The sequence below is a fragment of the Anser cygnoides genome, chromosome 16 (assembly GCF_040182565.1).
Source record: "Anser cygnoides isolate HZ-2024a breed goose chromosome 16, Taihu_goose_T2T_genome, whole genome shotgun sequence".
NCBI lineage: Eukaryota > Metazoa > Chordata > Aves > Anseriformes > Anatidae > Anser > Anser cygnoides.
The window spans coordinates 14022502-14093861 of record NC_089888.1 but is presented as its reverse complement, the minus strand read 5'-3'; the positions used below and the strand labels follow the sequence as shown (position 1 = coordinate 14093861).

Here is a 71360-nt window from a genome sequence, read left to right as displayed (position 1 = left end):
GCAAAGCTGCATGAGATAGGATAAACAATTCAAAGAGAGCTAAACCCTCTGATTTCTGCTCTCTGTGGGAGGAACAACTTCCTTCTACAACACTGGGAGAAAATCTGATAATCACAGCTTCGAGTGTTTTATCCCTGTCATTGAAACCTCTGTTATTGCCCGCTCTGGGAAGAAGGATACTAGCCTAGAGAGAAAAGACGCCTGGAAAATCACATTAAAGTGATTTTACTGTTGATATTAGCTAAAAGTGTCAACTCTTGTTCCTTCCTCTATCCATAGACTTTGTTCTTTCAGCCACCTCTACCTATTTGTAGACTGGAGATGGGCCAGACCCAGAGCAGGATTCCCTCAGAGCTCAGGGGTGTTCGAAGGTGGCTGGAGTCACCCGCCAGTGGCTCCCCCTCACATCTCTGCCAACATCTGCACAATTGGTCTTTTATTGTAAACTCACACTTTCATACATTTTCAGGCTTTGTTTACACTTTATTTTTCTTTGTTACCTGTCCCCTTTAAAGGCCATAAGCTTAAAAGCAGTGTGCTAACCAAATTAATGCAAGTATTCTAATCCTTATGACCATCAGAGCCGAGCAAACTGGAAAATGATTCCTGTGCAGCCTTGAAGGGAAAAAAGAGAGGGGCAAAAACTCTCCAACAGAGACAACTGGCTAATTAGCAGATGTGAAACCAATGTGAAAAAAACAGAACCTAGAAAACAAATGAAAACCTCTACAGCAATTACTTTGAAAAAGGTAACATTTTCCCAATTAAAACCATTCCGAGAACTTTAGTTAATTATGTAGGTATTCTTCTCTCTCTTCTTCCCTTTATTTCTCTCTCTCTCTTTTATTAAAGTCCATCAGGGCTCATGACGTGTGGGAAAGTGCTAACATTTGCAAATTGCTGTTTATGATAAATGAATTGTGGAAACTCAGCGCCTTGGTTGGGGCCCGGCTAGATTGCAAAGCACCAGCATCTCCGGCTGCTGCAGCCCTGACCCTGACTTTACACCCATTGATCACAACTGGTGCATAGCCATGACCACCGAATGCATACATTGTAGCTGGGGGACTTGCTTTTCCCATAGTATTTCATCATCGTTCCACATCACGAGCGCCATAGTAACCTTTGGCATGCCGTCCTGTAAGACTAATACCTGCAGGAGATTTCCTCTTGCCCCAGTAATCACTGCTTCAACTGCTCCATCTTTAAAAAACCCTTAGTCATTAACCCAGCTTTGGTTTTCAAAAAATACCCGTTGATTTCAATAGTGCCAGGAGGGGAAGGAATGGCTGAGCCTGTTGGAAAAGCAAGCCCTAGATAATTCTCACATCCATCTATAACTTCCTATGGCTTCCCCTAGAACTTCCCTTTGAGACAGAAATTTTCAGCATCTTTTCTGGATGTCAGTTCCAGTGGTCCTCAAAGTTGTATAAGGAAAGAAAGAAAAGTACATTTAAGGAAACCATGGAGTGACGTGCAGCGTGTGCTCCCACCCTTGCTCTTCATTCTGAATGCTCAGAGTGCAGGAGTGCCTACAAGAGCTCAAAGCAAAGCCATGGGCGGGATGGCACAAATATATAAGGGTCAGCCTCTACCCCATGAGTGAGAGAAAGCGTGCAGGCGAGATGTGCAAAGTCAGCCAGGGAAGTGGGACTGCATTGCAGCCTTGTGCTGAGGAAGGGGCAGGAGGTGCTGGTGGCTACCAGGAGGTGCAGGTGGCTACCTTGGCTGGAGCCAGTGGTGGGACGTTATCTCCATTCAGCGTCACAGGGTGTTTTGTGTTGGCTTTAGGGACTATTTATGGTTTCAGGGAAAACATAACTGAAAGGAATGCAGACCTCGGCAGCTGCACGTCAGCTGAGATTCCTACACAGGGAAATTTTTTCCATTCACACTTTGGAGTCTGCGGCCAGGTCCTGATCGTGCTTTAATGAAAACAATGCCCAAAAGTCAAGTGCATTTTTCTGACTGGCACATGGATGTGCTATTTTATCTGTAGACTCTGACAGATAATGCTGAGCAGATAATGTAAGGAAGTGCGTGCACGTGTGTGTCAGCTCGTACACACACAGCAAAAGGCAAAGCCCTTAAACAGAGCATCAGATGTGAAATCCACCATCTATGATCAAGTCTGGGTAAGAGATGCTAGCGTCCCAAAGAGACACAGAATAACGAAGTTATGGAGAGCTGGGAAATATTGGTATTACTTTATTATGGTGTATTGAAGAGAGCTTGTGAGCTAGTGCTCTAAGGGTTGTATTCAATAAAAAATAATACCTCTGGTTTCCGCACAAGGCCACTGAAGTACCAAAAAATCAATTTCAGTCATTGAATTGGACCCTAAGGTGCAGCAAAATGGGTAAGATTCACAACAGGGCAGGAAGGAAAAAATGTATGGTACCTGGCTGCGGAACATTTCCCCATTTCACTACTGGTTTTGACCTGCACACCTGCAGGACAGACGGAGCACCCCACTGCCACCCCAGACATTGCCCACTGCCATGACCTCCCTGCCCCATGGAGAAAGCCTTCTGCCTTCTCCCCTGTGCTGAAACTCCATCAAAACAGATGGATTTGGTGCAAAACCCCCAGTGGGGGGTGTGATGGGCAAGCCATGACACTGTGGCTGTGCCTCGGGAGGCTCTGAAGGCAGCTCAGCACTTGGTGCCCTTGTGCTGACCCAGTGCTTTGGCTGAAATGGGCTACTTTTAGCTCAATTTGGGGAGGTCTTTGACCAACACAGAAATGGAGGTGAGTTGGATGCCTCTGCAGAGATCGTCCCAGCACACGTCAGATGTGAATAATGTGAGGGGTGTGGAAATTGGTTTTAAAATCAGATTTGAACAGAGATGTAAAAAGTATCTGAAAAGAGAAATGCTGGAAAATTCCTGCCAGAATTGGTTGGCATTTTCCAGGAGCATGGTCACGAATTCAGTGTCTGTGTCAGTTCTCTCTTGTCTTTATTAGTGCTCTGAAGCACGGGGTCTGAAGAAAAAGTTATTGAATTTTCACTAAACCCTTCCTACACGCAAAAGCTTTTTCTGCTTTAATGTTCAAAAAAGTCCAAGTCACAGCCACCACCTCTAGCATGTGCCCATATCTTTTCTCATTATAGGCTGAGGTCCAAAACCAATATGAATTAAATAAATATCCCACTGAGAGCTGTACTTTTGAAAACAGCCTTATTGCGGTGCAGATGTGTGCTATCTAAAATGGGCTTAAACATTTTATTTATATATATATATATTTAAATTAAGAAAATAAAATAAAATCTAAATATTATCCTGGAAGGAAGTGTTTGCACTGGTGGATGTTTGATTTTCATTTTTCTCCCAGCATGCTCTGTCCTTTCATCCTATAATAGTTCTTCTCTATTAATCCTTCTCAAAATCCACAGGTAGAGATGCTTATTGATAGAAGTCCAATGTGTATCTCAGTTTACAAAGGCATATTAAAGGATACAAGTAACATATTTCTCTTGATGTCTTCTTATTAATGCAATTCCACTCAGAACATTTTGGCATAAGAGGCATTGCCAGATGGAAGATAAAACTTCACTTTTATGAGTATTTTAAGGAAGAAAACATTTGGTTTGCATCAGTTCTAAATGAATAATATTTATTGCCCTAATGATTTGTATTTTATAAGCAGGATAACAAAAAGCACTGTCAATTACTTAGTATTTTAACAAGGTTTAAAAAAAAAAGTCTGATAACATCGAGTCTTTTTAAATGATCAAGTGCTTTTAATGCTAAACTGTAATAACCCAAACCGATGGGTTGTTTACATAATAAAAATAAATAAACACTGACCACAGCTTGGTTGTATTTATGGATTCTGTCATTTGTTACCACAAATCGCAGCTCACAGCATGCTTTGGGGAACCCAGTATGTTACAATTACAAACACATCAAACGGGCATGTTTGGGGCTTGGCGCACATCGTGGTGTGGGAATGGGGGGTTTCAGGGCTGCTCCCGGCTGGGTTTGGTGAGCAGTGGGGAAAATTCTGCAAGTCTTATTTTCCCAGGACATCAACAGGTCTCCTGCGGTCTGTGCTTACAAAAGATAATCTTCCTCTGATCTTTACCCATCAATAATTTGTTTATATTTTTCTCTTTCCTTTATTGTAGATTGTAAAATTCCATATTTTTTTCTTAATTTGCATGTTTACCTCCTGCTGCTAAACATATATATACACATTATTTAGTGCTATTACAGGCATTTAAATATAAAATCAAATCAACACAGTGAGGGAACTCTCCCATTTTGGTGAGACCATTCGAGTAGAGGGGGGATGAGGATGTCCCAGAGCTTGCAGTATCATCCATGGGAGCATGAAAAACAATCTTACTGCACCGCAGGTAAGATTTTGGAGGTGTAGTTGGTCCTGCTGGAAGCTCTCTCTCTGTCTGGCCAAATACACGGACACTTGGCTTCTCATTGAGCTGGATGTTTTTTCCAGTTCCCTTCAGATCAAGCATGAAGGGCTAGATAATGTTTCCCATTTTGGATACTGGAAGGAAAGCAAAAGGAGACCTTGAACACTGACTATGTTAAGGTTCTGTTGAAATAACATCAGATTTACTCTGACATATTCCATGGGACTTAATATTGATTTTCAAATAATCTGGAACGCTGTTTTTATAAACAATTATTGGCAAGGGAAGGCGTTGTTTTTGGAAGCTCTTGTATGTACAGTAAGGCTTTATTTCTTCTTGTTTTGAAGTGCGGCACGTCTTTTAAAAAATGCTGTTCAGGAAACATCTGCTGTCAATTAAGGAGTAACACATTAAGGCATATTAAAGTGCACTCTTATTAGTGTTTCGGCAATAAAAAGAAAGGTTTTCTATTTGAATCATATGTTCTTTAACACATCTGCCAGCCATCTGAAACTTGCAAATGTTCCTCAATAAAAACGTCTTCGTAACCTTGTAAAAACTTAGTAATACATAGCACTCTTTTTTTTCCAAAAATAATAATAAATAAATAAATCCCTTTACACACTGAGTCCAGGTAATTCTCAAACAGGTTATTGGGCTGATGCTGTTAGTTTTCAACAGTGATGAGGCCTGTGGGTGCTCTCTCCAATCAGTCCCGTAGAACCCTTAAAGGGGAGCTGATGGAAAGGCAATTTTCACTTTTTCATTTTTATGAAAATGGACAAGCAGAAAGTCTTCCACAGAAAAAAATGACTCTTTAGCAAAAAATAATATAATAAAGCATTTGGACTGGGAAAAAAGTATTTGGTTTGGAAAGGGCCTGCTATGTGTTAACAAACAGTAGTTTCTACGCCTTGCACTCCCAGCTCTGTTCAGACTACCTTTCCCATGGCACACTGTGGTCTCTTGTTGTTCAGCAACGTTGTTGCTGCGTAGCAAATATATGAGCCACAAGGGATCATTTGTTCTTAAACAGCTGTGATTTCGGAGCGTAAACTATCCCAAGCTCCAGAAAGGCTCAAGAGACTTGAAAGCTGAAGTCTCTTACTAAAAATGGTGGAAAGTAATAATAAATTGTCCAGAGAAGGGCAACAGAGCTGGTGAGGGGTCTGGAGAACAAGTCTTACAAAGAGTGGCTGAGGGAGCTGGGATTGTTCAGCCTGGAGAAGAGGAGGCTCAGGGGCAACCTTATCGCACTCTACAGGTACCTTAAAGGAGGCTGTAGCGAGGTGGGGGTTGGTCTATTCTCCCACATGCCTGGTGACAGGACGAGGGGGAATGGGCTAAAGTTGCGCCTGGGGAGGTTTAGGTTGGATATTAGGAAGAACTTCTTTACCGAAAGGGTTGTTAGGCATTTGAATGGGCTGCCCAGGGAAGTGGTTGAGTCGCCATCCCTGGACGTCTTTAAGAGACGTTTGGATGTAGAGCTTAGTGATATGGTTTAGTGGAGGACTTGTTAGTGTTAGGTCAGAGGTTGGACTAGGTGATCTTGGAGGTCTTTTCCAACCTAGATGATTCTGTGATTCTGTAATTCTGTGATTATTATTATTATTTTTACCAGTAGGACCATGGAGATGACACAGTTATCCATGAACACAGGTAAACGTGGTACTAGATATTGGTGTTTAGGCACCTGACTACTTTTGAATCAGCTGACAATAAAATGGGGATAATTGGGCAGGGTAAGAGCACATCACTGTCACCAGTCCACCTGGAGAAACAACCTAGGCCACCTCTAGGAAACCCTAAGAAATGTTCTTGAGATCAAGAAGGCTGTGAGTGGTGTAGTGTGGGATCCCACCACAGGGACATGATGGGAATGGTGCAGAAGGGTCTGCTACAGTCTTGGCCATTTCCTGTGAAAGGAGGGCACCAGGAAGGCTTGGCTGCTGCATGGCCTAAGAAAAATCCTGGGCTTGGCATCTGTGGGCAGATAATTGTCTGCTTTTGCTGCTGAGGTTGCTGTGGCTGGTTGGCCACAGCCAGGACTGTGCATAGAGACTGACAAATCTGGCACACAGATTTGAAGAGAATCACTCGTCCACCAAGTACACTTTATGCCTGATTATCTTTAAAATTCCTTGAGAAAATATCAATCTGATCTTAAAAAGGGTAGGAAAGAATGAAAACCTGCCTAGGTAAAGAATCAAACATTTTGATTGCTTTCCTTCTGCTACTAAGTGCTTTTAAACTCAGATCCCAAAGGTAGGGAACCACTAAAGGAACTCAAGCACAGCTAGTTGGTTTGTTTTCTGATACCTTGAAAGTGATTGTTACTGCATGGATCAAAGCACCAGCCAATAAGCAAAGGAGATTTCCAATTTCTGCATTTTTAAGGAGCTAGTAGCTGTTGTTACTGGCTGGTGCAGCATCTAATGTTCGGTGATGGATGCATCTGCTTGGCAAAACAATACAGATCTGCCTAATTAGATGCTGTATGAGACTGACCTGCTTCTGTGACTCCAGCATGCAGATCTTCTTGCTGAAGGATGATACTGTTCTTCCCTAGAAAATCACAAATCAAAGCTTGAGCATGCTGGTTTCTAACAGCAGAAGGATTGTTTATATTTTCCAGAGCTGCAGGGGGAAGTTTGCTGGAGGTTTGAACTACAGAGGGGAAAAAAGAAATGTAACTTTCATGCAAAGCTCACAAACTAAATGCCATTTGCCCACTGGGCTTGTTCTTCATGGGGAGCTGCAAATTGCCCATTCAGCTGCCAAGCAGAAAACAAATCTAAAGACAAATGCAAAAAACTACTGTGTTTCTGAGAGGCTGGGAACTATACGCTTGTTCAAGCATGGAAAGAGAGCGTGCAGCTAACATGCGGCGGGGGACTTGGAGGTGGACCAGCTTCGAAGCCTTTGAATCTTTCTACTGGTCCCAGTGGGCTTTGGACTCCTGGGTCCTGCCCCTTGCTGGATTTCTTTCAGAAGTAGAAGGGAAGAGCAGTCAGATCCGAAACCAGAGATGATGGATTCAGAGGAGTTGGCTGGGGATCAGGCTCGGACTCAATATTGCTCTGTTTTGATGCAATTACAGCCAGCGTGATTCTGACAGGACTTCCTCACTCAAAAGGAGATGAACTGTTTTCCCAAGAACCATTCCCCTCCAGCTAATCTAGACTCTCCCCAGGTGGGTCTGTGGCAGTGTTTGAAAACTATTTTTCTTAAAATTCACTTTATTATCAGTTACTCTATAACAACAATAATTACCTGTCTTACCAAGCAGGCATGCATGGCCAAAACACACCATATCCCAAACAGTTTGGTAAAAAATAGCATAATGAAGATAGAGTGCTTCTCCCCGCGGGACAGTCAGGTCAAGCTCAGACACACTTCCAGTAAGGGGAATTTAGGATATGAGCCCACTTTGAAAAACTCATTAAGTGGATCAGGAAATATGAAATATAGATACCGATAATGAACAACCTGGCATGTGAAACACTCCAACATTGCAAGATGTGCTTAAATCTGGCCTTATAACCATAGCTGCCATTGCACATCAGTAGGTTGTCTGGGGATGTGTTGATGTCCTGGGTACTGAAGACCAGCAAGAACAGGCTGGCCTCTGCGAGGAATTTAGGTACACGTATGACCATAGTTTCAGATTTGGAAATGAATTATACAGGAAAGAAGAGAAAATGTTGATTGCTTACAAGGAAGACGGATGAGGAATTTCAGGTAGTTCTTTAAGTAACTAAATGTTGGAGATTGCTTTCTCCTTTCTCTACCTCCTGGTCACCGTTATTAATTTGGTTGCAGAAGGTGGGAGGAAGGAGACAGAATTTTGGCAGCCACCATGAAATCCCAGCGTTGTCCTCAAAGCTGACAGGTGAGATGTCAACTACAGGCCCTTCAATAAAGTTCAGAATGAATTGGTTAAGGGGTCCTCACATGACAGACAGCCTGTAGGAGCTTTGAGAGCTGTTTTCTGTCTGAAACACCTAATTCCAATAGCACCATGCAGCTCTGCAGTGTGCTGGTCAACAGAGCTTGAGAATCTGGTATAACTTGACAAATGTGACTTTGCTTGCTGGAATGTTTAACTCTCATAAAACAAGCAGAACAAGAAGCAGAAGCTTCTTTGCTGAATCTTTTCATCCTGCAACACAGTACCTGGGACAAAGTGTGTTGTGACCAAGCACAGGTATGTTCACACGGGAGGGAACGAAGGATGGATCAGAGAGCCCAGGATGGATGTTAGCAGGCACAGCGCTGTGAAAAGAAGGCTGTTCTGTGAAGATCTTATGATTCTAAGATGAAGTTATGGGAAAGCTAATTCAGGAGTCTTGGCTTCAAGGCCCTGCTCTATCATATATTTCTTTCATGATCTTGAACAACTCAGAGCCTTAGTGTTTAAGTCTTTAAGGATGGAGGTGCTTGACTGCATGCAACCAGCAAGCCTCAGTTCTCCATCTCAAAAGCAAGGCAGGTACAACTTCCTTCAGGGACTGTCCTACAGAGAAACAGGTTACAGTAAGACACCAAGACTCAGTGGGAAAAAGGCCAATAGAAATATCTTGGGTGATTATTACTACTCTCCTGCTGAGAGACGCGTGCCGTTTTCAGGCAGGTCTGATGGGAAGCATCCTTCCTAATGGGTCTAGAGAAAATTTCATTCCCTCCTGAAAATGAGACTCCCAATATCAAGCTCTCACACTGAAAGCTCTGATGATGTTCTTCATTTTCAAGGTTTGCGGCCACCACTGTCACTTAACAAACCATGAATCCCCTGCTTAGAAGTGTTTGCCAGGCGTAAGCAGTCATCGCAGTATTTGAGCTCTCCTTCAGCTGCCCTGCCAGTGATGAATACTCTTTAATTACAAAAAGAGAATTCTGTCATTTCTCTCAGCATGGCTTCTATTGGGGAAGATTAAACATCAGCCAAACATTACTGAATTACCTTTTTAAACCTATTATTTCAACGTGATTAACTTCGCTTCTTTTCATTTAGCTGTAAGCAAAATCTTGTTTACAAGGCAAAAAAAAAAAAAAAAGCATTTGCTATAATATCGGCAATAATAATAAAAATGAACATCACAGGGAAATAATTTATGTGTAAACCAGCATAAAAATGTCATTGATGCATGAGTTTCCTCTTCAATTAATAAAAAGGAGGAAATATTTAAAAACAATTTATCAAGGAAATACATACAGTTCATATATCATGCACTCACAAAGACCGTACTAATATCCATTCCACAAATAGCAGCATGACCTGGACTATCACACAGATGCTGGATTCCTTTGTGTGACCTAATTTAGGGTAGGTGTCTAGGACAAGACTTTGACTTTGTACCAGAAGAAGATAGTGGATGACAATACTGATAAAAGCATATTCTGTTAAAAGGGTAACAGTAACTGCTGGTTGGATAGCCCAATATAAATAAAATACAGCGCATGCGATTCTGGTTTCATTCTTTACTTTTGACTGGGATTGTTGTCATCACCATAAAACCAGATAGTGATTTTATTCTTTATAAAAAATAAAAAAATATTTACTATATGTGTGATGAGGCTAAGTTTCAAAGTAGACACAAGTTTAACATAAATAGGATCTTGTAATTAGCACCTCAAAACCACATTATTCAAAAAATGAAGAGTGAAAAGGAATCCCAAAGAGTAAGCTGGAGTGAGGCTCCTTTACTAACCTTAGCTCTGAACAGTAGATCAAGATTGAGAAGACCTCTGTAGGCACATTTACTATCTTCCCCTAATCCCCTAATGGTATCAGAACATCCCTTTGGGTATAAATGTATATTGCAGTATAAATATTAGATAACAAATGTACATTTGCTGAATCAAAATCTATGGAAACATAAACCAGCCAAGGTATTAGTTTTGCTGTATTTGAAAATAAGACAAGTGAAGAAAAAAATGTTTTCTTCTGGTCTTTTACCTGTTCTACTTACAGTGAGATGCTTTGGGGCAGGCAGCATCGATTTCCTAGAAACTAGTTCAAAGCCTAACGTACTGGGCACTGAGGGTGCTGAACTCCACAGGATGGGTCATGTGCTCAAAATAAAATGTGTTGATAAGGCTTTGCAGGATTGGGGCTTTAAGACATGGTGATATCAAGTTTTTCCAAGTATTTCCTTGAATTTTACTGTAGGCCCTAACCCCAGTGAAGGCAAATATGGAAGTATGCAACTGTTAAAATGGCAGTGGTCCCATTTGCAGTGTCTTGAACTCGTGTCCATTTCCTACACAAATTGAATGACTCTATTTAGGGACTATGATAATTCCTAAATCATGATTTCTCTTTTAAATACCCAAGGAACTGGGGAAAAAAGCCAAAGCACATCCTCAAAATGTCTATGAACAAAACAGTAACACACTTCAACATTTCCATTTCTTATAGAATATTTGAAGGGGATATCCCACCATAACAAAAACTATTCCTGGAACATACACACAAGTGTTGTTTCGTGTGCTTTCAGCTCCTGATCACCAATTAAGAACTGAATAGAACAGGACATAAATAGCTCTAATATCCACCAGAAAGCATTTTGCTTCCAATTCTTTGTCTTTGTGAAAATATATCTCATACACCACCTAAACCAAAAAGATACTGTGGGCAGATCTCTTAATTTAAAGTTGATGTAATTCTATTGACATCAACAGATTTACACAATGGGACAATTTGTGTTGAACTAGCACTGGAAAACCAGATGTCTTGGGAGTCAGAAATGTGGAAAACATGTGGAAACAAACTCACATGTAGAAATTTCAGCATTGAAGAAAATTCCTTGATTATTTATACTGAAGGGAGACATTGGCATTGTCTACTATATATTGTACCCTGTCCATCGGTTTGTGGCAATGAGTACACATTTTTCCATTAGCTACATCCATACAAAGAAGCTGGTGCCTTTCCTATACTTGGCAATCTATAATTCACCTCTTACATCAGTCTCTGAAATGGATTCTCTTTTTAATGAGACCCATTCTGATTATAAAGTTATTTTTCTGGATTTTATTGCATTTGCTACCTGAAATGCATCTACAATGATTTTCAAGGGAAGGCAAATAACAAAACAAGGCTGGTCTTAATCTCATTCTGTGCAGGAAGCTGGTTCTAACGAAAGGTGTCATTGTCAGCAAGCTCTACTTCTGATGGATTAGCAGTTAACTTTTTTCTTCTGTTTTGCCATACAGATATTGAACTTCAGGGGTGGGGAAGGAAAATAAAACTAACCAGAGAAGATTAAGTGTACCAGTTAAAGTTATCCCACCAACACATTTCTGTAGAAACCTGATAACAAAGCCAACTTTCAAATGTAAAGCCTGAAAAGGGAACAAATTCAGATGTCAGAGTTTGCAGATCACATGCTGCTGCCTCAAAAACAAAGCTTGTGCAGCTCTGTAGGCATTTGCCACTCCAAATAAATAATCAGCAATACTACGGTCCTTCTGGCAACTGATTGCAATATGATTCCTGATCTGCATGTGCTGGTTAAAAGCAGCAATATAATTTGTTTCCTTGTCATTTTTCCTGTTTTTCAGAATTGTCCTTTGGTAAATGTGTGTGAAATTATAATTGCTAGAAAAATGACAGCCTGTAAAAGCTTTTGTATCCTTCTAGATGACATGTTTGGCCCTAGGACTCAACCACAGAAAAAGCTTTTCTCTGTAGGCTGTCAGGTGTTGTACAGAAGTATCTCCCCACTTCTGTACCATAGGAAAAAGAAGAACTTAGGGCTTCCTGGTTGTTGGTGATTTTTCTTTTTTCTCTTTTTGTTTTTCCTCCTGGTGTTGTAACAAGAAGGAACAAAGAACAAATAATTTGGCACGAAGCCTATGGAAGTCATGCAAGCTTTGCTAAGAGGCATGTGCAATATTCCTCCTTGCTCCCCCAGACCAACGACCCTGCATTCCCTGCATTGTGAACAGCGAGTGCGGGCCTTGGGAGCAGTTGTTACCATGTCCCTGAAAATCCAGTTGGATTTGCTTTTGCACCCGAAAGGAGCAAAGGAATATGTCTGAGCAGAAAGACAAGCAAATGGGTGGCTGGCGGTGCGGCTGCTCTCCTGCAGCAGGGATGTTTCCCGGCTTTGTTGCACAGCCCCAGTGCTGCAGGACCCTGGAAGCCACAGGTGGAGGGGAGCGCTGCCACACGTAGCTGTGATGGTTCTGGGGAGGTGTGAGAAACCTGATTGCTTCTGTTTGCTGAAGCCTCTTGTTCACTTCTTATGGCTGACAAGTTTCCGGGGATACTTATATCCCACCACCAGGGAAGGGTCCTCATCCCAGCAGGAAAAACACACACTGCAAAAAAAAAGGTGTAATGTTGTGCAAGACTTGGCATCTAGTGAGGACAGAGGGGAACCAGGTCTGTGCTTACCACACACCTCCATGGCAGCAGCCGGGTGAGACAGGCTCACTCAGACCCCAGGAGCAGCCCCGTGACAGCAAACGTGGTGCTCAGCAAGGGCTGAGCACCAGCTGCGTGTCCTGCCCCAGGATGCTGCTGCCTGCCCAGCCCAGCTGCATGGTTTATGTCTCAGAGGAAAGAGAAACCCTTGGTTAGCTGTGGCTAAATGAACCGTGGTCCCCCTCTGTTTACCCATTTTTGGTGTATTGCTGAAATGTTGAGTGTGTTTAACACATCCCTATGGCAGATGGATTGTGCAGGCTGTGCCGCATCTCCCCACCACACCACAAGCAAAAAAGCACGTGCAGGCATTTCTCAATTGCCAGCAGACCCCTCAGCCTCCTTCTCACACATCTCTATTCATTTCTCCCTTTATCCAGTCTTCCAGAAATAAAAATATGGGTTTCGCCCTGGCTCTAGGGTGTTGCTGGTGCACAGCTTTTCCCTGGTGTATTTGGATGCTGCTGAGCTGCTGGAGGAGCACCAGGGAGGGTGGTTGGGGCAGAGGGGAGGTCTATGTCAGGGGCAGGAGGAGGCTGAGGGACTTTTTGTGCAGGGAAAGGGATGTGGCACAAAGCATTTGTCTTGCACCTTCCTTAATTCCAGGTCCTACCTAGCTCTTGTGGTTTCCTGGAGCTGCAGGTGGACTTTCTTTTGTGGTACAGCAAACAACTGCATTTACAGATTAAAAAGTGCTCAGTCTGCCACTTCTCAGCCTCAGCAGTGACCAGGTCAGAAAGGCAAAGTACTCTGCACTCGAGTCACTTCTGCTTGCTTCGTGTCCAAGCAGTTTGTCTGTCAATACTTCGAGCAAGCAGCTCTCAATCCCTGAGCTGGAAACACCAATTCTTTCCCAAAAAATGCCGGAGAACATCTCCCATGCCCCTCTGAGGCTTCACCTGGCCCGGATTTTACAAAGTGGCATTAAATTTTGCTGGCAGGGGGAGGTGCCTGCCCCAGTGTGATTATTTTTAGTGGCAGAGCTGACATCCAATACAGTAGCCCATGTTATAAAATTTGGCCAGCATCATCTCGCTGTGAGTTACATTCTGCTTCAGCATGATTAACTGTAGTTAAAAATGAGCTTTGAGGGTATATAAACAGGAGAGCAGAAGGGCTGCTTAGCAGCATAAATCAGACAAATATTAAATGAGAAAGCACATCCAAATTGGTACTTGTTTGCTCAAAGCTATTTAAATTAAGGGAAATATCATCCCTCCTCAAGAAGGATGGTTCCTAATTTCCTCAAACAAGGCCTAAACCAGCGAAGGCCCAAAGCAACATCATAAAGCCCAAAGTGCTGCACAGAGAAATCCTGTGCCCAAAGCCACGATAATCCAAGTGTCTGGGAGCAACAAAGACTTGTCTTATGTGGGTCTAGCCCTCAGATTTTCCTGTTAGAGGTAACATGCATGAATTTTTGCTTTCAATGAAACCTTAAGTAATAGCATCGCTTGCTGCTGTATGACTGGGTTTGCTCAAGGAAATGGCTGTTTATTCACCTGTAAAACAAACGGGTGTTTTCTCTTGGTTGAAGTCTGTGCTAAGAAAATGTCTCTCTACATCTCCCTAATGCTACATCTCATCTTCCAGCTCTGATTCAACATTTTCCTAAGTGTGTTGGCAGCAGTCAGCTTGAAAGTTGATACTGGAGCAGGCCTTCCAGTTCTTCACCTGACCAGCGTCATTCACATCTCTCTACCACCATCAGGACTTAGAGTAATGTTCTCTGCTGAATGCTCACATAATTTTTCATTAGCCACTTCTGTTGGCTTCGTGTCCTTTTTGTACACGTAACCAATATGCATTACCAGTTTCCAGTATGTCCATTAGGATTTTCTTCCCAATCTTCCTAGCAAATATGACAGCAGCATTGCAGGCTCACATTTAGTTAACCCCTCCATATGCTGAGCATCTCTCCTCCTCCACTGCCATCCATGTTTCCTTCTGCAAACCCTGCTGAGTTTTGTTTTCAGAAACCAGTAGTGTTTTTTTTTCTTTTTTTTTTCTTTTTTTTCTGAACACTGAAAAATGAAAGTGCATAGTTTGGGGCCTTGATTTAATCAGGCACTTTTATGTAAAATCTGCTATTGCATCTTTGTATAGAATCTGCTTCAAAGAAAACAAGAAAGAAAGCTGGCTTGCTCTGCTTTAGTTCTAAGTTTTTCACTAGCTTTACCCATCAGTAGATTAATTGAAGTGATCCTAAATCAGGCATGAACTTGGCCTGTAATGTTTTAAAATATTAAAAATGAATCAAGTTATTCCAACAAAGCAACAAGTCAAAAACTGCCCAGGGTGACAGGGTTGGATTAGCAGGCAGGGCTAATTTTTCTCTTACAGGTATGCAGACATGCATGTGCACACACACGAACAAAATACACTGTGGCATGTCCGAATCCTCTGTACTAGGCTGGCAAACCTGCATCAGATAGAGCAATACCAGGGATTCAGGTGGCTCCAAGGTCAGGAAGGTGACAGCAGCTGTCACCTCCATGCAGAGGACTGGTCCCTCCAGAAGACAAGTTACGTGTCAGGAGAAGGTCAAGTAGTGACAGGAGCTGGTGCATACTGGAGCCAAGGTTTTACACTGGTTCAGGCACAGACTGAAGCATCCAGCACATCTGACAACACCAGACCAAACTCCTCCAGCAGTTGTTAGATATGTTTAGAAGAATCGTGGCTGGGATCAGTTTGCACTGTGCTGTTTCAGACATAAAGATGTCCCAGCACGCAGCACCCTCACCGCAGTGACAGCCACACCAAAGCCTGCATCAATAAAACCCTTCAGTGTTTACCTTGAAAATGCTCCAGCGCGTCGATTCGCGTTGCCTCCTACTTCAAGGCTGGGGGAGATGCGTTCCAACTGCTGTGCCTCAGCCTTGTGAAATATTATATGGTGAAGCTAAATGCATGTTTATTTTAACAATAATAGCTCTACACAAGGGGAACCCCTGATGGACTTGTTCAACAACGCTGCTGGCAGCTGCAGCTGTGGAGCCAGCGAAGGGCTGAGCCATACCCAGGCTCAGCCTGCAGCATGGGTTCTGCTGTGTCCATGGCTGAGGGACTGGGACCACACCAGTTTATACCAGCAAGACTGTGTCCTACTTTCCATCCCAAACCATGTCCTTTGCAGCACTGTGTCCATAATGCCAGAGTTTGTTCAAGTTACAACTTGCGAACACGGTCCTGGGCTCTTTGATACCGGCGGTTCAGCCCAAGTACATGCAGAGATGCTCATTCAGATCCACATCCCGAGCTGGGATTTCAAACTCACCCACAGCTCATGGTTTCCCAGCACTTTGATTGGCTTTGGATTCCTCTCTTGTTTTCATTACTTAACCCAAAGCCTTTACCAGCTTACAGCCAAAAGTAGGAGCCAGCCTTGCAAGTCACCTCACATTATTTTTGACTCAACCAGCCTATGAGAGGAGTTTTCAAATCCTAACCCGAGAAAGGCAAACTTCCAAAAGAAGTGGAGTCAGATTTGCTGTGGAGGGACATCCAAAAATTTTGGGCATCTCTCCAGATTTTATCTAGCCCAAACAAAACTGGCCTCTAACCTGGAAAGTGAGCAAGTGATCCCAAGATGCCAGCTGGACTTGAAGCAAGAACGCTCTCCTGGGTGGTAGTCTCGGGCTTGTAGTTTTGGTCTAAGTCAGCAGCCATGAGCCCAAAGGTGACCATTTTATCACCTCATAAAAAGGTTATTGTGAGCCAAGGCTCTGAACACAGGCAAGATTTCATCATTTCCTCAAAAGGAAAAAAACTGGAGGGGCACACTTGTTCCCCTCACCCGACCTCCAGAGGTCCAGGGGAGCCTGGATCCGGCCCTGGGCACCAGGCACCGCCAGCGATGTTCGGCTGAGAGATGGCTGCGATGGGGAATGGCTGCAAGGCTGAAAGACAGCTGCACAGACAGGGCAAAGACCTGCGGGAAGGGGAAAGGCCTAAAGGGAAAGTGTGGGGCACAACTAGGGGCACACGGTGGTGACGCCCCCATCGCTGTCCTTCAAACTAACAGAGGGGGCCATGAGGAGCGAGATGAGTTTCTTTTCTTTGTCCCTTGGGAAAGTAAAGAAGTCATTGGCCTAACTCATAGCAAATGGGCACTGGGGAAACGACACAAGTTAAAGACTTGGAACAATCTACCCAGGGAAGCTGTGGGCTCCTTTTCAATGAGGGTTTTAAAGAAAGCCCTTCCAGAAAGGACACAGCCTTGTCCTGCAGCCAGGGCAATGCCGAGCTTTCTGCTCTGCAGCCCAGCCCAGAAGAGATGGAACAGAGCAGGGAGGTTTCATTCGCCCAAAGGCCAAGGCGGGAGCAGACCACCATGACCACCAGCGTGAGACTGAGCCTATTTTTCCCCTAGATCTCATTCAGTTTTTTGGTCTTTGTTATTTAAAATATAGGCAAGGGGCTTCAACATCTGTTCTATGAGGAGATAGAAGGGGAAAAAGATCTTTGCATCTTTTTATGTATCTTTTATATTTCTCTTCCATTTGCATCCTTCCCTCCTTGGAGACCCTCAGGTTGGGAGATGGGAAACACATGCATCTGCAAATTATTTTTGTATGAACTGGACTGTAGACATTTTTGTTGCTAGAAACCTGCAACTTATAAATCTAAGCTCACCTTACCCCCAGCCGAGGACTGTTACATGAATAACACAACCAGCCTGTAACAGCACTGCAACCAGACAGGATCAGAGGCTGCAATAGAAGTGTAATCTAAGTAAAAACACTGGATATGTCTGTTTATGGATCTAATAAATTATGTTGGAATTGTGCAGTTATAAATCCAGGCTGTCCAGTAAACCCAACAACTAATTTGTCAGTCGCTCGTCTAGCAATCTGACTCTCCGTTGCAATTGCTCACCATGCAGATAACAAGGTGCCTTACAAATCTCTTGGTTAAATGTCATTTGTTTCAGTGCCATAACATGCTATGGATCATTGCTCACACACAGTAACCCAATTATATTAACCTGTGCAGCAATACGGTGTAATGACATGACATTAATGCGAGCACTTCAGAGGTTTCCAACAATTTGGTCTTTCCTCCAACGGGTTTTTTTCTCTTTGAGCATCTTTCTTCTTCTCTCCTCCCTCCTCCAGTGCTTAGAGGCAAAGCAACATAGCTCCCCAAACAAATCTAAGATCATCATAATCTCCCAAATAACTGAATTTTGCTTTCGCTCACAGCTTGGAAAGCGTGATTGAGCTATGTTACTTGTTGGAATCTCTCCAGATCATAAGTATTGCTTTTCCTTAGGCTCCAGCATCTCTTTGACATTTTTATAAGAATACCTTGTAAATATAAACCCTTACATTTTGTCTGTATTAATCATGTGATCCTACAGTAGTGGGGGAAGACAACACTTTTAAAACACACACAGGGAAAAAAACCAAGTCTTCTGCAAGATGAAACTGTTAATATTTTCCAGCATCAGATAGAAAGCTGGCTAAATATGCTAGCAAGTCTCTTGGCTGATTTGCCTTCTGTTTGCATTGCTGCAATAGGCACTGAGTAACCAAATAGAGACAAGAAGATAAATTTGAGAAAATTGTGTTTTTCAGGCACCTAGACTTCTGGGAGAATTGCATAGAAGTGGTTAAGGAGGTTATTTTATAATAATGAAGGGAGGGTGGTTTTTTTTTTGATCATTTGTTTGCTTGCTTTGAATAAAAGACAAATGGATTTTAAAGTACTGCTGAAAATCCCCTTTATTCTTATTTTTGAGAGAAAAAGAGAAGGCTACTGCCTTGCTTGACTGGCTGACACTGAAAAAAATCTCCCTAGTGCTATGGAGAGAGTGCAAGAGGGAAAGCAGGCAGCTCAGAGAGGGCTGCGGGTCCGATGGAAAGAGGTGAAGGATTTACAGTTCTGTTTCCCGGTGGTAGCTGTTTCCCATCATTACAGTGTGTGGGGTGTGGGGGGCAGATCCTGATCCTTCGGTGATGCTTTTTTCCCCAAGTGGTTTGCTGGCAAAGGTGACACAAGGGGAGTAATGTGTCCACAGTCTGTGCTCAGAGTATGCCCCTATGTTTCTGTGTATTTATGGCTTTTTCGGCTTCTGCAGAGAAGGCAAGTAACCCTATCGAAAGCATCAGGCTGAACTTGCTGATATCAGCTAAACTGAGCCTCTTCCTGTAGGAAGAGTTTTAGTAAGTAAAGAAATAAAGAGACTCATCTATGACAAATCTTACCTGACACAAACATATTTTGATCAGCCCAACACAATCTAGAACGAGCGCATCTAAATATTATGAAGAAATATGTGGTGATCAGCTCCAAATACATGGCCTGTAATGTATACTTGCTAAATTCTTTCCATTGTGCTGTTAAATGCATCCAGCTGTCCATACGTTAAAGTTAAATATACTGTACTATAAAACTGAACTGAGAGTGGAAACTATTAAAATAAACCCAGCTATTTCCCTGTTCCCCCTCTCCCTCCCAATCAAGTATATTTTAGTTGGGGAAGGAGGCAAGTTATAACAACAATTATTTGATGTGGTGCATGGCAATGGCAGGGAGAGAGGGGAGGGTGAGCAACAAGGACCAGGAGCAGCTCCATCTGTTTAGCAAGCAGAAATGGGGGGAATATTTCGGGTGACCTTGGGAGGGACAAAGGATCCTTGTGAGGAGCAAGCAAAACCCTGCCTGGCTGGGTTTGCCATAAAAAGATGTATGGGAAAGGCGGGAGGGGGATGATGAAATGGATGAAAGGGGAGGATTTGGAGAGCTACAAACTTTTATCTCATAAAAGGATGAAAAATATTTTTTTCTTTAAAAAGAAGACCTTTTTTTGGGTCAGTTGGCTGCGAAGCATGTCCTAACAAACGGTTTTGGTTGGTTTCTGATTCGTCATTAGCTGCTACAGAAAAAGCAGAGATACAACAGCAAGAAGAGTACAAACAGGTAAGATTCACAGATCTTATGCGCAGTACAGGTTGATGACTCAAGTCCTATGGTTAGAAGAGTATCAAAGTGAAAACTCTCTTATCCAGGGCTGCAGCAAGAGGCAAGTGATGGAAAAGCAATAGCCTCCAAGAAAATGCCTTTTTTTTTCCTGACTAACTTTCACCACATTTTTCTAAGGTAGTGAGGCTTGTGTTGTCTGTCTGTCTGACATGCAATTTCCACATTTCCACGTTCCCCAAACCATCAATGAACAGGTATCAAACCCAGTGCTCCTGCTGAAGGGAAAGCAATATTGGGCCACTTGCCCAGCTAATGAGGCAAAAGATGTAAGAGGGCTGGCTTCACTCAAGTCAAAATTAAGTCAAAAGCCAATATCACATCTTGTGTTGCCTCTGTTTTGCTTAAAGCGATGCCCACGGAGTGCAGGGAAGTATCTCCTGGGCTCTGTCCCTGAAGAGGCAGAGAGATCCCCAAGGCAGCCACCCTGTTCCCAGGCTCTCTGTTGGAAACCGTCACGATTTCATGGTAAATTTGCCAGATGTTTAAGTATACATGATTTTCTTGGCCAACAGGCTCATTTAGAAACAGGAAAACAAACCTGGACAGCAGAGAGGGAAAATGTGTCTGCAAGCAACAAAACGAACTGGTGGCACAGCCCTTACAGCATTTCTCTCTTCCTGTACATGAGCATAAATTTACAGATGAAGGTTTGTACTTAAACACCCTGGCAGAATAAGTGTAAATCAGTTTTGTCCTGCAGTACCTCTCAGTGAGTAACAAACATTAAACTAAGAAAGAAAGAAAGAAAGAAAAAAGCTATTTCAACTTTTACAACACACCAGATGTTACTCTGTGATGTTTGAGCTTTATGCCACTGTAGTGTGAAGCAAACACTGGCTGCATCATACCTGTACAAGTGTATCAGATGCAGGGAGAGTGTCAGTACACCATCAGACACATGCAAATATAGATCTCAGCTAAAATAATGGATTTGCAAAAATATTCTGACTATTTAAGACACTTTGGAAGCCCCCATTTTCAGGAAAATATTTAAGTACTAGGGCACTAAATCTCATCTTCTGGTTACAAGATTGAGGTCCGTGCTTTGAGACATGCAGTGAAATTTCAGAAGTCCCTTGTTCCATGGAAGTCCACTGCTACCCAGGGATCAGCTTTCACCAGTATCTGTGACCGTAAGAAAAGCCAGACTGGGAGCAAGCACAGCGGGCAGGAGCTGGAGAGCCCTGGGCTGCATCTGGCTGTCCTGTGTGCATGACCTCTGCACACCCTTATGTCCAAAAGTAACCCAGCAGATTGAGAGAAACACAGCAAAGAAAGTAAATAACTTAAAGGGAAGTGATTATTGGTAAGGGATCACAGCAGTTGCAATGCTGATAGGTAAGTCACCATGGAATAAGTTTCCCTGAAGATACAGGCTTTTGGCAACTGGGATGGGTAAAGCAGGGTGTAGCTCTCACCAGAAAACAGCTTGTTAGCCAGGTCGGTTAGGGACTGCTGTCATATCTGCAAATGAGGGCATTTAGTCCTTGTGAGGACTTGAAATCAGGCTTCATACATCCCTTATTTTTTGAACTTTGCAGATTAAACAAACAAACAAAACCACAAAAATCAGATGTAGAAGTGGAGTTTTGCTCTATTCTCATGGAATCACTTGATTTTATTTTTTTGTTTGTTTCCTTTTGTTTTGGTCACAAAATTCCAGAACTGTTTTTCTGAATGTGAACTTCCGCAAAAAACACAAACGAGATTAAGCATCATGAGGGCATCCATTTCAACAGCTATTTTCATATCATAAAGAGATCATGATTGAAGACAACGTTCTTCACTTCCAAAGAGGATGAAATTCTCTGGGTTGGCTGTCAGTAGGTCAAGAAGCAGCAGGTTTAAAATACAACAGGATTTAGATGAAACACAAAAAGAGCTGAGTGCTTCGTACAGTGCAGGCTCACATCTTATCTAGTTGTTCACGCACAAAATGCATGTGCTGCTCTCGCTGCTCTGTTGATGTCTGTCAGCAGTGTGGTGTTCTGCCAGTACCGCGAAGTAATCCACTTAGTCCCCAATTATTTAATGCTGTGCAACTATCTTGTTGCTGTTTGTCTCCTGACAGCCCAAGCAGCAGCAATACAACATATCTGAACCCTTAAGCGTGCCTGCCTGGCGGCTCGCTATCAAATGCAGCCTGGCACTGCAAAGGTCAGGGCCTCTGAGGGTGTCGGTGACAAGGAGGAGACCACGGAGAAGCTTTCTGGGGTGATGGATGAATCAGCTGCCTGTACGCATGAACATATGGGCACGGAAAGCAACTCAGTCGTTGAGATTTTGCCAAAAAGGAAGGGAAGGTGGAGGGAGATATTTCTGATATGAGATGTCCAGCATATATCATTGGCACTTTGCTCTGGCATTTTTTAAAATAGATATCCCTCTGTCACACTTACGTATTTGGGATGCACAGGAATAGCAAAATCAAGTCATGTTAAAATGTCCTAGGATCACACCAGCCTCAGCTTTCGTAGCTCCGATGGCCTCAAATCCTTCTCTCATGTCATACACTTGAGACGGTTGTACGATGCGCTGCTTGACAAGTGTCAGCTTTCAGGAGTGTTTGGTATCAGTCTACAACTATCAAAAGGCGAATTAAAGGTGAACTAGACTAATCTGTGCAGTGGAGAGTGTAAATGTGTGAGATAAGAGGGCTTTGACTGCAGTCCAAGTTGCTTTCTCGCTCTCCTTCTTCCGTGGTTTAGGAAGAAAAAAAAAAAAAAAGGTCTCAAAAGCCATTTCTATTACTATCATGTAATCAGCTCTAATTTTTCGTCCTCTTACCCATCCATTCCCCTGCACTTTTTATTTGATTTTTCCATTAGTAAAGATCTTTTTTTTAAAATAAACAAATGTACTTTGCACTTTCAGAGCTTGTTTGGATCCAGTGATCTCCAAGAGCTTCATGGGGAGGCTTTTGGCACCCCAGGGAGACAAGAAATGCACTGCCTCCAGCCCCAGACACCTACCTCCTGGTGAACCACCATAGCTTTCCACCCCAGGCAGCCACTGATGCCTGGGAACAGAGAATTTGACTTTCTGGCTTTAAAGCATTTTACTCTCGGCTTGCACAGCGGGGCTGGGAGTTGGGGACCGGGGGTTTTGCAGCACTGAGATGGGGAGCAATGTGTGCCCTCGCCATGCAGCAGCTCAGTGGCAGTTTGGAGGTGTCCCCAGCTCCCCCACAACTGCTCTCTGCTGTCCCTGCTGGGACATAGCCCTTTATATCCCACCCATCCATGTCAGATGTAGCAAGAGCAAGCAGTGCCCCTGCCATCCGTGTTGGGCTGGGGTTTCCGAAGGCATATGAAGAAGTTTGGTGACCGACTCCTATTGAAAATGCACAGCAACTGGACATCTGATGCTCTGCAGTTCTGCTGGCTGCCTCATCCCTTGCAAGATTAATGGCCTTACTTCCATTTTTTCCCTTCCCCAGCTTGATGCAATGGTTTTATAAAAGCTGCTAGAGCCCACCCCATGGCAATCTTTCACCAGCTTTGAAACACTTTTTGGTTCAGGTCTTGCAGCATTTACTAGGACGAAGTAATTTGACAGAGTGGGGACTGTTGGCCTTTGCTTGGCCAGGAGGTAAATAAAAGCCTGGCTCCCTTTTCTTCTGCTAAGAGTGAAATGATGTATTGACAGAGGGCATGAGGAGCGTTCACCTCCAGTCACCTCTCCTGTTACTCATTTCCCTTGAAAAGAGAGGATTCCCCTGCTCGGTTGTTGCTGCTAAGGACACGACCTGGGAGGTGCGTGGGGACAGCAGAGCAGCGTGCAGCGATACCAGTGGCAGGAGGACCACGGGCTGTTCACACGCAGCTCGTGAGGGTTTGGGAAAGGTGTGTAAGGAATACTGCTTTTTCCTGGCCTGCCACTGCCCTTCAGATGACCTTGGACCAAACATACCCATACCTATACCCATGCCTATACCCATACCTATACCTATACCCATACCCATACTCATACCCATATCTATACCTATATCTGCACCTACACCAATATCCACATGCCCCATTTCTCTTCCCATGCCCTCCAGGAGCGTCCCTTTTATCTAACTGCTAATTCGTATGCTCTACCTCCAGGGTGAATTGCTGCGGTTTGAAAAACAAGGTGAGGCCAGAGGCTGAGCTGCAGGGTGATATTTTGGGATGGTTGTGGTGAAGCCCTGCGGACTTGTTGCCCGTCTGTAACTAAATACTTTGAGGCTAGGTTTCGGGGGAGCCCATGTGATGGCTGGAAGCAGCCTGTGATACCCCCCGTCCACCCTGCCGAGCTCTGTGTATTACGTCTGTGTAATACATCAAGATGTATTTTTGCCAGTGTAACTTACGATGCCTTGGTGGAGGTCAACATTTGTAAGGAGATGAAACCTCTGATGTACTTAACTTGGCAGGCAGACTGCCACTGCATACTGACAAAGCATTTATAGCAAAGATTAAGGTTTCGCTACTCTTTAATTAGGGTACCAAAGAGAATTACAGGTCTATCTGACTGCCTCCAGCAGCTTTGTAAAGGAGCCCTGGCTTGTCTCTGAGGCAGGAACCATGTATAGCCATTTCACTGGATTTTGTCCTGAAAATTCAGAAGTAAATCCCAAAACAACTATTACGGATCTGTTAATGACAACAGATAAACCAGGAGATAAAGAGATGCATAGGAGCTGTTTTTTCTTGCAACGGTGCTATCCGGAGAGAACTTTCTCCCTCCACAAACGTTTATCTTGCATTCAAGACCCACTGGCCAACTCCCCAGCTATCAGCCTGATTTGCTGCCCTGCCTTCAGCAAAGCTCCACCGACCTCTACCAGCTCCAGACGAGGCTGTTAGCAGAGCACACTCAGCAGCTTCTCCCTCCTCGCATATATGCAAATACTCTAAGCACTATCAAAAACACTAGTTTATAGCTGTCTCGTGACTGAATTTCAATCCCCTCTTTTTTTTTTTTTTTTTTTAACCTGCATGAAGTCAATTTGCTGTTTTCTAAACAGGAAGTCTTCTCTGCAAAGCCCCATTCTTCCTTCATGTATAGGGACCAAAAGGGAGGGAAAGGACGATGCTGGCCACTTCAAAATAAATAAATAAAATAAAAATAAAAATAAAATAAAATAAAAATAAAATAAAATAAAATAAAATAAAATAAAATAAAATAAAATAAAATAAAAAAAAAAAGAAAAAAGAAGATGGAAAAAAAAAAAGAAATAAAATCCCAAACTGCTCCAATTGGCTGGGGTGTGGATTCCTGCTGTCCTCCTACACAAGCCACCTGCCCTTGATGGATTGATTTTATTTATCTATTTATTTTGTAGGTGCTATTGCAGAAATCCAAAGGGAAGCAAGCTACAAAAAGAAATGCTGTCACTGGAAAGCTAGTCATTAACAGCCAAGTATCTCCCTGACAGGACAGAGATGCTGCAGCCCCTGTGAAGTTTGCATGTCATTACAGAAGGATGTTGTGATGTGACAGACACAGGGATTTGAGACAGATCTTTTCCCTGCCCAGGGTCCCCTCTGCTTCTGCAATGTTTATATGGGATCACTGAGCCATATCAAGTATTCAGTACCAAATGCAGGCAGTACTGTCCATGTGTATCACCCGACAAGGAAAATTAAGTTTGCACTGCACGGCAGCACAGAAATACTCCCAGGGCAAAGCAGGACTGCCCCGACAGAGATCTTTCCCTTTATTCCCTCACTCTTCTCATTAAAGCTGTAGGTGGCTGACAGAAATGGCTTACCTAGCACAGAGACAGACGGCCAAGAGCTGACGTGCTGCCGGAATTACCCTATTGTGGTTCTGGATAGAGCAGTGATGTGGTGGCACCTTGAAAGTGCTTAAACCACTTTGCTGAATCAGAATTAGATTTAAAACCTAGCTGGTCTGCAACACAATGTCCATTATTTTATGCTGTAGCTGTCCCTAAAGGGATAAGCAAAATATCCCATCTCTTTGCCTCCAAATCCTCACAGAACCAGTCACGGCCTCACAATCTGATTTAACCACCAAGGAGATTTGGGGTTTCAGCAGTAAGCGGGTTCACCACTGCTGCCCCTGGTGGCACCAGGCAGCGAGCCCCAGATCCGCAGAATGGTTTTGTGTCCCCAGGGTGGTGGCATGGGCAGGGCAGGGGTCAGAAGGTTCCCAGGTTTCTTCCTCAAGAGACATCACCCCTGAGCAGGGTGTTGCCCTTACCAGGAGCATACCACTCTCTTGTTTTAGGAAGGTCCTAAATCAGCCTGGAAAGGACGGCTTGGTGAAGTCTGAATGCTGTGACTGCTCCAGGAGAAATCAGCAGCATCCTCTTTAGAAATACAGACCAGACTTGCAGCAGCACTGAAACCAGGAGGGTGGCTCAGGCTGGCCTCAGCTCTGGCCTAAGTGATCTGGTATCAGGGATTCTGGCGTGCCAAGGCAGGGCTACTGAGATCCACATGGCTTTGGTGGACTTGAGTGAGGAGAAGCCACGCAGTGCAAAACTGTTTTGCTATCTGTGCTTTCGTTGCTCAGAGGAGCCAAGTAACAGACTTGGAGACATTTTTCTCAGGGCAGGATCCATTATCTCAAGTAATCTAATCACAGCATGGTAATGAAGCTAGGCCTAAAAGACTAACCAATAATCAATACCAGAATGCACTAATACATGCCGCAGACCTAACACACCTATTTCACATGCTTGATTTCATTTTTCAGTACTGTTTTCTTTTCTTATACAGAGCACCCAAGTGGAATGACTAACATCACTTCAAAACTCTAGCAACATTAAAACGGTCCCCTTTTGGTAATATTTCAGTGATGATTCACTACAAGTAGCCATTGAAACAATTTAACACGTGTCATTTCAGAGCAGAGCTGAAAGAAAGGAGACCTGAGTTCAAAGCCTGGGCTGCTGCTCCCACAATTAGTGTGTTTCTTTCTGCAAGCAGTGCATGAGAGAAGCAATTTTGTGAAGAGAAGGACAAGCACTTTGCATTGACAGGAGGTGCCGAGGGAGGGGAGGAGGCAGGGAGACTTTGCTGTTTGATGCCCTTAATCTTATTATCTGTAGAGGCATCATAAAGTACGCGTGCAAGAGCTTCTGGAACAGGAACAGAAGTAAAGACTGCATTTTTTTCATGCCCTTCCTTGAAAGCTAAACCTGGCTTTTTTTCTGTGTCATTGTGCCCAGAGTTGCTTACACAGAGAACATGGATTGCCTGACAGTGATGACAAGCTCAAATACATCACTCGTGCAACAGAGATGGACACACAAAGCTTTGCTTCTCACCCCAAAAGAGACTGACGACCTTCATGTAACCAGGGCCACTAACCAAAGAAGGGATCCAGATCACACTTTTTCTGTAGTCTGCATCTGATATCTATTTTTCCAGAGTAATTTCATACTTTAAATGAGTGTTCAGTGTGGGAAACATGAAGCATCTTGGCCTCTAAAACTGTTTCTGTACTTTATCAGAGGGAAGAGCTCTTCTTTTGTTCCATGTTTGTACTTCACCTCAAGCAGAACAAGTTCCCCAGACAAGACTGCAAGCTGGTAGTTACAAGTATACTGCTAAAAATTAAAAAGAACTTGACAAGGTAAAGAAAACCCTATTTTACTGCACTTATAATTTTAACCAACACTCCTGGTACACCAAACACCCCAACCAGCAGTATGAAGGCTCAGTGTAAGAGTAACAGCCAATATCAACGCACTTAGCTCGATGTGGCTGGTTCTGGATACAAACACAGAAATAATGGAATAAGCCTCTTTGCTTCAGCCTCATAGAAACATCCCCCACCAAAAAAGCTACCGCCAAACTTGACTTTTTTTTTTTTTTTTTAAGAAAAAGGCAATTTTTCACATTTTAATAGCTTTCATTCCATGTCTTAATAAATGCATGTTTGTTGATTTGTGTAAGCATGATGCAGGATTCTGCAAATGAATGTAATCTGCAACAAGGGGATAGCTAACCACTAGCTAACACTTTTGAATAATGAATCCCTACTGTATCAGATGGACGCTATTCATAATAATTCCTTGCTTTTCTCATTTTGTCGTGTACAGTAGCGATTAATCAATTTGCAGTGTTATGTCACCCGCAACAAATTGCTAGCACCAAGACAAATTTATTGCTTTATGATAAAAGAACTTGTTTAGGTAGAAATAAATTAAATTTGGGGGTTGTTATTTGAGTTTGATGTTTACATATATGACCCATGCTGCGCAGGCCAGGGTATCCAATTATTACTCCAGTGTTTTGAGGATAGTTCAAAGAGATGCAAAAGCAAATGGCGTGTTCGTACAGCTAACTAGTCCTTGAAGAGAGCAAGTCCTCCTGGGAGCTCTCTGTAACCTGGATGAGGCTCTTCACTAGGATTTGGAAGGATTGTCAGGGAAGAGAGTGGTGCGTTCAAGGTTTCTTCCATTTTAAGACTGCTTGATACACTTTGTTCTGGGGGTCTAGAGGAGAAACAGCTCCCAGGACCCTAACAAGTGACATATCTATAGATCTTCTGAAGATGGTATTGCCTTCCGGAAAAGGACTGAGCAGAAAGAACTTTGCAGGAGAGAGAGGCAGGGAGAGCCCTGCCCTCCTCTAGCAGCCACATGCAGCCTCTGGGGATGCTTCCCGTGGTGCTCAGTGGAGATGCCCAGCCTTGAAAGTGTGAAGGCTGGTTAGCTTCCAGCAATAAGAATGCTTAGCTCACTGCCTTCATTTTGTTTTATTTTGTTTTGTTTTGTTTTGTTTTGTTTTGTTTTGTTTTGTTTTATTTTGTTTTGTTTTGTTTTGTTTTGGTTTGTTTTGTTTTGTTTTGTTTTGTTTTGTTTTGTTTTGTTTTATTTTATTTTATTTTATTTTATTTTATTTTATTTTATTTTATTTTATTTCCTTCAACCTTTGACAAGTTCTGGTCTCCTGCTCCCCATAAATCAGCTTACTCTTCTTCACAGTTCTTCCTTCCCACTGCCTCAGAAATCACTTTGACTCTTTCTCCCTGGGTTAAGTGCTGCTGTTACTTCTCTTTCTTTGCTTATTTCTTCCACTCTTCACTTTTTCTCATTTCTTGTATTCCTGACCAGGCATTTTCTGTAGCTCTAGATAATACCTCTCCCCTCCCTGCTGCTCTCTACTAATGTCCTTGTCAGCCTTCTCCTGAATCATCATTGCACCATCCCAGAAGATGTTTAACTGAGATTATCCCTCACTGGAACCACAGGGCTGAGAAAACCAAAAAGTGTCAAACTCTTCCACCCCCTGCACACTCGATTGTCAAGGTGACCCCAAATTCTTGAGAAAACGAGGAGAGGAGAGGAGAGGAGAGGAGAGGAGAGGAGAGGAGAGGAGAGGAGAGGAGAGGAGAGGAGAGGAGAGGAGAGGAGAGGAGAGGAGAGGAGAGGAGAGGAGAGGAGAGGAGAGGAGAGGAGAGGAGAGGAGAGGAGAGGAGAGGAGAGGAGAGGAGAGGAGAGGAGAGGGGAGGGGAGGGGAGGGGAGGGGAGGGGAGGGGAGGGGAGGGGAGGGGAGGGGAGGGGGGGAGGGGAGGGGAGAGGGGAGATATTCCTTCGATTTGTCCCTTTATCTGAGGCTTGTATGCTATGTGAGCATTTGTCCCATAGACAGCACACACGCAATTCAGACAGTAGTGTGGACACAGCCCCCAAATGCTATATTCCTAAAATTCAGGTCAAAGCCTATAATTAAATCCAAGTTTCACCAGGCTTGGATAGTTTCTCCAGATTTTTGCTGGTGTAACTAGTCTCAAATGGTTCTAATGTTAGTCAATGACAGCACAGTAATGGTCTATTAATTAGCCAGTTTCTATCAACACCCATAGTGCAGTTTTATTACCCATGACGGCAACCAGCCTTCGATAGCAATCTGCCCTCAGAATCAGGTGAGAGAGCTTTCACGCTTGCTGAATAGTCATCATCTCCAGCAGTATCTTATGAAATCAAATGATATTTCACAGAGCTTTCCCACCATCAAATATTCCTGAATCAGGGATTAAAGAAAAAAAACCCCAAACATGAAAAATAATGTCTTTTTTTTTCTTTCTTTCTTATTTTTTTTTTTAAATCTGGTGCCTGGTTTGGTTTAATACATCAGCTCCCACTGCACTTAAGCCTGGAGGTTTAAAACTACCACGGCCATGCAAGAAATATAGTGACAGAGAGCTGGGGGATTGTCTGGGGTAATCAGATTTTTGATGTAATGAAGCCTAAGCATTAATATTATTTTATTATTATTTTTTTTTTATTTGTATGATAGCAGTTTTGCTATGTCACAACCCAATCATGGCATCATCGTGCCAACTACCATATGGTGTATATGGTACGTTTTTATCTACATTGCAGCGCGAGGTATAATTGGGACATGTGGACAAGCACAACCAAATTAATTTCAAACAACTTCCAGTCTAGCAGAGCAGCTAATTTCTGCATGGGTTGGCCACTGAGTGCTTAAGCAGCGTCCTGGGACAAATCCAGCAGCCTGCACCCGGACCCAGCCCTGCAGCGGCTGTTTTGGCTCCAGCGGCTGCTCAGGCTGCCCCTGTTGAAGCCCACAGAGCCAGCGTGGTACATGGTGCTGTTCTGCATGCACATATTCCTTGAAAATACTGAAGTTATGTTTTTTAATGTATTTTTTTCTGTTTTAAAGAAGGTAACAATCATTTTCAAATTAAAAAAGCAGGGAGAGAGCACTGAATTATAGAGTTGGAAAATTACAGCTGATTCAGTCAATTAATTGGCAATATTAAGTCCTATAAAATAAGTAAAAAAATACGTAAAGTGGGTTTATCCTTATGCACATTAGAACAAGGGGGAGGCACTGTGTTACTTTTAAAGTGAATCAATATTTTGACAAAGCTGATATTTACGCTCGCACATTTCCAACCCTTTGATGCCCACGTGGGACTTGGCCTCACAAACATGGGTTGCCAAATGCATATTCATTAACCTCACAATTGGCTAATCCAATAAAAGAAAGAAAGAAAGAAAGAAAGAAAGAAAGAAAGAAAGAAAGAAAGAAAGAAAGAAAGAAAGAAAGAAAGAAAGAAAGAAAGAAAGAAAGAAAGAAAGAAAGAAAGAAAGAAAGATCAATGCCCTGGTAGCATGCTTATGGAGTCATTTATTGTAAACATGATCCAAGCAGCTCATTCCGGGCGTGCGTCTAAAAGCTTAAAAAATACTGGCACCGCTCACCCCCAAGTCAAACCCTGCACAAAGAAAGGGCCTTCAGCCCAAGCCAAATGGAAAAAGGGAATTAGAAGGATGTTACACATTCATTACTGCCACTTTAATCACTTAGAGGTCCAATTAAGAATAAATCATTAGTATTAAGTTACTTTCTCCAAGACTCTGTATAACACACATGGCTGGATTCAGAGGGCTCTCGGTGGCTAGATGTAGCGTGAGCTGAGAAAAGCAGGCAGACGTTGGTTTCCCCCCTCCCCTTCCCTTTCTCCCTTGCTATGAAATTGATAAATGAAGGCTGCATTCTAGGTGCAGCAGTAATTTCTGTAGTGCAGTCAAGTGCTAGGTCCCTTGTCTCCTCCGAGCAATGAGGCCACCATCCCCTTTAATGCCGCAGCCTCCCCCTGGGCTGCCAAAGGGCCAGACCAGAACCAGGCGCAGTTTCATTTCCATGCACTAATCCCCCATGCGGGAACCCTTCCTTCATTAACAGATCTGTCCTTTCCAGAGGCAGGGGGCAGAGGGAATGGAAAAGCCAGGAGAGAAAGCGGCTGCCATCCTGCCTAGCTTCTGAGCACTGTCACTGTCCGCATCTCTCCGGTGTCGGAGGCGAGTTGGAGAAGTGATGTAATAGCATCCTCTAGGATGCCTTCCTCTTCCCTTCCTTCTTCTCCCCTTCTTCCTAGGGATAAAATTTCCCCAGCGGCCTAGATCACTGTCTGGGAAGCATATTTCCTTCTAATCGGTTTTACAGCTCTTTTAAAGTAATATGTCAGATCATTTTCTCCATATACATAGTTAATGAAAGTAACCCTACAAATTCATTTTAAATAGATGGAAGTTGTTATAACCCTGATCTGGAATTTATTACATTCATTACAATCTTGCTGAAGTAGGTAATGTAATGGACTATTACTTTTATTATCTTTTTAATCCCTCAAAATTATTAGGAACTGACTAATATTTGGCATCACCCTGTTAATGTTTAAACAGAAATTGATATATTCATTCATCTAATAAATGGTGGGGTCTTTTTTTTTTTTCAGAACTAAAGCTGGTGACTTTTTCTTTTAACCTGAACTAGGCCAAAAGATTTCTGAGTAAAATCCTAAACTGACAGTGTAATAATTTAATTAAATCAGACCTTTTACCAACTTATGAGAACATTTTGCAGAATTATTTCCATGGCTCCTGACTGCCTGGGATAAGTCTGGGCCCCACTTGTTTCTGTGAGGAATAGATTAAGATTTTATTTCAGTGGCCAGTCCCCTATGCCAGTGTTTTGCCTCTTGACCGACAAAACAAAACGCAAAAAAATGTGCAATAACTTCTCCTCCTTACCCATCACGACAAAGTTTCTCCAAAACTGTGTGGCAAGAGCAATGTTCTTCAGGAGTATCCTCAGATGCTTTAAACCAGCTTCCTAAAACCATAGCTTTCTTGCACATGTTCTTTAACATAGTGTTCAGTCCCACCTCTTTGACACCCATCGGGAAATAATTAACCCCATCTTAATTCATCACACACATTGTGAAAAACAGTAGCACATCCTTCTCATCTCCCATGCTCTTCAGTAGCAATGCTTGCATGTTCTTTGAGAAAACTTTTTATTTTTGGACGGAAAGAAAAAGCCACACTTCTCATCATCCATTCTGTGGTTGGAAGTCTTGTGGGGGCTGTTTCGGGGCAGCAGATGGGAATATTATTGGATGATAGAAAATGCCCAGGGCCCATGCATGCTCTCCTGTGTGAGGCCATCAACATTCAGTGGTGGATGTAACGTTAAAAGTGCAGCAGCGGGGTTTTGCCATTTTCCACGTACCCTGATCAACTGGGACCAGAGCAGCTGGTAAGCAGTGGCAGGAGCAGAATTCAACCCCATGCAAATGGCCTTTTTGCTTTTCCACACCAAATCTGTCACTTGGACTTCACTTATGACTTCCTGTGCTATGCCAATGACTACATTGGATGCAATTTCCAAAGAAACCTAAATGATGAAGTTCCATTTTTGGAAGCTATTTAGATAGGAACTGTAGCAAGCAAACAAGTTTCTAAAGGGATTTGCAAAAGCACCTCAATTTTATTTGAAATTGGTGACGATGATGGTGCTTTTGAACTTTGCATAAAATACCTGTTTGTGCTTTGGCATAGCTTTATACAGCTTTACAAAGAGGAATCGAAGTCACTTCTAAAATTGCATTAACAAATCTGGCCCTTTGGCACTTCCAGAAATGTTACCCAGCATGCAACCTTTGAAAACATCCAAGCTATGTTTTAATGCTTTTAATCTCTACCTCACTTTACAAGTGCTATTAATATTCATTATAGATTAAGGCCAAAATGAAGATAACAAAGAGTTCTTTACAGTTTCTTTTGAGTTAAAACTGGGTTCTGCAGCACAGTGCAAATGAAAGCAAAGAAAAGTTTCTTTGGACAGTAGCCCTAAAAAACAGTTACTGAGGTATATATATATATTTATATATATTTAAAAGACCTTTTTATTAGTATATAGGTGAAAAAACGCACGGAGTTGGTAGCTTGATAAAAGAACTACAAAGGGGACTCACAGCTTGGTTTATTTTTAATTGAGATAAAAAATGGAAAATAAATATAAAAATTTAGAAGCAATCTTGAAAGTGAAACATTTTCTTCAAATTGACCCAGAAAAATGAATATCAGATAATATGTATTCACAGAAGTAAAGAACCCCAAGACAAAACATGAAAAGTAAGTCCTAGCTTTAAGTGAAAAGGCTGAGAAATTTAGCAGGAAAAGCCTGTTTGTGCTGCTTTCAAGGAAGCTTTGGAAATCAGGCAGAAATAACCAATCTGCAAATTTTTACCTGCAATATTCACGTATTCAAATATCACTTTGTGCTCCATATTTTGAGAGGAGATGGGGTCAGGGAGGCAGCTGGGCTCTCTCTCCAGGTTATGCCTGGACTAATGCCAATTTATACTAGCTAAGGATCTGTTACAGACATAATCATGTTTTGAACTCAAATGTCCTCTCAAAGATCAATTACCATTTTAATCTTGTAAAACTGAACCTGCTGCAGGTACCTGACCAGAATAATCACTGAACCATGCCAGCGCTGTTAGCCACAACCTGTTTTTAGCTCATGGACCAGACGTCCACAAAAGGATGTGGCAGAAAGATGCTATTTACTAGGACTTCTGTACTCCTAAATACATTTTGAAAATACATTCTCTTTTTGTGTCCCTACTGACTGTGAATAAACAAACAAATAAATGGATTTGGTAGCTGATTCACAGAAAAACAAGTCTCTTAGCTGCACATTAGTACCGATACTTTCTTGTCTTGCATTAATGCTGTTCATGTTTTATGATCTGCCGCTGAGGCAGAGGAAAAGAATCCCTTTTTTGTATTCCAAATACTGCTTTAATAAGACTGAAACTCTCTCTCTTTCTCTCCTTATAGCCCTACAGCAAATAAATGGAGGTGTCAGCCCAACACCCTTGTAGGTTTAAACTGAATGGAAGTGTCCTTTTGAAAAGCTTGTTCTGTCTGACAGTCCTGAATGTGCTCCTATTGCAGTTCCTTTGAACACCCATCTTTTCTGTGTTGGTACTCTGCTGACATGGCTTTTCGTTTAGTTAAAGATTAACAGAATGCTACAGAATGACAGGACTTTGTGATAACTTAATTGCACGAAACATAGCTGTTCCTATGCAAATCGGAGTATAATTGGGCACTAAGAAATTGCTCTCCCTGTATAAAGATGGCAAAGTGGATTTTGGACACACATAAGGAATAATAATCTATTCCTTTTTATTGTACTTGAAAAACATAGTTCACAGATTTTATGGTGAGTGTTATATATGCATTTAATGGCAAGAAGGTATTTGATTATGTACATTAAATATAAAGTCTGAAAGCTCTAAAGTCTTCTTAGTTTTAAAGTGTATGTTAACTGCTGACATTGAAATTAACATAACAATGTGGGAGCTCTGCAATACATTCATAACCTGTGAATCGTAATGGACATACCTCTCAAAGGTCCCAGGGTATTTACAAGACAGAGCAAACACTGCAGAAACTCTTTTAAATGTGAAAAAAAAAAAAAATCCAACAGAACAAGCTCGCTGAAACTCTTTCTTTATTGTAATTTGCTTTGGGTAAAAGGGTAAGTATGAGATTATAGCATCATCTGAACAAATATCATAAACCAGATAGAAAAATGATATCATAATCACAAAAGAACTATTTGAGGGCAGTTGCTGCAAGCCAGAGTAAAGGTCTGGGGTAAAGGGCAGAGTGTAAAAAACAGAGTTTAAAATGAAAGTGATGCACCACCACGGAATTGGTGGTACTATCTACCAAACTACTCAAGACTCTACCTTTAACAATAGCAAGGGATCATAAACCAAAGTACATGAACTAAGCCCCGTCTCACATCGAAAGGGCAATTACAGTGCATCACATCCTTCTCTCCCAGTGTTTCGCTGCAGACAGTCCACACTTTAAGAATGCTAAAGCACAACAAAATGGAAATGGTATTGGAACAGAAAGAGCCTCCCAAAATGAACTGTACGCAGACCGTTGTGTTGGCATGATTGATACTGGAGCATGTAGGTGTAATGAAACTGATGCTGTCTCTTCTGCACCTGTGATTTATTGAGTACAAATTTAAGATGAGAAAAGGCCCCATACCAGGAGCTGCATCTTCCCCCTCAAAGAGGGTATGGTCATCCATCACCAGCCATTGCAAAAGGCCCAATAGTGAGCGGCTCATCAGATGAGCCAATAGTCTCTTTGTTGGGATTCCTAACAAGTGTTGGATCAGCAAAAGTCTATTTAGGCTGGTGGACCTTTCAGGACCAATTTGTAGTGGGTCACTGATTCTGCTAGTGTATTATCTTCTTTACTACTAGTACCAGTTGGGCAAGCAGCAAAGATTAATGATTTTAGCTGCTGACTGTTTGTGGCAATCTACTGCTTCTGGACCAAAGATTAAGTTTTTTTGTGCTTTACTCGAAAGGACACACCTTTTATCCAGGGCCCTGTTTATTTGCTGAGTTCTGTACAAATAATAATAATAAAAAAAATAATGGGCACCTCAGCTGCATTTTTAATGGCAATAAAAAGGATTTTTGCTAGTGCATAGCACAACAAAAGGGGTTTTGCAAGGGAATAATAAAACTCAAGGCTAAGAATAAGTTTCATTCTCATCGGACTGGAGAATATGGCACAGCACAGCTCTTTTACCCATCCCACAATACACGTTGCTGGGGAAATACAAAGATCTCCCTCCTTCTGTTTAAAGGAAAGTGAAGGAGGGAAATGGGGCTCTGTACAGGAAGAGTTTATTTTTTCTGGCTTGATCTTTCATTATTTTTCATAGCCTAAATCCCCATTTAAATAGGTTTAGTGATGGTGCAAAATGCCTTGAGACTCATCCCAGGAACCTGAGCCTGTGCTGAGGCATCTTGGCTTCAGGGTGCTCCAGGGTTGCTTGGTGGCTTTGGTCAATTTTGAGCCAGTTTCTTTGTAAGAGCCCAGAATTGATGATAATGTGGCCATATCATCCCCAGGGTGACAAAAAAGTGTGTCCCCAAAGCTATCAGTCCTGTTTTCAGTAGAGCAGAACAACAAGTGAGCACTGATGGACAGATTCCAGGAAAGCAAACAGGAGAGGGGAGACATTTGGGTGAATTTGTCTTTTAAGAGATGTTAGCTGTCTCTCTCTAGCATGCTAGCAAACGAAGATATGTTCCCAGGCTCAAGGGGGTGGTTCAGCAGGACACGGGGCTCTTCTAGAGAAATGAGTAACTCCTTATAAAATCCAAGACCTTGCACTGCTCAGCCCTTGGGCCCAGAAGAAGGGACAAGACACTGCTGGTGAGATCAGAAATGAAAATACAACAACTCCTAAGTAGCTCTGCTGTTGGAAGAACAGGTAAAAACGGGATAAAAGAGCTCAAACCACAGCACTTCTGAAAACCTTGGTGCAAGTTTTCATTACTGGTATTACATGTGCTAGAAACTTTCCAGTGACTGAGACAGAGGTTGCAGCCCTGCCATAGGCAAAGGTCAGGCCAGCAGAAAGATAGGAGGCGCTGGTGGTGTGAAACTGGCTCAGAAAGCAGCACAGCTCCGGCAGGGAGCTTGGCAGGAATTCATCTTTGCAAAGGGCTTCAGCTGCTGATAGGCAAAGGGCTCATGGGTGAGCTCGGGATGTCCCATGTGCTCCTGAGACTTTCACCCACCCCGCAAGGTCAAAGAAGTCGTGCAGCAACGTTCCCAAAGGGAAGCCCAGGATTCCCCCTCAGATGGAAAACAGGACAGTGTTCAAGTGCATAAAAAATGCACTCGTCCAGGATCTAATTTTTAAAGGGAAGAATTCTATAAATGACCTAATAAAAAAGTGATCTAATTGTTTCCACAACTGCTTCCTAAATTACTAGGCCCTTTTCTCCTCGCCTGTCATTGTTCGTGGAGTCATAAATCACAGCCCGGGAGATCACTCAACTCCTGACAATTTGCAGCCGTACTACCGAGTCCCGCATTCGGCTGGGCCGCGATCACTGACAAGCTGTTACTTAAGCAGTTGACAGGTTCAAAATAGCACCAGCTACAAGGATACCATCAAGTAAAGAGCTTTTAATTCATTTATTTAGATGCTTATCTTCCACTCTTCTTGTAAGCACTGTCAGAAAACATGAGCAGCCAACTGCAGGTGTTCCAAAAATCACCTGCAGAAATCTACTATGAATTTTCATCTGTAGTACTTATTGAAATATCATTGTAATTTTGTAAGGCAGGTAAATGCCTCTCATTTTAAAGGACATTTATTCCAAAAAGTCTTCCATGTGTTACATGCAGGATGTTTTCTCACTTCAACTGCCGCAACAGACTTCCATCAAACATGAAACACACAGGAAGCTGAAAACCATGGACTTTCTTGAAACAAACAAATAAAACCAACCATCAGCAGATTGCGTCTGGTTCTTTTTGGGGGCCATCTCCGCGGATTTGTTGGCTGGCACATGGCTTCTGGCTCCCTGTGAGCGAGGTGCTAGAGCCAGAGCTCCCCTGGTCGGGAGAAAAAGGGGGAGCTCCTGCCTCGGCCAGCTGCCTAAGCAGCCTGGGGCATCGCCAGGCAAACAGCACTGCTCGCAGCAAAGGCAGGGCGATGATGTATATACTTTAAATCCCAGCTAGGCAAACAGCAGTAGGTGTTTCTCAAATTTGATCTGCCGGATGACAAACACCCTTTGCGCTTTTTTTCCCCCAGCAAAACTGAGCTTGCCCATGTTGCAGCTGTATTTCATTCTCTGGTCAGCGTGGCAGACATGTTTTGACATCACTCGGTGAACCTGAGCCATATTTTAAGCAGACAGCTATGGAATGTAGGGTGCATCTGGCACTGTAAAACCCCACGTGGAAATCTCTCTCCCCTTATAGGAATGGCAGAAAATGTTCTTCACAACTCTTGTCACCAATAATCCTACAATTTATAAAGTTCAAACTCACTACTCCAGACACATCCTTGGATTTTTTGCAATTAAACAAACAAACAAACAAAAAATGACACTAGACATTAAGCTGAACTGAACTTCTGGCAAGCTCCCTTGTCAGTTCTTCATTTTGGGATGGTCATCCCACATGCTGCAGTTTCTCTCCTTAAGGAAGTGCTCCCATATCCAGGGAAAGTAATAAAATGAGTTTCTTCAATGAATCATCAGTAGGTGACCTAACCTTTGCTCAGAAGGAGCAAACACCTGCCAGAAAGCTGGGGTTTTTCTGGCCAAAACAAAAGACACCGAGAAATGAATTTAATATCTGGACATTGGCATGGGGAGAGGCAGTGTTGTGGTGAACTTCTAAAGCAGCTGTATTGGAAACAAGAGGGGGAATTATCTGCGGCAGAAGTAAAAGTCTTACAAATAACTTTATGGTGGGAAGAATGGTGAAAAGGAAATAAACAAACAAAAAGATCCTGCTGAGACCTTATAGTGATTTATTTTTTTCCAAACACTGCCAGCCTGAGAGGACACATCCTTTTTTAATTGTTCTTTGTTTGATTTTGGCCGGTATGGTTCATGAAGCCTCAGAGCACAAGCAGAGGATACCAGCAGCCTGTGCTAGGCAAGGGCCTAGCAATGAGATTGAAATTTTCCCAAAATTTGGCTGGAGAGCGAAGCCACGACTGCTCCTCATGGCCAGGGAAGGGGAGAACATGCTTACAGCAGAGCTGTGTGCAGCAGGGCACTTTCCTGAGCCCTCCCAGCCAGGGTACAGGATCTGTAAATGTTGCTTGCATCTGCAGGGGAACTTGCTCAAACTCAAGTCTTCCTGCTTAGTTCAGGTTTTGCAGAAAAATAAAATGCCCCAAATGCAGAAACCCTTTGCAAGCAGGGCAGAACAACAGCTGGAGACTTTCCTTCCCTTTCACTCTTAAGTAGAGCTTTATTGCGTCCAAGTTCAGACTTGGACACAGGTTTTTTCCCTACTGAATTCAAAGGCAAAGCGCACAGCTGGCCTAGGCTCCAGCCTTCTGTATACAACATCGACCTGCCTTGAAGGAAGATCGTATCTCTGCTGATGACGCTGAATAGCTGGAGCCAAGGAAAAACGCATCCCTTGTGGTGCAGCTGGCCAGAAGCTGCTCAGTGAGACACAGTTCCACACCGAGCAGAGCCGAGAGGCAGAGTGCTTGGATGTCTTTGCACGGGGACTTAGGGGATGGAGCACCTGGGGCAACATGGCACGGAGCAATGTCTCATCATTATACCTGAAGAGAGAATGACCCCCCAGCCAGGGGGTCCAGGACAAAGGCTGAGCGCACATACGAGTATCATCTGCAAAGAGCTGCTTTCAGAATTGCCTTCCTGAGAAAGGACAAAACCTTGGAGCACAACTAGCAGCCCCAACCTATTCCCCTCCATTCACATATTTAAAGATCATACTGTAATACCACAGCTCTTCCTTAGAAGATTTTCAGCCAATAAGGCAGACACAGAAAATCCAAGTGACACAGCCATGGCTACACAAGAAATGGAAGGCAGAGCAAGAAAAATGATTCCCCCCCCCCCCCCCCCCCCCCCCCCCATTCCACTGGTTGCTCAAACTTCTGAAGGAAGGTGCTTGCAGAAACCAACAGGAGTTTCAGTGGTTTAAGGTCATGCCCAGTCACAGCAAAACCCTGGGGCGAAATGTGTTTCTCCTCCTCTCCCTTCCCTCCAGCAAACCCATTTTCCAACACTTTCCGTGGGGAAGGTCAATCCTTGTCTGGAGTCCCTTGAACACAGAGAAGCTTCTGGGAGCACACTGAGTAAATGGGTTATTTTGAAAGGACAAGTTAGCTCTATAATTTGCCTTCACAATGTGTTCTGCACTCTAATTACAAATGCAAACACAGTAATTGAGAACAGCATCATAAAACTCTAAAGGAAGCCATAAGTGATATAATACATGGACATGTTTACCATTTGGTGCAGCAGGATGCCTCTGTGATGTTTTCCCCATGTTTAAACAGGGTGGAGATTTGCTTTTCTTTCATAAAGTTAATTTCATGACAGCAATTCTTCCCTCAGCCTGCCCGCTCCCAAGCCTGGGTCAATTAAAATACAGCTTTCGGAAAACATTTCCTCTTTTTTCTCAACTGGGAAAAACCTCTTTTTCTTTCGGATGATAAGAAAAGGTTAATTAAAAATAAAGGGGAGAAAAAGGGGGAGATCCCAGCATGTTCTCCCCCTGCCGTGCCCCAGCCCCACCTGCAGCAGCTGGTCTCTGGGCAGCCCTGGGGCTGCTGCTCCCCCGTCTACGCTTTGCTGGGAGGGACGTGCCCCCCTCCGGGGGTCCTCAGGAGAGGGGTTCCCCAGCCAGCTTTCTTCCAGCTGCTGGGACAGTGCAGGAAAGCAGTGCCCATTTAATGAACTCTGCCTTGTGCTAGGGAAAGGAGAGAGTTCAAAGCTCCAGTTATTCCCAGTAGAGCAAGAGTGAGTAGTTTAGGTCTATGAATGGCAAGTGAAGCCAGGCAAGCTGCTCACAGGCAAGCTGAGAGTTTTCTGCACGGATGGAGAGCAGGAGGGTCTGTAGACCCTGCACATGGTGCAGTCCCACATTCCTGTCTTCATTGGCTTTGTCCCTTTTCCCTCTTGCTACCTGCTCCTGTCCATCCTTCCTTGTCATCTCGCAGATCACCCTCCCCAAGTCAAACCAAGCAAAGACTTCAAAAATCCAGGCACAGGCCTTGAAAGCCCTCCCGGACACAACGCAGCAAATGGAAGAAAAATGGAAAAATGAAAGTGATACCTGCCCTGTCCCCGTGGGAGCCTGGGCAGAAGGGAGGAGCAGGCAGGAGGGATGCTGAGCACTGCAGGGGGACCGGAGGCACCGAGCCACTGCCAGAGGAGGCGGATAGCGGGGTGGACAAATCAGCAGGGAGGGGATTAGGGCTCGGGTGTGCAGCAACGTGGTCCTACAAGCTCACCTAAGCTTAACAGCTGCTAACTAACACGCCAAAGCGTGTGATTCGAGCCAGAACAGCTCAACCTCCCTTTTGAGATCGATGAAGACGCGCGCCCCATCTGCGGCTTGCACTGGCTCGCACGTGTGCGCACCCCGTCTCCTCGGATTTGCTGAAAGCTGCTACGACCTGATTTCCAGAGGTGCTGAGAGCCTGCAACTCATCGTGACAGGCTATACATCAAATCCATCACCTCTTGGGAAACTTGATTACCCTGGTGGAAACCCTCATTTCAAGCGTTTAACTGGTTCCTACTGGTTTCAGCCAGCCAGCTCAGTTTGGGAATGGATCACTCGGTTTGGGCTGTGCTAATCCTTCAGGAGAAATAAATCCAAGTGTATGAAAACTGTTTTAGGAATCTACTGAAGTGTCTAGTAAGGTATCAATTAAAAGAAAAAAAAATAGCTATTTTAAAAACACTGAACCAATAAAAATAACTCACACTTGGCTGGTTAGAACTGTTCATCAGGTGACTTGCTGCTGAACAGATGTCTCCAGCTGGGAATTCTTGGATGAAATTCTCTATCTTCTCCTTTTTTATAAACCAGCTATTAAAGAAGTACATTAGAGGTTTGAAACGTGTTAATTCGAGTGAGAAAAACAAAACAAAATAGAAACCGCACATACATCATCAAGAGAGAGATTGCCGAGTTGTAGTCACAGCTTTAAAGGGGTGAAGCTCCTTATCTGGATGTTTGAAGGATGAAAACACAGTTATTAAAAAACCTGCAAATACAGAGTTAAGGTTGAACATAAACAGAACACTCACACGGAAAGCATGGGCAGTCTTAGAGAAGCTGTCCAGGAGGCTAGAAATGGGTTTTTCACAATGCTCAGAAAATGTACAAAGCGGTAGTTAATTGTGTACATGTAGGTTAGTTCACTTGAGATTATTTGAGGGTTATCTTTTTTTTCTAAATTTTCAGCTGTGTTGTGTATTAATGTATATTTTAATAACTATATTAATAACTGCATTACTGTTTAGCCAAAGACTGGCTAGAAGAGGGATAACTGAGGGTATACGCTGTTTGCTGCAGGATTCTCTTCCTTGCTGCCTTGCAGAGCATATGCTGGAAATGTTGGTATGTATTTTGCATCCCCTAACACGTGAGGAACTGATCCCACCAGAGAAAAACAAGCAGAAATGATCTCCTTTCATACAGAAAATCCAATGTGCCATGTAGGATTGCCATTAAAATAGACACAGGAATGAAGCAACCTTCCCTAACCCCCTTTCCTTTTCAGAACCGCCTGCACCAACCTCACCCTGCCTTTCTTCTTGCTGCACTTCTCTGTGAGCCCTCTTTACAGCCAGGGAGATGTGCTCACAATTTATGGGATCTCAGAACGACCTGTACTGCAACCGGACAACTTGACTGGAGAGCATTTTGCTCGGCAAACAGGGGGGTGAGGATTTGTAGTACCACTGTGCTGCTGGCTCTCCCGCACAAATTAATATAACCGTTCTGCAGAGGAGTTCTAAAAGCAAAGAAATAGTTAGCAAGGAACTGCAGCCTGCCCCAGGGACAAAAATCAGCTTCACGAGTCCTCCCCGTGCAGATCTGCTCCCCCTGGATCCTCCACAGGACCCTCGGAGCAGCCAATAACAGGGACACCTCCAGCTTTTCCAGGGCCTGGAGAAACAGCGAGATTTAAGCCAGGAGGTGTTCACACAGAGCAGCAATGACACAGACACACATGCTAAAACACAAGGTTTCTTTTTCCTGGAGAGAAAATGGCAAGTCGCACTAGGAGCCAAAATCTTGTTGGGGCAAACGGAGAAAAATTTACATTTTGAGCCTGATTTTGAAAGCAGCCGATCTGGGGCTATTCAAGGCTGTGGGTCTGTTTATGTGTAAAAGAAACGCAGATTGGGAGCCGTTTTCTTTCCCCTGTCTAGGTAACAGCTAACAAAGTGCTCCTCAGCCTAGCAAGAAGAGCAAATGAAAGTGTTTCCCCCAAATTGTCCCTTTTCTTTGCCTCCCTTCCTTTTCCTCATATTTAGGACTGTTTGGGGAGGAAGACAGACGCTTGCATAAATCACTTTCTTTCTAGTTCTGCTCATCTTTCTCTCTCAGCAATGCACAAAAGGACTTTAATTTCACTGAATAACAGCTTTCTAAGTAAATATGTCCTCGCTTTTCTTCTGCACCTGGATCTACGTGGAGGGGCTAGCGTAGGAAGATTGCTGCATTTCCTTAGGTGAATAAAGAGCTTCATTCCCAAAGGGCACAATAAACCTGATCCTTCCTCCTCTGATCAACAAGAGCACGGAAGCTGCAAACCTGACCAGTACATCAAAAAGGAGCTTGAAAAATACTTTGAGCAAAAAATGCTAACGGTGCATCCTTCTCCTGTAACTGCACTGATATTAAATCAGGAAACAGTACAGAACAACCACAAAACATATATACAGGGGCTGTCAAAACAGAAACAAAACAAAATCCCTAATGGGGACTAAAGGTGCAAAGAGCAGAAAGAAGAGTATACAGTATAGGCTTTATGATTATATTTAAATCCTTATGCGGCAAATGCCAGAGAGGGAATTCCAAAAATTTTCTATATATAAGCATTTTTTTTTTTTTATCCAGGACTTTGTGCAATGAAAAGGAATTACAAATCAGTCTGAATGAAAGGGCAGGAGTCCCAGCGGGTGTCAGAGTGTGCCTGTGGGCTCCTGGGCTGTAAGGGACAGTCCCCCCATGCTGCAAGGGCCAAGGAACACGCAGCTGAGCTGCGAGCAGCCTTGCTGCTGCCGCTGAATCTGAAACAACACTGGTTTTCCTGAAAGCTATGCTGCCTTGGTCCTGGATTTCCCCAAGCACAACTGAGGCCAGATCTTCTTTTCCTCCCTCCTGACCATCTCTGTTCATCAGGAGAGTGTCCTGCAGAACCGCTAGGGAAAAGAGGTGACAGTGGCCAGAAAGGTGGGCTGAGCTTTTCTCAAAGATCTCCTGGCTGCCCATGACTCTGTGACCTTGGGCATAGGTCTGGATCACTTTCGTTTCTCCCTGGCATCTCCCTTTCCTACGTCCCTTGCAAGGAAGCTGAAAACCCTCTGTAATCACTTTTTCTGCCCAGAAATCTGTGTAGCTCCTCTGTATTCACAAGAGAAGCATATAAGCAGGAGAGAAAATTCCCTAAGCAAGATGTGGTCCGAGTTCTGAAGTGTTTGAGAAACCTTTGAATGCTGCTTGCAGGACACGGCTGCAGTAATTATAGTCCTCCAGCCTCTGCTGGCTCCTTCAGACCTGAAAGGCAACTTGTGATCCCTCAGAAAGGTTTTGGTGCTGCTTATTAGCTAAATGCTCCTAACGGGGCTCAGATCATGAATCCAGCATGCAAGGGTTCAAATGGGAAGGAGGACTTAGCCAGGCACAGGAGGAAAAGCGACCCTAGCAAGGTCTGAACAGGGCGTTTTGTGTATCTGTATCAGTCTTTTCTGCCAGAAACAGTTTTTACCATGGTGGCAAGGGGAATAATAACAAAACTATGTGTTAGAGGGGGCAGTGATGAGACCGAACTGTTTGAAAATGATGAGAAAGAGAAAAATTCCCGTTAAAAAATTAAAAATAAATAGGATCGGCTCATTCGTGGCACGATGGGGCTCAGGCTGGAACAAAAAGGAGGAGGGTTCTGCTCTCTGCTGACCTCCCTGCCAAAACCGCCCCCACGGCCGTTGAGGAGAAGGAAGAAACGGCTCGGGGGCACCCCCCCCCCCCCCCCCCCCCCGCAGCCAGACCCCGAGCAAACTGCAGAGGGTGCCAGCGAGGGGCTGCACTGAGCAAGAGCTCAGAAAGGAGGGAAGCAAGGCACCCCTGCACCCCCTGCAGCCCCCCAAAGACCCCGGGGTTCCCCGCTCCCGGTGTCCTGCATCCCCTCTAGCCCCCCCTCCCCAGCCCTCCGGGGCACCCCCACCCCGAGCAGCTGGGGGGTTGGGGGGCTCTAGGGAAGGTCTGGGGGGGGGGGGCAGAGCGATGCCACCCCCCACCCTCACTGCGGGAGTTGCCCCCCAGCCCCGTCCCAGCCCCTCCAGCGATGCTCGGCCGGGGGCAGCCGGCGCCGGCGGCGGCTGCGGGGCGAGGGGAGCCCGGGGCCGGGTGCGGAGCTGCGGAGGAGGGGGGGGAGACACGGGCCCGCTGGGGGCTTCGGGTCCGCACCCGCTCCCCGCCGAGACCCTCGAGGGTTTAAGCAGCCGTGCTGCCCTCAAATCAACGCCCCACAAAGCGCCGTCCCGCATCGCGGCTCCCGCCCGGCTGCACTCATGCTGCGGGACCCCCCCCGGCAAGGGGCAAAACCCAAATTCTCCTCCCGGACACGGCGATCCCTCCCCAAACCCCCCTCCCGGCGGGGGTTTAATGCTGGGCACTGCGAAGCCTCGGGGAAAAAAAGCACCCCCACGAAACGTACCCTTCTGGAGTGCTGCTCCGCGTCCTGCCCACAGGTCCACCTGTGAAAACCCAAAGCCAAAGTTAGCAGTGGGATTTGCCCCGCTCCTAACTGGTTCAGCCTAAAATCTGAAGAGGTCCCAGTTAACCCAGGACGGCACAATGGCTTATTTTATACTGCAAAGCTACTGTGCAGACTTTGTCCAAAGAATGTTGCACGCTTTACTTTGACAATCCCAGCAGAAAAGAGAGGGGGAGAGGAAACAAAGCCTTATGATTGCCATTAGTAATTTAATCCTAAATTCGTGGGCCATTCCCATCAGCCCGAACGAGCAAACATCAACACTTTTCTTTCTCATGCACATGTATCTGCGATAGATGATTAACCAGGTCCCTCGCTGCTTACACAGGGGGAAAAAATATCATGACAAACAGCACGGTGTCTGCCCGCAGTTTGCGAAATTAAAAATCAAGAGGGGAGAGGTAAGAATTAGAAAAGTGATGCCCCTGTTCTCCATCAGTGCCGGCTGCCAGCCGTGGGTGATTTCGGTTTCTGTGTTTGTTTGTTAACAAAACTACCACTTCAGACAACATATCCCACTAATGTTATGGGGCGAAAAAGCTAATTCTGGGAAAAACGTAGCGGTCAGCTACCAAAACTGCGGAGCGTTTCTCACAGAACCAGAAGCGTGGAAAATACATAAAGAAGAGTCTTAGCATTTTTTATCAGTTACCTAGATCTGCTATTTCTAGGAATTGGGGATTAGGATGCCACCGTAATACTATTCCGCATTTAAACGTAAAATCCACAATTTACGCAGAAGCCCTACTAAAGCACGCCCGCGTAGGCATCTATATGCACCAGTTTTCAGGGCGAGCTTTCAAATTTCAGTGTCTCAAGGACCTCCGCTGCCCTGCCCTGGGCGGACATGCCGGATGGAGCTGATCTGAAATGCCACTGCCGTTTGGTTTGAACTCTTCCTGATTTTGACCGGGAGTTCGCGAAAGGGAGGAGAGGAAGAGAACGGAGAGCGGGAAGAAGTCATTCCGTGTCCGAAACTAACCTTCAAAAACGGATCTTGAAAAACAGAGAGGAGGAAAAAAAATTAAAGCCGCTCGGGTGGCAGGGAGTAGGGAGTTTTGGGTGTCGGGAGTAGGTCGCGATTAACCAAAAAATCGCGACCACCTGGGGCAGGTGGTGCCTGCCCCCCGCCACCAGCGGCGGGGCGCTGCCTCCGCGGGTGCGGAGCGGGGAGCGGAGGGACAGAGGGACGGAGGGACGGAGGGACGGAGGGATGGAGGGATGGAGGGATGGAGGGACGGGACTCTCCCCGCTGCAAGCCGCTCGCCCCGCGGAGCCCCCTCGGGTGCGGGCGGCCGCGTAGGGCCGGGGGTGCGCGGAGCCCCCCTTGCGCGCATCCCCGCGGCCGCCCGGCCCCGCGGCTCGGCGGCTTGGCCCCAAGGAAGGGAAATTCTGCCCGGGCTGCTCAGCCCAGGAATCCTCTTCTTCTGCTCCAGCAACATTATTTCTTCCCCAGTCCTTATTAAAAAATTAAAATAAAATAAAATGTATCGGGCGGAGGATGATCCCCCTAACATACAAATCCCAGGGAGAATAACCTTTGTTGGTTGAATTAAAAGCATTACAAGAAACAAAATCGGCCTTTAACCGGGGATTCCGGGCACAAAGCGGTTCGTTTTTTAGCCAGCCGTGTAACGCCGCAAGTTTTGCGGGATATATTTTCTGGAGGGGAGCGAGGGATGGAAGAGCAAATAAACGGACCCAGAAAGTGCCCCGAAATTTTATGACGATGATGATGGACACGCAGAACCGGTCTGCAATTCACAGCTTAAAAGATTAAGAAGAGACAGAGTGTGTACGGACAAGGAGATAATCAGATCAATGCTTCCTCCGCCTTTCAGTAGCTCCACCTTGTGAATATACCTCAGTAATTATGACAGAAAAAAAAAGTATTATCCATCTAATGGCACATTTTTTCAGGGCTGCCTCCGAGCTTCCCGAGCGCTCGCCAGGGTCCCCTTCCCCTCTGCTGGGCGACATCCCTGCCCACGGTACCGTTTAATGTGCAGGTAAAAATAAAGCTCTCGCCATGCACTTTCCAGGACCTCATAAATAATAACTGCTGCGGGCCTCCGAGGGACGCTGCCGGCTCTCCCCCAGCCTCCGGGGAGGCAGCGGTTGCGGGACGGGGACCACGCAGCTCCTGTCCCGCTCCGCTCTGTCCCCACGCCCGGCCCCGGCCTCTCCCCGGCGGGGCACCGCGCAGCTCTCCGCCTCTCCGTGCCGCTCGTTACCGGCCCAAACCCGGCGATTTCCCCGATTTGGCACCGCTGGGAACCCGGGGGCGCGGTGCCCGTGCGGAGCCCGCAGCTCCCACGCGTTACAGGCGGGGAGTGCACGGAGGGGGGAGGAGGGGGTTCACGCGTGTCCGCGCACACGCAGGGAGCAGGAGACGGCAAAGGGCGGGCTGCTGCTCCCCGGGGGGCAGCCCCTTCTCGGCCGGGGTCGGGGGGGCTCGATCAGCCCCAGAAAAATCACGCGTGGGCATTGCCGGCGGGTGCGGAGCTCACCGACGTGCACCGATCCCAGGCGGTGCCGTACCGGGGAGTTAAATGCCCTCCAAAGCTCGGGGGGAAAATGCAGACCAGGCGGCCTTTCCTCGCATTGCCGCACAAAACTGAGCCCCGGAGCGCCTGCAATAATAACACGAAGGGGCATTTTATCCAGTTCCCCCCCTCCTCCCCCCGGTTTCCACGTCCCCCCTCCAGCCCGCTGCCGGTGTCCCACCCGCAACTTTTCGGGGAAGGGAGCACTTTGCGTGGCTTTGCCTCCGCGGTTCCCTACGGGGCTGTGGGGCAGCGGGACAAATGGGGCCGGGCTGCGGGCATCGCCCCCGTACGGCCTCGGGTCCGGCAGGGAGGGACCGCCGGGGGGCTCCGCCTGGGGACTTTCGCAGTGTTTTCTCTGTCCCAGCACCAGAAAGGCAGTTCCTTGCCAATTAATTTCTAAACAGAAAAAGGATCTTAAACTTTTTGTTTGTTTGTTTTTGGGGGGAGATAAATAAATTAGAGTGGGGGGATTTGGGAGGCTGAGGAGCCGCAGGTCCGGAGCGGCCGGGCAGGGTGGGCGCAGCCCCGCTCCGCTCCTTGCCCGCCCGGCCCCCTTTTTTTTCCCGGGTGTTTTTTTCCCCGTGAAATGTGGCTGTTATTCTCCAAAAGGACACTTGGGGTCGCACTTTCTGTCTGTTTGAGCGTAAAAACAGTGTAAAAAGAAGCCTTAATCTCCCTTAATCGTTACAAAATGTTCAGAAAAAAAAAATCCTGTTACCGGACCAAAAAAAAAAAAAAAAAAAAGAAACCAAAAAACCTTACAAGTCGAGTACTCCTTTGCATGCAGTCACTTACTCGGGGAAGAGCGGAGGAAAGCAAAGACGGTCCCCTCAGAACTGAAATGTAATTCTATTTTCTCCCTTCTCTCCCCAGTATTTGCGATTGTCTGTGTCAATGCCTTTGCTTTACTTCAGGGCGAGATTTGCTTCCCGTAACCGGGAGGGTTTCCCCGGCTGTCGGAGCAGAGCTGTCAGCCCCGCCGAGCCCCGCTCCCCGCGCATCTCCCCGGGCACCTCCCGCGGCCCCTGCGCTCGCTGCCGGCCGGAGCCGGGGCGCGTTCGGGGCATTTTGGGGCATTTCCCCGCGATGCCCTCGCACCGGGGACGCTTCCAGAAAGTTGGAAGCGGCGCCGCGGGTGCGGGGGCCGGGGGCAAGCCGACCTCTCGCAATCCGCTCCGGGCCGGCAGCGGGCACGAAGGGACTTTGTTATATTTAGAACAAAGGGACGGGCAGGATGGCCCCGAGCCCTCCTCCTTTGCGGATTGCCGAGGCCGAAAACGAACGGAGGGGGGCGAGGGGGGGACGGGAATAAATAAGAATAAATAAATAAAAGAGGCGGTGGCGCGGGAGGGGGGAGCGCCGGGAGGAACGGGGCTGGGAGCGGCGGCCGCTCAGCTGGCGCTGCGGAGCTGTCACGGCGCCGCCCGCCCCCGCCGCCCCCGCCGCTGCCGCCCAGCCCGGCCCGGCCCGGCCCGGCTCGGCCCGGCCCCGCCGCCGCTCTGCCATTGGCGAGGCCGCCGCCGGCCCCGGCCCCCGCCGCGCTGTCGGCGGGCACGGCCGTATAAGAAGCCAAGGGGGGCTGCGCTGCGAAGCACAGCTGCACAACGAGCGCTGGAGGCGGCAGCTACCAGCGGAGCCCTGTTTTTTTTTTCCTCGTCCCCCCTTTTCTCTTTTTTTTTTTTTTTTCCCTTTCTCCTCCTTCCTTCCCCTCCCTCTTCCCTCCTCCCCTTCCCCTGCTCCGCCGAAAACTCCCGTGCAAAGCCCGAAGCGCGCTCGGGCTGGAAAGTTGCGGCAGGCTGCGGAGCTCCGCGGCCGCGGGGGAGAGGAGAGGCTCCGGACTTACAAACCGCGGACGGGGGCACGGGTTAGACGCCGCGCACCGGCCTTCTTCCAGCGCCGACCCGGAGGCAGCATCTTTGTTTTGCTTTGCTTTTGCCCTCCCGCTGCTGCCGCTGCTCCTTTCGGCGTGCAGCCCGGCGGCTGAGTGCTAGGAGCTGCCGCAGCCCGCCGTGCGCTGCGAGCCCGCACCGAAAGGCAGGAGGCGGCCGGGCGTCCTCGGGCTTTGTTGCTCCGAAACGAGAAGCCCCAAGAAGCCGGGAGAAGGAGGCGGCCGAGGGGGGGAGCGGCGGAAAGGAAAGCGAGGAAGCCGAGGCCAAGTTTCTTTGGAGTAAGGGAGAGCGGCCAGCCCTCTGCCAGGCTGCACGCTGGAGTGAGGTCTCCAGCCCCCTCCGCCCGGAGAGGTGCCCCCAAGACAGCGATGGCCGGAGAGCTCAGCATCGGAGCCGAGCTGCCCACCAGCCCCCTGGCCATGGAGTATGTCAACGACTTCGACCTGATGAAGTTCGACGTGAAGAAGGAGCCCCTGGGCAGGAACGACCGCTCGGGCAGGCACTGCACCCGCCTGCAGCCCGCCGGCTCCGTCTCGTCCACCCCCATCAGCACCCCCTGCAGCTCCGTGCCCTCCTCGCCCAGCTTCAGCCCTACCGAGCAGAAGACCCACTTGGAGGACCTGTACTGGATGGCTAACAGCTACCAGCAGATGAACCCCGAGGCGCTGAACCTCACCCCGGAGGATGCCGTTGAAGCCCTCATTGGGTCCCACCAGGTGTCCCAGCAGCTGCAAGGCTTCGAGAGCTTCCGGGCCCACCACCATCATCATCATCACCATCACCAACACCACCACCAGTACCCCACGGTCACTCACGAAGACCTGGCCGGCAGCGGGCACCCTCACCACCACCATCACCACCACCACCAGGCCTCTCCCACCCCTTCCACCTCCTCCAACTCTTCCCAGCAGCTCCAGAACTCGCACCAGCAGCATCCCCCCTCCAGCAGCGTGGAGGACCGGTTCTCAGATGACCAGCTGGTCTCCATGTCTGTGAGGGAGCTCAACAGGCACCTCCGAGGCTTCACCAAAGACGAGGTGATCCGCCTCAAGCAGAAGAGGAGGACCTTGAAGAACAGGGGCTATGCCCAGTCCTGCAGGTACAAACGTGTCCAGCAGAAACACCACCTGGAGAACGAAAAGACCCAGCTCATTCAGCAGGTGGAACAGCTCAAGCAAGAAGTGACCCGGCTTGCCAGAGAGAGAGACGCCTACAAGCTCAAGTGTGAGAAACTTGCCAGCAATGGCTTCAGAGAGGCTGGCTCCACCAGTGACAACCCATCTTCCCCTGAGTTCTTCATGTGAGTGCTTAACAAAAATAATTAAAAAAAAAAAAAAGCAAAACAAAAAAAAACCCACCCCACACCTGAATCCTGACCCCCATCACCTTCCCCCCCCTGCTCCCATCCTCCTCTGACATCTTCATCCATCTGTCTGCTTGACTAGAGAGAAAGAAGGAGAGAAAAATAGAGACTTGATTTTTTTGCAGCATCCAGACTTCTAGATTAGCTGTGGGAAAAGTAGGCTGGGGGTGGGGACGGGAGAGGTAAAGTGCAACTTTTTGACTTTCGTTTGTGAGTTAGAGAGAGGGACCGAGGCAGAGGCAAAGGAGGAAAGGACAAGTGAAGCGTTTTACAGATCGCTTGCTTGCAGAACGAGATGGACTTTAAGAGAATAATAATAAAAAAGGACAATGAACAAGCCATCTATAACATACTGTCTGCTTGGAAAGAGAGAGGACATATACAGCACCATCTCATGCACAATTTACCTGCTTGGAAAAAGAGAATAAATAAAAAGGACAATATATGCAAACTCTTCATATATTGCCTGCTTTGAGAAATAAGTTACAGGACTCAGATGGGACATTCAATCTAAGAAAGGAAAGAAAGAAAAACTCATCAGTTTTATTGCCTGCTTGATTATATAGAAAAATACGAAAATCTGCATTAAAAATATTAATCCTGCATGCTGGACATGTATGGTAATAATTTCTATTTTGTACCATTTTCTTGTTTAACTTTAGCATGTTGATCATCGATCATAGATTTCTGTTGTTGTTTTGTTTCATCGATAAGAAAAGCATCACAAGTTATCAAAACTTTTTACTGCTTGTGCAGTTTTGTTCGTTGGTTTTGCTCTCTTATTTTTCTTTTATGGTTGTTAGCTTGTAAATATCTGCTACTTCAAACCGCACAGGAAAAACAAAAACAACATTTCAGCAGGCTGGTTATACGGTTTGTTTGGTATTAAAGAGATAGTTAAAAAGAAGTTATGGGCATTTTGCATTCAAAAAAGAGAAAAAAAACCTTTGTATATCTGGTGCACTTTTAAGTTGTATTTTTTAGTTTTCATTTTGGTTTTTGTTTGTTGGGGCAGAAGAAGAAATGCCTGAATGGCGTTGACAAACCTAAACTTAACAGGGAAAAACTCTCTTCGGTCACTAGAGCTTACTGCATGCCTTAAAGTGGCAGCGAAGCTCTTTCCTTCAGGACAATTCCCAGCCTGTAGTGGTTAGACCTGGCCATGCAGCCTCCCTTCTGATTGTAAACTCAGGAAACGAGGGATGGACGAGACACCAGTTCCTCTTCAGAAAAAGCTGCCCCTGCATTTTCAGTAAATAGGGAAAAAGCCACCCTCCTGGTTACAAGGCAAGTCGCACGGCAGCGCGTGGTCCGTGTCCCCATGGAGTTAGGTTTCTCAATGGTAGCAGTAGATGAGTGGGCTGGAAAAGCATATAAAACTAAAACTTTTATTTGAGAAGACATACTGCAACTTTTAAGTGTATTCTTTTGCAATGATTTGTAATCTGCTTCTCTGCTTCCCTATGCAGCGAGTGAAAGTTTTAGCCAAAATTTATTTGCAGTTGTGTAGTAGTAGTAGTTGGGAGTCTTATGGGTGTTTTTATTACATTTTTTTTTTCCTCCTGCAGGTCAGTAAAAGGATTTACGTTGCACTGACAAAAATACCAAAATGAAAACTTATTTTTTAGTTTCCTTTTAGGATAGCTGGCACTGCTGGCCGGATGCATTTTAAGTTTGTATTAGTTTATAAATTAACAGTAATAACAAGATTGTAATGAACAGCATGGTGCTTGCAGTTTTAAATATTGTGGATATTAGTCATGCATCAGAAAACGATCTTTGGTTTTTACTGATTCAACTGTGTTGAAATCAAAACATTGCAGCAGCGGGAAAAAAAATTGTTTTTATTTCATGTAAAGTTCTGAAGGGATCAATTTCAAATCCTGCTTATGATATGAAAAATATTAAAAAACCTGGTCTATTGTAGTTTTATTCAGACTGGTTTCTGTTTTTGGTTATTAAAATTGTTTCCTATTTTGCTTATTAAAATCATTGAAATGGCATTTCTTGGAGAGACCTGCTTCTCTGACGTCTCGTGTTCCGGAAAAAAAAAAAAAAAGAGGAAGAAAGACTTTTGGACCTTAACCTATCCTCCGACTGCTGTCCAGCCAAGGCAGCCGCCCGGCGCTGGGCTTTAAATGGGGCTTTGCGCAGCTGCTGCGGCGGCTCGGGACCGCTGCTGCCTCCTGCCCGCAGGGTCCCGGCTCCTTCCCCTGCAGCCCCCCAGTACCCCCCCTTCATTCTCCCCGCCTTGCCCCAGCATCCCACCCGCGGAGCCCCGCGCCGGGCCCGGCCGCATCCCTGCCCGCTGCGGCCCCTCCGGCCTGAGCGGCTCCGGGGAGGGAGAGAAGGGAAAGTGCAAGCACTTGGGTGATTTTTTTTTTTCCTTTTTACATTAAAGAAAAAAAAAGGAGGAGAGGACTTGGCCAAGTCTGTCCCCTTTCCCTCTGCTCCTTTGGGATCTGGGCTTGCCATTCACTTTCCTCTTTCTTCCTCTCCATCTGCAAGTTTTATTTATTCTGGCTTTTTTTTTTTTTTAATTTTCTTTTTAAGCACGAGCAATGTGCAGTCTAGAAGACTCATTAGATGCATGTGGAGATGGGGACAGCTCTCTCCTCGGCACCCCCGGGGCTCTGCAGCACCCCGCAGCCCCAGCAGCTCCCAAGGCCGAAAGCTGCCCAGCTCCCCTAACCGCAGCCGGAGAGGGGTCAGAAATCGGCCCCGCTCCTCGTCCCCGTGCGGGGAAGGGAGCCCCTGAGCCGGGTGGCAGAGTGCCTGAGAGCTGCTGCTCTCATGGTGTCAAAACTGTGCTGAACTTTAAATCTCTCTTAAAAAATAATAAAACCCAAGGCACCCCACAACCCCCAAAAATATTATCTCCCTGCCCTGCTTCTCTTTCCAACAGCAGCGAGCTGCTTTTGCAGGCACGGTGTAAGCCACGTTTGGGGAACCAGCCTGTTAAGGACAGAGTGTGAGAAAAAAAAAAAAAAGCAAATACAGTAACTTAAAATCCCGATCCCCTCATCAATCCTAGCCGCATCCCTGCCTTGTCAGAGCCAGCTGGCCCGGGGGGGCTGAGAGGGGCCGGGGCAGGTCCCAGTCCCCATCTGCATGGGTCAGGCCCGGAGGATGAGCTGCCCTGCGAGGGGGGACGAGGAGGAAAGGGACGGGGAGCCTGGCTTCCCCTATATCGCCTCCCCCCTTGCCAGTAAGCGCTATGGCTGCAGAGAGCCTGAGAGGAATATTGTTTGTGGGAACTGCCACCGCATATTAATGTCCCCTCATGCATGCATTGAATAAATCACCAGGGCTAATTGAACAACAACAACAACAACAAAATAGGAAAACAGGCCTTAGAAAAGCCCTCCGGATTCCCCCCGCGGAGCGGTGGCGGCGGCGGGGCACAGCCGGGATCCGGCCAGGGAGGCTGCAGCCGCCTCTGCCCTTCCCGACTTTTCATTTTTCCGACGGAAAAGAAAAGCAAAAGCGGCCAAGCACTGCCACGGGCACAGCTGGGGCTCGGTGGCTCCGGGACCTGGTGGCGCTGGGTGGCCCCGGGGGATGCTCCGAGCTGCGCCCCCGGCCCTGCGCCCTGCCCTGCGCGCCCAGGGGTCGGGCTCGTTCCCCCTCCCCGACATCAGAGGGGGTCTCTGACATACCGAGGGGCCCGAGGACCACCGGCACTCGGCCCCGATGTGGCTGGCCAGGGCCACTCCCCTCCCCGGGCACCCCATAAGCAAAGGGTGACCCCCGCACTCCTCTCCCAGCCCCGCTTTGCTCTCGTGTCGGTGCCGTCCCCGCGTTTTGCCGATGACCTCTCGCCGTTCCTCATTGATTCATGAAGGGCTGTTGGCACAGGAGTCGGGGGCACGATGGAGGGCAGTTTCTTGACCCCAAAAGGAAAAGGAGCCCCCCCCTCTACAGCCGTCTTGCCGGGCCCGGAGGGATGCTCCCCAGCTGCCCGCTCTCCACCCGGAGCTCTGCGGAGGATCTGGGGGTCAGCAGCGGGCTGGGAGGCAGCTTCCCTCCCCAAGCCCCTCTTCTCCCCCCCACCCCACCCCCGGATGTGCTGCTTTGTCTGTCCCTCCTCGGAGCCACTTTTCCCCATCACAACCCTGCCCGGGGCTGGGGGCCCGCTGCTCTCCCGGGATGCGCAGCAGCCCCGTAGCCTGTCCTCCCCCGAGGCTCCAAAGGAGGCCGGGAGGCTCCAGCTGGGCACCGGGGCTCCGGCAGCGCCCATGAATGACACAGCTCGGAGGGGCTGAAGATGCTGAAAAAAAATATATATTAAAAAAAAATGCCCCACGCAAGCAAGAAGAAGCGGTCCCCAGCTCATTCCCTGCAGCCTCAGGGAGGCTGGGATCGGGGTGACAGCAAGATGGGACCGGACCCCGACACTCGGGTCACCCCATCGGGCCCCCCCGGAGGCAGCACGGCCAGGGGAGGCCGCTGCCCCCCACGCCCGGGGATGAGGCGGGGGAGAGCTCCAGGATCGCATCTCCAAATCTGGCTGCCGGAGGACGGTTCAGTTGTGAGCTCGTGTAGTGCAGGAGGACGATTCCCTTCAGTGAAAATCACATTATTTTGTTTGATCTCGCAGTTTTGCAAGAGCTATTGCTAACAGCTGTAGAGAGATTTGCATCCCCCCTCCGGGGCAGAGGTGACTACTGGCTACGGCTGCTCCCAGAATTAAACGAGACACTCAGACAGGAAACACAATTGGCAACACAACCCCCTCACCCCATTTACCGACACAAAACTTACAGACTGTCTCTGCCAACCGCTTAACAGACTGCTTCAAATATTCCCTTCCCTCCTTCCCTCCACGAGAGTGTATAAAACTGATTGCCTTTAATTCCAAAACAGAGAAATCTAAGACTAAAAAGACTTTTTTTGGACTAAAGACAGATGCTTCGGTCTAAGACTTTCCAGAGATGCTGAGCGCTGGTACCGTATGGTGGATGAGCAGTGGGGTGGGCAGGCGAGATGTGTGATGAGGATGAGCCAGGGCTTGCGAGATAACTGTTCCCAGCTGTTTTAGGATTTAATTTTCCTTTTTTTTTTTTTTTTTTTTTTTTTTCTTCTCCCCAGCTGGCGCAGTGCCCGTCCGGCTCTATAGCAGGCTGCTCGCTTTCGGTGATTGACAGCCCAAGGTCAGGGAAGCTCTTCGGGGCTGCGGGTGTCGGGTTTCGGGGACGAGGGATAAAACATCGCCAGCGCTCGGCCGAGCCCCCGCTGGCTCCGCGGCCGCGCAGCCCCTTGCGCAGGGCCGGAGGGGCTCCGCGGCTCGGCCAGGTGAGCTCGGAGCGGGGCTGCCGAGCACCACGGGGGCTGCCCGAGCAGCTCCCTGCCTCCAGCATCCCTCCCTGCCGCTGCTTCGGCTCGCAGCGCTGTCCCGGATTTTTTTCTTTCTTTCTTTCTTTCTCCCCCCGCCAAGTTTTGATTTCCTCCTTTGCAGGATTGAAGAAAGAATAACTCCCCACGACCGAGGGGGAAATGGCTGTTTCGCTCCTTATTTGACTAAGTTTTCTTTTCTTTTCCTTTTTTTTTTTTCCTTTATTAAATCATTATGTTTAACTCCATTAAGGTTAGAGTGAATCTGAAGTTACACGCGTACAGGCGCACACAGCACACCCTAAATAGCTTATTGCATAATCCCACGTAGCGTGTGCAGTAATGTAGCATGCAGTGGTCTGCTAGGATCCCACACTGGACTTTTGTTTTATGCAAGAAGGAGAAGAAGAAGGAAAAAAAAAAAAAAGCTTTCAGTGCTGCCTTTTCTTGACTTTCAAATGGTGATTTTTGGTAGTGAGTATTGAGCACAGCATGAAGTGCTACAAAATGTTTTCCTACTATCGCATCCAGGACTGAGGAGAGACGATTTATATTTGTGAGCTGGTCCTGCCCATCACGGTGCGTGGAAGTGTTAGAAAACAGACTGCGGTGTTATCCAGACCTAAGGTACTGCAAATCCTTTGCCTTAAACAGAATTGCTCCAGTGGGGGCTTATTGTATTCATAGGTTTGTCACAATATGGCTGGAATAAACATATTGCAGCAAAGAGAGAAAAAAGCATTCCACGTAAAGAAAGCGGTATGTTTTCCTGTCCCACAGAGGCTGCTATTAGGCTTTAGAGATAGTTGTCCTCTGCCATATTTTATTTCCCCTTTTAAAGTTTCACTGTTTGTCTTAAGGCACAGATGCAAAACACTGCATTTCCACTTTATACATGTGTTCTTTTAAAAGATTTGTTTAGATAAGGAAACCAATGCTAAGTGTTCTCACTTGAAAGAAATTAAATATATAGAATGATAAGCTGCTGCTAAAATATAAAAAAAAAACACTTAAATTAATAATAAGAACTTGTTCTGAGGCAAAATTCAATTTTACTTCCTATTATGCAATCCTTGCATGTAAAGTTGCTTTAATGCAAAATAGCAGCTCATCAAATATTCTGTTTTATTGGTATCAAAAATTTATGATATCCTGAGGCATGAGGGGCAGAGAGCAAGGTAGGAAAGATGTGTCCTTTTACCAAGTTTAGTGCTTTCTTTAAAGAAACCTCTCAAACTTCTTCCCTCTTGCCGTGGTTTTGGAGGCAGTGGGTGAAGGTTTATACTGGGGAGATCTCCTCCAGTGACAAGGGCACTGTGCAGCTCTGATGCACCATTTTGGTAACCGTACGTTCTCTGCAGGCTCCTGTTTTCCCCATGATGCTAAGAGATATTAAGTCATGTCTGCACAGATACGGAGATGGTTTCATTTCTGAACTCTGATGTTTTCATTTGGTATTGCAACATTGCATATGTGTTGCAAATACACTGCATAGTTTGTGCCTGTATTTGACTGTCGAATCCTGCAGCCTCCCACAAATAAAACGCAGCTCTGGTTCTGCTTTAGCCTAGGCTTCTCACTAATGGGCCTTCATTTGTTTCCAGAAAGATGCTCCTGGCTTTATAATGGATATTAAACACTCTGTCACAAGGGCGTTGCGTGCAGTGCAATTTTTTTCTGAAATAAGTGTAGCAAGAAATCCGTGCCAAGCATCTGACACCGCATGCAGAGAATTAAACGCTACTCGGTCCTTCTTCTGCAGGACTTCAGGCAAGTGATGGAAGGAGGCCCCTCGGTGCCCTTTGGCAGCTGGGTGGGGAAGCTGAGGCACCGCGGGCCGAGGACAGGCTTGGTGGGACAGGTCCCACCGTGCTGTGCTGCTCCTGCAGCCGGCTGTGCAGGCACCGCTTCGCGCACAGCAAGGGGCGTGGGGGGGCAGGCAGCGCAGGGTGCTATAATCGTGTCCTTTAATGGGTCCTGTCTCATTTGCCAGTGAATGGAGCAGAAACTTTCCTGCTGGTTCAGGGGACCCATTCAGAAGAGAAATTACAAAGGGCAATAAACCTGCACCTTGGACTTCTGCTAACTGCTTCTTCCTTGCTCGTGCGCCATGGTGCAGTTATTGCCTAAAGCCTCTGCAAACATGAGAAAGGGAACGTACATTTCAGACAGCTCTCTGAGCTCACATGGTCCTTACAGCTCGCTGGATCTCCATTTCCCCCCTATTTAAGGTGGCCAAAGATTACAGGCAAAAGGGTTTTTGAGTCTGAAATCTCTACCTATGTGATTCTAAGGGTAAGCTTTTATATTTATCCCCAGTCTGGCCCCCTTCTTGCATGGCATCCAGCTCCACAAGTCATGGTAGTGCTATTGCAATGTTAGCATCAGCTCTAGTACTGAGCCATCCCGCGTGGATGCTGAAGCAGAGAAACACAGGGTACGTTCAGGACCTCAGAACGATAGGACTGTTAAACTCCTCTTGACTCAGTCCATCCTTATTTTTATGTCAGCCTTGACCCACGGATCAGGCATTTCATTCTGGGTATTGCAGCGGTAACGCTACACTGGGCTGCGAGAGCACATGCTGATCTCAAGGATTGGAAAAGCACAAATTCATTCGGTTCAGCACTGGTTTGAGGAGCGACAGGTTAACCCACAGATGGATAAAGGGCATAGCAAGGATGGCAGTAGAAAATGTTTGTGGAAGGGTATTTCCAGGTCCTCTCTTTTCTCAAGCCAGGCACCCATAAGAGCAGGGTATTAAGCGAATACCTGTGAGCCTCTGGGGCTAAGTGACTCCTGCGTAAGTCAGGCAGCCAGACAGGAATCATGATAATAACAGTAACAGAAAAACCTACGGCTTTCTGATTTTCCGTATTAGCAGATCTCTCCCATGGGGTAATTGCTGTCCTACTGTGTGCAGACTTAAACCACGAGGTGACATAAAATAAAAGGACCCTTTCCTGGTAACATCGAACATCAGGTAAGTTTAAATTTGAAACAAACAGATTTTATATTCACATTACTCAGCTCAATAATTAATGAGGTAGAGTAGCTGGGATCAAATTTAAAACATAGCAGAGGTATCAGCTGGTCTCTGCTCCAGAATATAAACCAATGTTTCTATTAAACATCTTGTGTCTTTCAAAAGAGACCTTTCTCCATAATCTGTTTGCAATTGAACATGACAGTAAATATATAAAGCTTACTGGATCACATTGTTTACAGATGAAGCAGTTTAAAGGTGAAGTTATTTTTGCTTTAAATCTTCCATGTTTGAAAATGAAAGGCATTTCTGGAGTAGCTGCTGAAAAACCAAAAATGACAGAGAAAAGAAAAAAAAGAAAAAAAAGAAAAAAGGAAGAAGATAAAATGTGGCACTGTGAGGGTTAAGCAAGGTCCTAGGATCCAAGTAAATATTTATATGAGTTCTCAAAGGTGGGGGGGGGGGTTGGGAAGGGGGGGGAATCTCAATATAACCAAAATATAAATCACGGTGCTTTATGTTAGCTGTCAAATTATTCTAGCCCCTGCATTCCAGTACTTGCTCTACTGGTAATGTCACATACAACATGTGGGCTTATGCCCTGGTGCAGGTTTGGCAGGTAATTAAACTCAGTTGTATGGAGGTTTACACAGAGTCCCTCCGATCCACTGCAAGACAAACAACCTGTTAACTGTGAGCGCTGCGAGTGTGCGAAACTGTTTGGGAAGAGGGATTCTCACGAGCAGGGGAGAGAAGGCAGTCTGGGGCTGTGGGCTCCCTGCCTGCCTCCAGCACAGGTTAACTCCTTGGTGCCTCGGCAGCTCCTACGCTCCGCAGGGGAAATGAAATCTGGGCAGTGGCTGAAGCGGCAGCCAGGCGTTTGTCAGAGGAAAATAATAATAATAAAAGCAAGCCCTGAGGGCAGCTAGCCCTCGGGTCAGGTTTGCCTACATTCTTGACCTGGGGGAGACTAATCGTTCTAGAAGTCATCTGGGTGATTTAGGCTCCCTGCTTCACCCTGGCTCTGCATATTGCAGACTCCAGTCAAGACAGAGTGAATTCTTCCTGGCAGCTTCACGATGCAGCCTGCTTCCAACCTGAGATGGTCCTGGAGAACCCCAGCTCCTTCCCTGGGAGCCTGCAAATGATGGCCAGAACTTGCATCTCACGCCTTTGGATGAAACTCTTTCAGAAAAAATGAACCAGAATCAAAATCCAAAGCTCAGCCTCATGTCCACTTTCTTCTCGTTTGGCTCCCTTGCGTGAGTAGGTGGGAAAGGGAGGCTTTCAGATACACTCTTCGTTTTGCCCTTTCCTGCCAGAGGTGTTCCCATCTCCCTGGGGAGGTCGCAGCAATGGGAGGCACCCTCGCCTCTCCAGCCCCAAGTAGGGAATGGGCTGCGGGTTCGGCGCTGGGAAACGGAGTGCCGCCAAGCCCCACCTGTGTGCGTGCCCCGTCGGTGTCAGGGAGCCGTGCCAGCAGCAGCACCAGCGCCGTGCGACACCCTCATATTTAACCGCAGAATTAGCATGGCACCGAGATGACGGGTTATTGCCCTCCGGCTCTCTCCCCACGCAGTGCGTCAGCCCAGCCTCCAACCACAAAGACAGAGGCTGGGGGCAAAGAGTAATTCCTTCTCCATGTGGGTTACATATCGTTGCCTTTCTGTGGAGGCTTCCAGAAGGGAAATCAAGCTGTAAAGGGGACACCCATCCACAAGGATAGCCCCACGCCAGCAGCATTTGGCAGGGGCTGGTGAACAACCACCAGCTGTTGAACTGCCATCCATTTGCCCCGAAGTGAGAGCACCCATTCATATTCATCTAACCAGTCTCTTATGCTAATCTCTGTCTACCTCCTTTCTTATCTTCTACTCATATACAAAATCAGAGAGCCCAGATCTTCCTGAATGAGCCCAGATTCCTGTTACTCAGCTAGGGAAATACTGGGTTGAATCCTGACAGTAGGGAAAGAAAACCACACCAGAAACCCAAAGCAAGTGGAGATTAACATTTGGAATCGCTCAGGTCCATGTATCTGCCCTGATCAAACAGCGATTTGTCTGTCTGATAGGAGTTTAGATAAAGTTTTCAGCAATTTGCAGTAATTAAATGTGAAAGGGGAAGAAGCAGAGGGTTTCCAGGCAACATGCTGCAGAAGGGGAGTTTTGGAGGAAGGCAGAGAACCCCTCGTTAAACATCTGCCACCCTGCATGGAAGGTAGTGGTGATTTCCCTGCTCTGAAGGAGTTCCCCCCTCCTCTTTGCTCCCTTCATCCTCCTCGTGCTGCTGCTCAAATCAGCCAAGGGAAAGAGAAAATCCCTGGAGAGCAGGAAAATACTTTCCAAAACAAGTTCTTGCCTCTGATTACAAGTGGCAGGTATTAAAAAAAAAAAAAGATCCCAAGGAAAGAGCCTATCACCTCCCCCATAAGGACTTTGCTCCCATGTCACAATTATGCAAGCTAGAGCACAGTGCAATGCTCAGTATATTCAAGATAGTTGTCAAGACCAAAGTATAAACATTTCCAGCAAATGCACTTAATAGAAGTTTGTTTGCCAAGTGCTGCAGCCTCCTTTCTTGGTTATGACATGGAAAAGGCCTTTTTCATTAAGTGGGGAAAAATACCCCTCCCCTTCAATTAAAAAAAAATAAAAATCCTAGGCCTTTGAAAGTAAATCTATTTCTAGCCTTTTGCTTCGTGACCGATTGGCTCTAGCAGTAATGTACCCAGGGGTTACTCGAGTCCCTCCATCATGTACTCGTTTTTACAGACCTTCACTATGGGAGCACAGCCCAGCTCCCAGATGGGCCTGAGCTGATCCAGCAGATGATATGGAGAGTGAGCTCGCAATTGGGATCCAAAGGGGATGCAGAAGAAAGGGAGTGGAGGCCCTGTTGTGCACAAAACATGGCCACGTTCCTGGGAGAACAGAGTCCGTGGGAATTTGGCCATCAGACTTTGTTGGGGCTAAAGTTTCACCCCAGCCTCCAATGGGGGTGAGGTGCCTTCTGCCAGGAGATAGCAAAGACAGGGAAGAGAGGCATTGCAGCAGCAATTAAACTATAATCAGTATCTGCCTTCGCTTGAATCACTTTGCTCCACCCTGAACATGCAGTACAGCAGGGCTGGAAGCTCCTCCGGCCAAGAACTTGGGACTCCAGGGAAGGGGTGTGTTTGTTCCTCTTCTGAACTAACAGCTTTATTCCAAAAGCAACCACGGTTGTCTTGAGCTACTGTCGCCAATTCAATATGCCTTTAGCAGAAAACAGAAGCTTCCCGTGAATGAAAATCATCATCTTTCTGAAGATGGTGTTTCTGTTTTAATTAACTAATGTGCCCTATAGATTCATGCTTTTTTCCTTGAAATCTCAGTTGGCTTCTTTAATCGCTGTTCTCAATGACACAGTTTAATTCCCCCTCCCCAGACTGCAATTGCCTTTTCCCAGGGCGCTCTCACTGAGAACGCCCACAAGAGCCTTCTCTCGTAGCTGGAGTGGGGGAGGAGCTGCTTCGCATTAGAGAACCTGCTGATGACTCCAGTATGACTCCATGCAGGCAACGACAGAAAACCTTCCCTGACTGCATCCCTCCATACTGCCACATGACAGAAATGTTGGCTGGAAAGGCGCTCCAGAGGTCTCTCATCCATCCAACCTCCCACTCAAAGCAGGTTTGTCGCCAGCACCAGATCAGGTCATCCATGGCTTTGGATGGAGAAGTCTTGAAAAATCTCCAGAAGTGGAGATCCCACCACCTCTCTGGGTGTCTCTTTCATCCCCATTCTGCTAATTCTATTTCTAGGAATTTACCCATCTTCAAAGCAACCCTCTCCCACCAGCAGAGCAATAACTTCAGGATGTTTTACAATACACCACACCTCCTGTCCTTTGAGGATCTGATGACCCAGATACAAACAAGAAGTTGAACACCTATTATGGGAACTGGGAACATTAAGTCTTGTGATTAGATGCTCAAAATCCCCACCAGACTGTTCCTTAAATCTACAGTCTGGAGGCACCTGCAGTATTAGCAGCAAAGCTCTTCAGGCCCATGAAGTTCTGCTCCTGAGACAGCCAGAAGCAACTGGCTGCCTGTCTCCAACTCAGGTCTCATTCACATACATGAAAATAAAGTATTCTGTCTCTCCCAGGCTGAAGGCTCATGGTTTCTCAGTGCACTTCCTTCAAATCTACCCGATGTGCAGCATGATTTATGTACCAAGCTCCCACTATGTAAACTCCCACTCATTCACCTACACATGCGTGTTTGCAACCCCCTTCCCTCTCTCTGGCACAAGTTATTCTGTCCAAAGCAGAACAGCTTTGGCAGAGCAGAATAAGAAAGCAACGGTGCCAGGCATCTTTGGGAATGAGTTCTTGCACCCTTGGGTGCTGTTGCAAAACCAGTCCCTGTCTCTTGCCCACCCAGGCAGGCAGCCAGAACTGGAGACTCTGATTAAAAGGAGGCCTTTGGATGCCCAACTTCGGGAGAAAATTCTGCATGTGGTAGGGGGGCAGATGCCCAGGTAGGGCTGTATGAGGTGGGTAATCCTCAAGAGAACCTGGTTTGAATCATCGCTTTATTTCCTAGCAGCTAGCTTGGATGGCTCATTGCCTAGCTGGTGGCAGGGCTCACAGAAGAGTCGTGACCGTTCTGGTGAAAATGTCTTGGTCCTGGTATGTTGGCCACCACCAACACACACACACACACAAATCCCACAGAGGAAGGATCCAATAGCTACAAATCAGAGGAAGATGAAATTCCAGCCTCCAAACAGAGGGCACTTTTCTGTAAAAATAAAGCTAAAATAATCTGGTATTGGAACAACTCATGAAGGGTTGTAAATGGATATTCCATTGCTTGGAAATTGTAGGGAAAACTTTGGATATTTTCCCAAGATTAATTTTAATCAAATTAGGAATTAATCCAGACATGTCCTATGGTCTATTATACATATGAAAACAGATTAGATGGTCACAGTGGTTTCTTCTGGTCTTACAATCAATGAAAAAAAAAAAGTGATTGTGGCCATAGTGAAACAGTGAAGAAATACACCACTGAACTAGCAGGGAGGCTAACAGACAAGAAAATATTATGAATTCTACAAGTTATATAATAGATTGCATTCACTTCAGCAAGAATTCCACCATTGTTATTTTTTTCCACATTTAATTTAAAGAGGCAATATCCTTTTAAGCTTCCATTCTGCAGCAGAGTAGATTAAATTTAAAATAGAAAAGTGCTGCAGAATAGATCGAGGGATGTTCAGGGCTGGAGGACAACTTAATGAAGCAGAAACTGAAATACCATACGTCTCCAATAGCCTTAATTTATACAAATATTATCTTTGTGTCTTTCATAACATGATGCAGAGGAGCTGAGAGTACAGTGTAATTCCTTTGCTTTTCAAGATAATTTTATCCGTTTTAGTACCTGGGTTTGAAACCAGCCCAATTCAAACCAAAAGAGCTATAAAGATTTTTGCTCTAATTGCTGAAACAGGCTTGCACATATAAAATCAGGGTAGTGGTTGGAAAGGGCTGTATGGTGTATAAATAGGGAAAAGTCCTGGACCACCTCGAGTCCAGTCCTGCCATGGTTGTTCGGAGCGGTCAGTGCTGACACATGCAGACCCTTGGGACTGGGGCAGAATCCACTGTGATGGGGACTGGAAACCCTCCTGACACAGGTGCACTTTCCAATCCAGCACCCCATGCTGTAGCTGGCTTGGTTTTTTGGGACCTTACTGGGTGCACCTTTGCAAATTTTATTTTTTTCCCATTCCACGCCAAGCTCAGGAAGCAGGTGAACAGGACTGCAGCCCCAGCTCACTTCGTGCTAGCAATAAAACCCGGAGCAGCAGCAGCAGCAGGATAGAGCTGTAGTGTGGCGTGCACTTGAGATGGGGTTTATTCCCAGCTGGAGGAGGATTACAGGCTGGCCTAGGCTGTGAGAAGGATCAGGGTGCAGTAAGGGATGGGGACAGCCACAGGCAGTCCTCCCTGGTGTGGCCCCGGCTGACCGGGGACTAGTGAGCAGTGTCACCACACCAAGCAGCTTGCTCCGTGCTGTGATCCTAGAGGAGAAAAGTCTGGAGCACCCTTCCCCAGGGCTCTGCCCCAGCAGGTTGTGAGGGGCACGCGGTGGCCCTGCAGGAGGAGGCAGCTGCCCCTCGCCCCAGCCTCCCCTGGGTGCCTCCTCCCGCGCTCTGGGAGCTGCACCCATGCCCGGGGCTGTCCCTATCACTTCCATGGCCCCGTTCCCCCATGGCAATGGCTCCCCTTCCCTCGCAGCCTTTCTGGCTGAATGTAAAAATGCTCAACACTTTCATGTTAGAAGTAATAACTTTTGGCCTGCTTGACCTCCCAAATATTTTGGGATCTCAGCATACTCTGTAGGATAGAAGAGCCATCTCTGCTTCCCACTCATTGCGTGATCCTGGTTAAGTCAGTCTCTCTGTGAATTAATTTTCCTTTCTGGGAGGCAAAATAATATCATTTACTATCCTCTGAAAGAGACTTTGAAACTTAAATGGGAGGTATCTAATGTTTAGCACTTATTTATTCACAGATGTTTGAATCTGTTCAAGACATGTAGAACTGGGCTTTTTTCTTTTCACTCAGCATGTTAGAAGTGGGGAGAAAGAAAGAGAAAGAAAAAACATGTTGCTGGAAGACATCGTCATTCTGAATAAAAGTAGAGTTCATTAGTGAAGAGGGTTCATCATTTCTTTATTCTTCACAACATGCATTTTCATGATTGGTTACAAGTCTGGCATTGCTTCTCCCTTCATATGCTGCCAAGAGTTTTCTATGATCTTAATTTTTCCCCCTCTATGGAAATCTAAGGAAAAAAAAAATCCATATATTAGTCTGCAAGCATTTGATTGACACATAGATTAATGTTACACAATTAAGGAGTGTTATCAGGTGAGTGCTTCAAAAATCACAATATTTCACAGGCAGGCAGGCTTCCTGACACCACGGTAAGTAGAAATACTTTATAAAAATTATTTAGAATCACCATCTATCATCATGAAAAACCTTGTGTTGTGCTAAAATAATTGACAGGTTGATAGCTGTGAAGTGTTTCCAATCCAATAAGATACAACATAGTATTTCCAATAACAACACCGATATGCAAGGATTTACAATGGTTACCAATTTATTACAGAGATGATGGAGTTCTAAGTTGTGAGCAACTTGTATGTATTTCAGCTCCATGATCAGTGTCCTCCAAACTATTGCTAATCCAGTCATTTCTTTCATGAATAAACGAGCCATGAATATGCATATTAGATGTAGCACAGCATGGGCTGCTCTGCCACCTTACATCCAGAAGGTCATGGACATTTCTTAGATGCTAAATATTCCCTCCACCTCGGCTAGGTATAGAGCAGCTCCCTGGTTTCCTAATGCTGTTAAAAGGAGGTGTAATTGGGTAGAAACCCTCAAGTACTTACTCTCTGGTGGTTCATTTGGAAGAAAGGGGAGATAGAATTAAAAGGATGGGGTTGGAAATGAACCTGCCAGACACTCGCAGGCAGCTCATCAGTCAGTGAAGGGGAACCTGATGGCTCTGCTTCCTCCAGCAGCACTGCACAGCCCTCGGCTGGGGCTAGGAGCTCGGCTGCACTCGCCTTGCTGATCCATCTCAGCTGGGATGGGTAAATCCTCTGCTCCATCCCCTGCTTGAAAATATCATCAGGGATCTTCAAATAAAAAATCAAATTCCTGCATCAGCCAGGCCCCTGGGTACTGGCGGAGGATGCACTTCTCCCTGCCTTCTCCTCTTCCCTTCCCTCCCAAGAGGTGTGCAGGCAGTATGGGCTATTCTCTAGCTAGTATTCTCTGCTAACCAGGAGAATCAAAAAAAAAAAAAAGAAAAAAAAAGTTTGGAAAATGAAAGACCTCTTCCATTCACTCATTTCCCTTGTGTCCTTGGAGTTAAGGGGGTAATTTGGATCTTCTTAACCAAGGTTTTATGCTGCAGAGGGACTCTGACATTGGTGGAGAGTAAAGGAATGAGGCTTCTGCTAAAACAACCCAACAAAAAGTCACAGAGGTTCCTGACTCAGACCTCTTCTCAGGGCTACAGGAACACAAACAGCAGCAGGTAAAATCTGTGGCTTTTTATGCAAGTTTTGTTTAAAAGAGGAATACCTTTGGACTGTTTTTTTCTTGTAAGGCAAACATTTGTTTTAAGCAACCATCCAGATATTTCCAGCAAGGTTCAAGTACCAGGGATATCCTTTCCACACCCTGCCCCCAAAATTAACAAGAGAGAAGGCACATAATATCCTAGAGTAACAATTAACCTTCAGCAGGCCTCCTTGTCACACAGCATATGCAGATTCAGGAGGAAGAAAAGCTCAAATGAATGCACACCGAAGTACCGTCCTTTCTGATCCTTACTGGAGGACACAGGTTCATAAAGAAGTCCATTAGAAAAATGGACCCAATTCTGCAATGGGCTCTTGTGAGGCACAGGGGTAAACGTGGTTGTCCTTCTCCAAGGTCTTACTGCAAGGCTAGAACTTTCAACAGGAATTTACTTAACTACTGGGTTATTGAAAACATATTTGTAACTCTATTTACACCTAACCATATATACAACTAGATAACTCTATATAATTATATATATATAGTCATAGTTATACACACTGTTAGAATGAATGTGACTACCATTGCATTTGCAATTATCTGACATTTTTCATCAGATGAGCTCAGTGGGCCTCAAAAGCTCCAACCTGGAAGCAAAAAATGCTGTTCAAGTTTTCCAGCAGTAACCTATGAAGGGAACCAGTGTGGAGTTCCCGCTTCCCACCCAAAGTGGTATTGCTCTGGTCTCCATCTGCGAAAAAAAAAAAAATCTTACTGTTCAAACTATGGCAATTCTTCTCCAAAGGATGCTTTTGTTGTCAGAGACGTGCTTGTGTTTCCAGTGTTATGTGTAATTGCTCCAAGAGGAGAGATATTACAGGAGGTTATTAAATTATTTACATGGTACGCAGGATTGGATTATAATTTCCAGAGGAAAGAAGCCCAACACCTATCCAAAGTTATTCAAACAGATTAAATACAGCCACTGGTCTTAAATCCAGGCAGTGGGCTGGTTTCACCACTGCATGAAATAAATCTGGGTAGGTCAGGTTGGCTCCCCCCCCACTGCCCATTTTCTTTACCCAACCTGGCTTAGACCGCTTCACTCAAATATTTTCTTTCACATGTTGCTGGCAAAAGCATCAAAACCATAGCTGGGCTTGTATTACAGCTGACAAATCACAGTAATTTGTGATCAGAGCTACTGCAGTTTCTTGGAGCAACTCGTGCAGCCACGGGGGCCAAGTGCGACTGACTGCCCTGCGACAATTACCTGCTAGAATTTCTGAGTGCTGCCAAGTAATTCAGGTTAACAGCTCTTTTCCTTGCAGAGGCACCTTGCAAAGCAGGGCTGGCCCCACAGTACCTCATCGGGATCGGTCCCAGCAATCAGAGGAGCTGCATTACTGGGATTAAATTGGCCACAGAGGTCTGTGATGTTGAGAAGATTGTTATTTTCAATGAAAAAAAAAATACAAAGTCAATTTAACAGCTCTCTGAGCATCCCTGGTCAATGGAGGAGGTTAGCCCTGGGAATTAAAATAGGACCCTGTCCTGTTTTTCATCCATGCAGGCACCTGCTATGTTCCACTGATGGATGTGAATGGTCGCAGGTCCCTGCATGGGGAGAGCAAGGGCTGCTCCCTAGCACATGTTGCCACCACAGTCATTTTACAGCTAACAAAATTACATTTTTTTTTTAAAGAGTGCTTACATTCCTTGAGAAACCTAAGTAACCTGCTTGTAATGAAAAGTGAAACTCTCAGCATCATTTCAAGGTACAAACACCAGTTCTATTCAGGAGAAGTTTCAGGGCCTCTTTTTCTAAATTTAGCCAGGTTTCAACATTACTGGAGGACAACCAGTCACAGCCTGGATTCCTCATTTGATTTTGCCCTTTCTTTTTAAGGGTTCCTTTATTTGTCTGAAGTGTTATAGAACATACTTTAAAGTTGATGCATTTCGATCATTCCCATTTTACAAACTGAGTTTTCAGCTTGCAGCTCCTGGCTTTGCCAAGAAGAGTTTCCAATACCTTTGCAGACTGGTGTATTGTCTGATGGACTGCATCTTCAAAGGCTACCTCTCTTTGGGGGAGCAAAGCTGGCAGTTTTATTATGCTGCATGACACAAGGGTCTTTTGAGGGCACTTTGCTCTTTTTTCTTTCTAGGATTCCTTACTCCAAAATAGAAATAACTTTAAAGAAAGAGTACAAGACTTCTCTTTGCATATTCAGCTAGCTAACTGTCATGATTTTATGGGGAGTCTCATGACACTTGGCATTTTTCTTAAGATCTTAGACCTTGGAGTCATGTATATACCAATCTTGGCATTAATGAAGAGGTTTCCACTATCCATGGATGTGGAGAGAATGTGAAAATCCAGAGAGCAGGAGGGAAGAGCCCGGAAACTGCTTTTAACCAAAGCTTATGTTTTAGGAATGAAAATCCCAATTCTTGGAGGGGCAGGGAGGTGTGGAGGCAGGAAAGATAGGGCTCCTTTGCCCAGCGTTGAGCTATGATAACTCTGCCACTGAAACACATCCTCTGAACCTCAGCCCTCTGTTTCGATCGTGTTAGGCTAATTGGAGTCAGAGCCCATTCAAACTTACAATAGGAAATGAGATTTGGGGAAAACCCACACCCAGAAGACAGGATTAAAAGGAGCTTCCTCTAACCCTAGCCCGAGTCTTGCAGACTGACTGCGAAAGATCTAGGCACGCTAAATTTAATCTAAAATTTAGAATTCTAAAGTGAAATTAAGCAGAAGAGAAATACTGTCACTAACTCAGCTGACAAGAGAGGAGCCAGTGGATCCTCACAGCCTGCAGGTCAGCACCCAACTTCATCTTATCTGGGGCATTGCCAACCGAAGGACTATGAGCATTGTTCAAGTAGCTCCAGGCCACCACCAAGCTCTCTGTAAGGACGGAGGCCGTCGGTCTCTTCTCTCATAGTTAGGTTTTTCAGGACAAGGATTCCTGGGCCCATGCAGAAGAGTTTTTCCTTAAAGCTCCCACGGGGAAGCAGAGTGGATAATCCAGATGACAGAACAGGCCTTGCTCACTTCAGTACTTTTTCCTGTGTCGTAACAGACGCTTGATAACAAAGCAGACCTGCATAAGCAAGTCAGCCCATGGCAAAAAGAGTAATCCACTTAAGTTGGGTGGTTTCTGTGGTGCAATACAGC

At 45.8% G+C, this 71360-nt stretch overlaps 1 protein-coding gene and 2 long non-coding RNA genes across 4 annotated transcripts; 2 read left to right on the top strand and 1 right to left on the bottom strand.

Annotated features, from left to right (window-relative positions):
- Positions 1-38478: 38478 nt before the first annotated feature.
- On the bottom strand, positions 38479-47333 carry LOC136786480 (uncharacterized). The gene is made up of 4 exons (XR_010825298.1): positions 45884-47333; positions 42101-42160; positions 41916-42021; positions 38479-39736 (listed from the first exon to the last, which is right to left on the bottom strand). It is a non-coding gene; the product is annotated as an uncharacterized lncRNA (long non-coding RNA).
- A 2760-nt stretch (positions 47334-50093) lies between these two features.
- Positions 50094-53747, top strand: MAFB (MAF bZIP transcription factor B). Its single transcript, XM_013192977.3, has one exon. It carries the CDS (start codon positions 50750-50752, stop codon positions 51683-51685), a length of 936 nt encoding a protein of 311 aa, XP_013048431.1. The 5' UTR covers positions 50094-50749; the 3' UTR covers positions 51686-53747.
- A 3059-nt stretch (positions 53748-56806) lies between these two features.
- Positions 56807-64218, top strand: LOC136786481 (uncharacterized). 2 transcript variants are annotated; one of them, XR_010825300.1, is made up of 5 exons: positions 56807-57705; positions 59963-60061; positions 61102-61326; positions 63557-63738; positions 63870-64218. It is a non-coding gene; the product is annotated as an uncharacterized lncRNA (long non-coding RNA). The 2 variants fall into 2 exon arrangements; XR_010825299.1 differs by having other exon boundaries at positions 61102-63738.
- The last annotated feature ends 7142 nt before the right edge of the window (positions 64219-71360 follow it).

Bases quoted from the DNA above. Each gene is read 5' to 3' on its own strand.
- MAFB (XM_013192977.3), top strand. From the start codon at position 50,750: ATGGCCGGAGAGCTCAGCATCGGAGCCGAGCTGCCCACCAGCCCCCTG.